This window comes from Ptychodera flava, chromosome 16 (genome assembly GCF_041260155.1).
Source record: "Ptychodera flava strain L36383 chromosome 16, AS_Pfla_20210202, whole genome shotgun sequence".
Lineage (NCBI taxonomy): Eukaryota > Metazoa > Hemichordata > Enteropneusta > Ptychoderidae > Ptychodera > Ptychodera flava.
Window position 1 is genome coordinate 25,872,009 of NC_091943.1, and position 72,089 is coordinate 25,944,097.

Below are 72,089 nucleotides of genomic sequence, written 5' to 3' on the forward strand. Positions count from 1 at the left end.
AAACCCATGTATCCTGACTCCACTCATCGCGGTCACCACACTCACACGTTTCATATGGAAACACAAATCATTTCGTCAGCCCAAATCACACGTCCACAAATCACAGGCACCCTCTACTCTCCATTTTTGAACCAAGACTAGATCACAGACAACTGTCAGAAATATTCGGTAGATATTCTATTTTCTAATAATTCGGCCGTTTGTAAGATCGATATTGAAGAAATGTGTTGTCTGTTGATAAGTATGCGGTAAGGCTGCATTAACAAATACTGGTGAGGGGGCTAGGGGGATTCGAGGAGAGGAATTTGAAAATTCTTGGGGCAGTAGAGGGGGACTCAAAAGTTGTGTTCTGCGTATAAGGTACGGGGACCTGGAAATATTTTGGTTCGAATCCCTATTATTATTGACATTTCCGATTCCCTAGTTTTTCTAGTTTTTGTAGGCAATTGAAGGAAAAATGAATAACATTTTTGTGTCATCCAATGATTCTAACGTTAGTAATGATTAAAAAAAGTATGGCACTATTTTTTCGCATATCATGACTTTTATTTCGGAAAATCCGAAAATGTATGAATGCCATTGAATTTTCACAAGAAAAAAAAACGAATAGGCATCGTAACGAGGCAGAAGCTGCAACTGTTGATATTTTTTTCAATATTTCTTTGCAATGTATCAAATACAGTTTTTTGTTGTCAACCTACAGCATGCAGAAACACAAAATATTCAGTTTGTGAACAAAGCTTGTATATGGAAACACTATTGGTGATAATTGAATTAGAGTCCAGACTGAAAGTCATTTGTCAATTATACAAATCAGACAAATGCATGGTAAACATACACAGGCTGTGTTGGCAAGCTGAATGCTGGTCAGTTCAACATGCTGTAGAGAGTAGAACAAGAATTCAGTTGTAAAACTGAAAAAAATATGGTCAAAATTATCAAAGTTAATCCAGTTACTGCCCTGCAACTGTCTTTGGGCAATGTCGCTGTCACTGCATACCAGCAAAGATAGCTCTGACTCGAATGTAGTTAGAGAAGAGTTTGGCTCGGCTCATGACAGTGAAACATATTTGTACACATGTCAGGTCGGAGAGCAGTACATGAAAACCAGGAGACTTGACAGTTATCAATAGAAAATAGCTAAAAAGGACAATGGATGCATCACTATTCATACAAAAATGATGACTCTGGGACAGAAAAAGAGTGCATCTCCTTGAATGTAATGGTACAGTTGACTTATATTTCCATTGCTGCCTGTATTTGTCTTTTTACAATGAATACACAGTCCATAGAGAGCAACAAAGAGATGTGAATGATCAGTATATATTTTGTAAAGTTGATTTGTTCAACATTTTATTGTGTATCATCATCATTTTTGGTAGCTATTTATTTTTAAATCAGGCGCCGTAAAATAAATTCTTTGTTTGCCGTCTGCGTGCGGGTACGTTTTTTGGCGAAATCTGAAAAACAAACATAAATCGTCTGCTCGAAAATATGGCACATTCTTCCCTTCCTTTGTCCGCAATAACACATTCAGAGTGCCATCACGCAGCAGTTTAATTAAATGTCGCAAAAACAGATGTCTTACAAGTTGACAAGCAGAATATTTGGCATTTTAGTATGCAATAGCGCTGATAACTGAACGTCATTTTTCTTTCTTTAATATGCAAAAATAAACATTTGTCCGCATTTTTCGCGAGAAGGATGAAACTAAAACCTGCTAACGTTACAATGCATACTAAAAGTCACACTAATTCATATAAGTTTATGGCTCAGACTACAAGCTGCAACAACAACCGTGCATACAACAACAAAATTTGTCCGAATTTCAGGCAGCGGTCGTGCTCGTTGAGCTATTTATTAACAAATCTGACATCGCGATCAGCGCTATTGGAAGAAGGCTAAAAAACTAGTCGATACACAGAATTCAGTATAAATCGACAAAATTTACAGCTAATGGAGCAGGAACTGTGCTCGGGACTTGTATTATTTGACACTTAGGACACTTCAAAAGGAGGATTTGCACTCAAGGCTTTTATGATTTGTTCAGCTACCCACTCTTCTTACTACAACAATTGTAATTGTATGAAAGAGACAGTAGGTTCAACTTTTACCAAGATGTTTAGTATTTGGTTTCTGAGTGACAACTACATACTTTGTTATACTAAGTAACTTTTGCAGTTTAATATTTGAAACTTTTCAGGTTTTGAAAGAACACCTTCTCGTTCTACCCAACATTTTGATATTCTTCTTGTACAGGTTGTCATAAAAACTATTACTATTCGTTTCTCTCGTGTTGTTTATCTCGCTATATCGTCTTGGTCTGCTTTTAGTGGCCTCGCCTTGGCTTGTTGAGAGGTACATATAGGAATCTTTAAATGACTACACTAGATGTTCAGAGTTCGTTGGTACTACTACAGATACTTTATTTCTTGGTAGACAAGCTTGACAGGTGTCATCGCCCAAGATACGCGTCTCTGTCTATATGCCTTGGACTTCTCTTTGGTCGTTCTGTTCTCCTGTCCTGTCTGTTGATTTTAAACGTGCTCTTTAAGGCTTGGCTTTGATCATACGATAAATATGAATTAAAGATAAAATTATACGTCCAATCGTAAACATTAATACAAGTCTTGATCTTAAAGTTACATGTTACAACTAATATTCAAATGTCGCTGTGACACGTTGCAAACCCATCACGGTAAATTCTCATGTTCCTTCATCAAGTGTTGACTACCTTCATGATTCTAAATATGACTATTTTTTTTTCGTTTAACTTCGTAAACATCCTCGTAATACGTAATTAGCATCTTTTTTACATTGTTGCAAATATGCTTTGTATTCATAATTGAGATCTTGTTATTTTAATCCATAATTTTGCTGTACTTATGACCACCTTTTGCATGAACCTACGCCAGAGAAAAACTATCTTCGTAACACAACCAGTCGATAACTATCACACAGTATGGTGTTTACTGCCATTGTTTATGGGATTTTGTTCAGACTCACTGTCACCTAATTATAAGTATGTTTATTGTACTAGTAAAACAAGTATAACTTGTTTTTCCAAGCATGACTTTCAACGCACTTATTGTAGAGCACAAGGAACACTGCATTGTAAATTCAATAGTTGAGTTTTTATACTTGTGACCAATGGAAAGTCAAAGTTTAAGCGATTGATCTACATTGTGTTTTTTTCCTGTGTTTTTTTTTTGTTTTGTTTTTTTGTTTTGTTTTTTTTGCTGGCTGGCTGGTAGGTTTTTCAAAAATCAAAGGACGGTAAACAAGGAATTTTCTTTACATGGCCTCATGTTGGAATACTATAAACTTATTTACATAGCCTGAGTATTGATATGCAGCAGTCTTATTGCACATTGACATTTCGTTGTATATGTGAACTTCAACTAACAGCAATATGGGCTGAATACTGAATATTTCACATAATAAGATTAAAAACAAGAGTTAGGGTTTAATACCAAAAGCAAACACACCGGAAAGTATCAACATTTTATGTTTGTAAGATTCTTTGCTTATGGGTTTATGATATTATTGTTATACTTTTGCATGAGGGGATTTTTTAGTTCTGGAATATTAGAGTAATCAAATATTAAAGAAAAATGATGCATGGGGTCATCCACCATGCTTGTTTTTCTACAAACGTACGATGAAAAGCCACTGTTTGTCACAAATCACATAAAATCAATATATAAAACCATTCATTTCAAATTCATGCAGTGAATGAAATTCTCACATATTCACAAAACAAAATAGTAAAATTTTGAACAGTAAAGATTCAAATTTAATGAATAAATGTATGAATAAATTGACATTTTTTCAACATATCAAACCACTATCAAACATCTGCGAGTAGAACTGCGCAATACCTGTTTATTTTCTCTGCGCGTGTACCTTATAAATATGTGACTATATAGTTTGAGGGATTTGAAAAATGATCATATTAATGTGGGGGATGTAAGAATTTCTGAGGGTATTGAGGGGGATCTGAAAAAAAAGATTTCAATAGCGGTTCCTCCAGCCCCCCCCCCCTCATTTTTTGTGAACTCAGCCAAAATCCTACAGAAAACCTGTAACGAAACATTTTCACGTGCCTTCAGTAGGTTCTCCGCCAGACGCTCGCTACCTCACATAACGGATAACGAATCCACATATTTATCTGCCGCGGTGAAAATTGAAAAGCTGTTGAAATCAGCAACACTACGGAACTACTTCGAAAACTGTCGCTAGGAATAGGGTTTTATTCCAAAACGTACTCCGAGACTTGGTGTCTTTTGGGGGCGACTTTACGGTTTGACTTAAATGTACCTAAAATGTCCTTGGTCGTTTGTTTGTATATGTCGATGGATTACAGACAGTTCTAGTTGAAATCGAAGCCACTTTGAACGATCGTTCTCTCACTTTTCTTTCGACCGAATTTAACGCGAACTGTCACCCTTGACCCCTTCACACTTGTTACATGGCCGTCTTATTACAACTTTGCCATACTAATCAATCGACGAAGGGGGGGCTAACTGATCCAACATTTGGTGATCCAGAAAGACTATAAAGGAGATCAGAGTATATGCGCTAAATTCACAACCACTTCTGGAAAAGATGGTCTCAAGATGAGCTCGAAACAATGCATGAGAGAGACAGAATTTCTAGGAAGGGGACCATTCAGAATCGGGTATAAGTGTTGGTGATGTGATTCTTGTGGAAGGCAAGTCCGTCCCACGGATAAGGCGGTTTCTTGCCTTGGTTGAAGGACTGAACATGATGATTCAGTGCGTTTCGCTTACATCAGAACACGTACTGGCAAAACTAGCAGACCCATGACAAAGTCTATATCCATTCGAAGTTAATTCTGAATCTGATAACAACGAAACTTGCGCCGATACTGACGCTGAGATATTAGCGCCGAGAGCAACAAGTTCGTAAAGCGGCCATCAAAACACGTCAACGATTAAAAGAAATGTCGTCAATTTTGTATTCATAAACTATGTGTTTCAGACACTCGCTCACTATCAATAGTGAATGATTTGTAGTTTTAGAGTCTAATAATTGTAACTTTGAACATGTGACTACAGTGCTCGCAATGAGACAAAAATGTGAAGTGTTAGATCGTAACTTTTATATTATTTTGTTTGAATCAGACATTAATGTACAGCATTTACTTAAGGATATTCGTCATCCTATTTTCCAGATATATTTTACAGCTTATAATACACTAGTCCTGTGTAATAAGGATTCAATTACCTATAGTTTATACAAGGATTTAAGATTGCATTTTCTTTGTGAAGTTTATATCACACCTAAGACACATCACAAACAAAAAAAATTGTTACACATACACCGTGTGCATTGCCTTGTCAAGCATGATTAGACACCAACCCGCCTCTGATCTTACCGACAAATCCTTCCTAAGTCGTACGCTTATCATTTACACCTTATTCTCATGATTTATTTCATGTTTTTCTTACCATTGTTAATCCAGTCTTTTCTATGTCAACAACTTTTAAGTTCGTCGAAGCACTTTTATGCTGGCGGCCGAAGTTTGGAATAACAAGTATGTCGAAGTCCCGCCTACAAACTCCTCTCCTACGCAAATTAGGGATTGGGCCTGCCGTTAATTGGGCGAATCTTTGTTACATACTCATGATTGTTCGTTTTGCAATGTATATACAGACACGTGACTTGATTTGGTCATTGGTCGATACAATACTCATAGCTGTCTTTGCTATTCTCTGTCTCTCTACCCGAAACTATCCCGAGATTTGTGCAAGGTCAGGATTATAAAATATCGCCGACGATATAATCGACCGATGTCTTCAATCGAGAATATGACGTTATGGCTTTCGAAAGACATTGTACTTGATGAAGGTGATGACGGCAAGGAGCATCTTGGAAACTTATTTTCTCATCGCTAATTGTTCAGAAGAACTTGGATTACCAAGCTACATTGAAGATTGGAAAAAACACCATGGAACAGTAGAGGTAGGAAATTAATATTCCGTGTTCTATCAGATAAATACATTTAATGCCAACTATCATCTTTCAAATTGTTTGACTTTCTAGGTTTCCCTCTTGGTTTACCAATAGGAAGGGGACGATGAACAATATGAAATAGAGTTTTTGTGACAATTTTGCTTTACGTGTAAACATAGAAGTTGTTACCCAAGCTCCATATTATGAAACTAAGGTGTATATGATTGTAGAAAGTAAAGACAGCAAAATCTATATTCCTTTATTACAGTTTCATCACCGTTCTACTAATGCTATCGTTAGTATTCCACTTTAGAAGTCGATATTTATACAGGGTTTGCCGGCCAGGCGTGAACAAAATCATATTCAAAGAATGGCTATGACCTTTGATGGGATTATTTGTTCAGCTTGATGAAATTAGTTCTATTTATTTGTATGGAGATACAAAGTGTGTAAACTTTTTTGCAAAGTTTCCCGATGTCTTTAGAAGTCAACATGGTTGACTAGGTGGACAGCTGCATCTTGGCAGCTGCCATGGCAGGTGTGCCCTCACCGTTTATCAACAGAGGACAAAAACAGAATTAACCTCTTTTCACCCTTTGACCCGGCAAGTCTCCTTTGTCAATGTGTCACGTGTCCTATTGAATTACTCTTAGACACGAGAATCTACGAGGTTATTTAGCTTGCTTTACATCAAGAACGTAAAAACTACTTAAGCTGGCCACTTGTTATTACACCTCACGTATTATTCAGTTACTGTGATACGCTGAGCCTGACTCACTTTGATTCTATCAACGGTCTCCTCTCCCTTTACTGAATACACTACACTAATACCTCTGACCACATCGATCCACAGTTCGTCCAACACTGATGTCAGTCCATAACATTTTCAAATCGCCTACCGCGTCGAACTTATCTTGGGATCAAATCAGTCAATCAGTGTACTAATGGCTTGAAAGTAGTACAGAATACCTGTTATACGCTTCACGGTGACTTGCTGGTGCGCTCGTTGTCGCCATTTTCAAAGTTCATCCGGTGGTAGCATTCACAGATTGATAACTCGCCATTCCTTGTTGGGGCATTAGCAGTATAGTGACAAAACTTAGTTTACAGCACAGCGCCTCCATTTTTCACAGGGCAAATTACATGATTAAATTAAGTAGAAAGAGAAGACTTCTTTACAAAACCCATGCTAAGACTAAGAAACTCATTCTCTTCGAGTCCCCACGTCCTAACTTCGTATCCGATCAACTTTTCTTTGAATCCTAGCCACTCAACTTCAAAAAAGTGAGGACCTAAATTTTTAAAAATCTAGAAATTTCGTTTTTGTGTTGAATACTCGCCATACAGAGTGGTTGGCCTATATGCATCTGAATGTTTATGGGACGACCAGCCATCTTAGTATAGTCATATGTGTTCCGAGTTTTCGTCGTCTCATCGATATAATAGACTATTGACCGTGAGGTGTCGGGTTCCTCGCGGCTTCTTGCGTCACAAAAAGGTGGAAACTAAATATCTAAGTTCGGATTTGTCGTCAACTTCCCAAATATTTAAAGTTCCATAATACACCAATGACAAAACTTTTAGTTCTGCTTTTTGTCACATAATCTTTGTATCATTTGGTGACCTGTATCGTAGGCAGTCAAAGTTCACCTCGTTACGTTACGTACATGTCACCACGATAACGTCCGAGATGTCACCTGAACATGTCACCCTAGTCTGGTTCCCTGGCCCATTTCTACAGCTGACTGGGCTGCCAACGAAAATAGGGTCATGGGCTATTGTAAACATGGCTATATATCATTGGTCAATAGAGTACAGTGATTGCGTTGGATTTATTTCCAACTTGGAGCTACCTTAGGATTGAGATATTGTATGCCAATGGAGTCACTTTACCTCCATAGTTTCCCTTAACCAAGCATCCTATGTCGACATTAAATGAAAAACGAAAACTCATTTATTTTTTAGTCTTTGCCGTACATGCCAAGGTCACCATGGTCACCAGGTCACGTCTGAAAAAAATCATAGACGATAATCGTCATATCACCACTAAATACCATCATAGAAGAACTTTTAACACAGTCGGATACTTAAAAGTGAAGCTGTGCCAACGACTTCAACGTTCGATGTTTCGTCATCTAATTTCCGAGCTTGCCACTGTACAGATCTGCTGATCACATGATCTTGTCAGGTGACTGTTCTCATTAATATACAGTCAAAATTCTGACTGAAACATCAGCCCATACCTGACCCTATTTTCGCTAGCAGCGCAGCCAGCGGTAGAAATGGGTCAGTGAACCAGACTATATGTCACCCGTACTCTGGGGCAAAGATACTCGCCCTCATTTCTGTTACGTGGCCGGCGTCGGGTCACCGAGGCACAGTCTGTCAACTTGCGGCAGGTTATCGGACGCCGCATGCCAACACTGCCTCTGCAACTGAACTGGGTATAAATATAATGATCCTTTAGTAATATAACAAAGATGTATGTCCACTCGTTGTACTCACTGACTGTTTAGGCAGACGTGACGTTCGAGGGGATATACTATGCCCCCCCCCCCCCCCGCCGCCACGGAATATGATCGCGTTCAGCGGAGACTGCGATTTTGATATTGAGACAGAAGGTGAAAGTTGGATGCTCCAGATGTGCAGTGTTTACCCCCTGATAAACCAATGCTTACCAAAATCTCCTGCCCGGTGTATGCAAATTGGCTGCATCAAACCTCATGGTCCTGTTACGTGGGTCTATTTTCTGTGACATGAAAACATCTCATTGTGAAATCAGGTTTAACTGTTCATGTGCCTTAACTTTTTCTTGTTAACATAAAATGCGCTCGCACTAAGCAAAAACGTGAAGAATTAATTACTTCCATTGAATTTTCAAGAGCTGAAGAAAGACATTAATCTATGCGATAATCGTCTCTTCCACAAAGATTCAAAAATGCACAAGAAGTTTTAAAGGAAAATGTCTTTAGCATTGAGAGAATTCTGATATCAAACCGTGAAACATCCTGCTAAAGAGTATGCATTGAACATTTAAGGATACAGCGGGTTATTCGTTTAAAAAGGAGTGTTATCATTGAAGCACATCAAATAATTAAAAGTAATGTTCATCTTCCTAAAAAGCTAGTGTAAAGGAACTAGCCTTACGACGACGGGTAACTATTGCCCCTTTCACAGCACATTGTGATTGTCAGTGATCGATCAAATTGACATGGTTTGATGCAATTTTCATTTCATATAAATCCCTTATTGTTATTGCAGGTTCATGCCAGTGTTAAATCTATACTGAGATCCTTCCTCCAGTTCGCTGGAGGGCGCTGTCTACGCTCCCCCTCTTACGGGGATGGGGATGGGGTTGGAGTGGAGCGTAGAGAGCGCCCTCGAGCGATGGATCTTTCAGTCTCCATCTGTATGTGAATCGTTAGAATTGTCAACAGAATTTGAGGACATTAATTCTCGACCGCGGGTCATCCGGGTACTTGCGGATTTTTACGTCATTTTTGCGTCACAGCGCCGTGAAGGGGCTCGAATTTTTCAACCACCAAAACAATATTCAAAGTTTCAATATACCTAAATGACATAACTTTTAGTTCTGCTTTTTTCCACACAATGTCTGTATCGTTCGCTCTTCTGTATCGTCTGATCTCTCATTCACCGCGCTCGTATGCGTTTCACCTACTGACGTCACTCCGCGGTCGAGAATAGTGTCCCAGCATATCCCATTCAGCTATAAAAGCACTCTTCAATCAATCCAAAACTTATGAAATTTGTTTTTAAAATTGTAGAGCCAAGTCACATGTATTTCAACATCTTTTCTACTGTTTTAGTCAAATAATCTTCTAAATGTTATTGTTTTGTATAAGTCATAAATAACCAACTAATTACTAATTTAGCTTAATTTATTCTACCACGTCATATATGTGAGCAGCATCACGTGGCTATATGGACTGTACGTAATAGCATGATACACCTTTTTTTCAACTGAGCTCTGCGGAACATTTCCTGACTACATTATTTTTAACGAAATGTTGAAACTAATGTATTAGAATTTCACATTTGGAACGAATTGTATTTCTGTGGCTAATGGTACAACGATCGACAAATTTTAGGTAAGAATCGAGCATTTTCTCATGATCGCAGACATGAATTTAATGAAGGTGGATATTTGGGCTCTCAATTTTTTACAATGCTTTGCAAATAGTGCAGACCAATTTTTATTATAAGCTAGTGATGTGAATGAAGTTTTCGTCAGTTTTGTGTTTGTTTGTTTTGCGTATGTATGTGTGTGTCTGAAATCCCAAATTTAACCGTCGCATTGCCACAGAATTTAGGTACGTAAAAGCAGCAGCCATATTGAATTTATGAATCGGCAAAGTTGTAACGTGGCCCTTTATATGAATTATTGATTTTTCGAGAGAATGGTTTCATGAAGTTTGCTTCAGAAATTAGGTCAAAAGTGTCCATCTTCCAGTTTCGATGCTCGCCTATGTTAAACATAAGTAGGTAATAATCTTCACTTATATTATTGAGTATATTGCGTGTCAAATTTAGAACGAAATCATTGAAGTTCGCCAACTGTTTTGATTCATTTCCCGCCTACAATTATCTGCTTTATGACAACGTTTTTTGTTTATTAAAACTAACAGCAATTTTAGAATTATTTACTGTTAAAAATACTCGAGAATATCTCTTAAGATGTTCGAATTGGTAAAAGCATTGCATCGACTTTCAACGAAATACCAAATATTATATGTATAGTACGACTTTTTATTGATTTACAAGAAAATTTGAGATAAAATTTAAAAAGGTTTTTTTATATTAATGTCTATGCCAAGTACATCTTACTTCAAGGTACGACTTAAAAATAAATGTATTGCAACATTGAATACCGCGCATGTGACGTCATGACGTGGTATTGTAATTGATGTATTCTCTATTGTTCTTGCTTTATTTTTGACACGTTGTCAATTGTTCGTCAAAGCTGCTATTCCATAAATTGTTTTTGTCGAGTTCTATGCTAGATTTCGATTTCATGAATGGAAATGAAATGAATATGAACCCTTACGAACAGGATATTCCGGCAGCATCCATATTGTAGCCTATATTTTTACTGGCCTGATATGGCAGGTAGACATCGACATTAATGATTAAGTGTTTGTTTGTGGGGGGGGGGGGGGGCGGCTAACCAAAATTCTGCAGCTTTCCATATTGAAACGTGTCTCATTGCGTCCCAGAAACAACACGGCAAGAAATAAAGCTATAACTTTCAATACTTAAATTTATGAATCAGCGAATTTGTAAGTGACCCTTTATATTAATTCTTGATTTTGCGAGGAAATGGTTTTATGTTTGAATGTAAAAAAATAGCCGAAAAGTGTCAATCTTTCAATGTCGATACTTGCTAGATGTAAGTAGGTCCTCTAATCTGCATATATATTATTGAGTATCATATTGTGTTTCAAAATCATAACGTGTCAAAATTATAACGAAATCTGTTAAGTTGTTCAGCTTTTTTGAATCATTCCTACATTTACTGTTAAAAATACTCGATAATATCTCTAAAATTTTCCAATTGGTAAAAGTATTGCATCGACTTTCAACGAAATACCAAATATTATATGTAAAGTACGACATTTTATTGATTTAAAAGTAAATTTGAGATAATTTTTTTAAAAAGCTTTGTTATTGTACTGTCTGTGCCAAGTATATCTTACTTCAAGGTATGACTTAATAATAAATGTATTGCAACATTGTATACCGCGCTTGTTGACGTCATGGAGATGCCATTCATATAGATGTATTCTCTCTTGTTTTTGCTTTATTGTCAATTGTTCGTCAAAGTTGCTATTTCATAAGTTATGTTTTTGTCGAGTTCTATGCTAGCTTTCGATTAATGAATGGAAATGTAATGCAATGTGTACCGTCAAGAAACAGGATATTCCGTCACCACATCCATATTGTATAATTTTGTTTACTGGTTGATATGGCAAGTAGACATCGCCATGAAGGATAAGGTGCTTGTAGGGGGTGGGGTAGCCAAAAATTTTGCAGCTTTCCATATAGAAACGTATCTCATTACATCCGAGAAACATCATGGCTAGACCACACATAAATGTACATGGGAAATTTAAAGATTTACTGTCCTGTTTTCCGCGCTATCTACTTCGTATTACATGAGAAATAAATATCTGTAAACAGATTAATAAGTATAAAATAAGTATGCAGACAAATATACCTTCTTGACATGATTAACTTAGCAATTCGCCTTGATTCTGGGCATAGCAATACTAGCAACCAAAATGACAGTCAACGCAGCTTAACGTTTCAAACATGAAATATTAGTAGTTCATCAGTTCTGTCATTTAAAGTATTTGAGAGGGACATATCTTATATCGAATATTAACAAAATAAAGCTTCAGTGTGATTAAAATATTAACAAGCGCATATTGTGTAGTACACAGTCTACGTGGTAGTTCTGTCAAGCTAACCTAATATAAAATTATTTCATTTTTAAACGTCTGACGCCGTCAAGAACAGACTTGCTGAACATCAACTTTATACGATCTACCGTAAGTCAAATACAGGTATTACTAAGAAAATCTCTCAGACTTATGTTCCAATATCAATTTTGTTGATCCGCAATCAACATCGAAGTTTCACAGCCAGAATACACGGATTTAACAAAATAGCAAACACCATATCTAAAGTTCGATTTTTATAGATCGAAAAATAAATATTCGCCAATATGTGTGTTATTTGGAAGATTGTGTTTGTTTTTGCAATATTAAGATTCCAAGACAAGAAATTGACCATTTTAAGCTAGCAAATCTTTAGTGGTTAACTCTTTCAGGCCTGACTTTCTGGTAACTTACCAGAGCCACCCCTATATATAGGGGTTTAGGCCTGAAAGGATTAATAAGTTCATAATCCCCGTAAATTATATATTTTCGGAAAGCCTAAATACAGGGGAACATTTTGGTTACCGTAGTATTACCATGGTTTACATAGTTTAACTATCACGTGACAGGTAAATTGCATAACCTTCCAAAAATCGGTTTTCCCTATGTTTTGTCTCATTGCTTCAAGATATAAGGCTGAAATTTGTGGGAGTACAAGCTGTCCCTAGGATCTTCCAAAGAGTGTCTCAGAATTTATTTTGAACCTTCTAAAACAATTTTTATGCCAGAAAAACTCCCAGAACGGTGAATTTAATCCTAGTTGATTTCTTTAAAATTTTGCTCCAAAAAAACTGAGCAAGATATAAAAGAAGAGCGTTATAACAGCTTGCATTCCAGAAAGTTTGAGTCAAATATTTTGAAGAATTGAGACAAAACATAGGGAAAATCGATTTTTGAAAGGTTATGCAAATTACCTGTCACATGATAGTTGTGTACACAATGGTGACACTGTTGTTACCTAAATATTCCCCTATATCTAGGCTTTCAGAAAATGTACAATTTACGGGGGTTCTGAGTTTATCAACCACCAGAGAATTGTCAGATTCAAAGGTCAATTTCTTGTCTTGGAAATTTATGTATGATAACAAGGTTATTGCGAAAACACTACAGTTTACACTCTGATATTATCGGTGCCCACTTTGGTCATTCGCTGATCAAATGTCCTTGTGCATGTGGTTTACTACGATAACTTGATACACAGTCTACCTGTGTAACGATAAACATTTGACCCAACAAGTGATACGCGAAAACACAAGTATTTCTGATTACATGCAATTATTCGTTCTCAGTAACTGATTTTTTTCTTGCCTTGGCTTGTTGTTGTACACAGTAACCGATAGCTGACAGTGATATGAATCATAATTGATGAGTAAAGTCCAGACTGGTGTACTTTCAACAAACTTATTTTCTTTTTTTGCTTTCTTACTCTGTTTTAGTCTGTTTTAGCTAAGTGGTTGTTTTATTATAGATTTGTTTGAATCACCATCTTTGAAGGCTGTCCATCGACTTCTTATTCTTGTGCAATCTGCACAGCAACAATATAATGAACAAGCGGTAACACTGTTAATAAATGCTAAGTGTGAAGGGGTCAAGGAGAGGCTTTTCCTGTATCCGGTGCAGTTAAATAAAGTGTAACTTTATAGACTGGCCAATTTCCCGAAGGGGGTTGTGATTTTGTTTGTATGTTATCAGAAAAGAACTGCCTTTGCTTGGATATCGTCCAGTAAGACACCATTTTTTCTAAAATTGCACAGAGCAACATTTGAAATGTAATTTTAGAAGTGACTGTTTACTTTTCATAGTGGATGGATATTTTATAAATATATATTTTAGAGATACTCACCTTTGTCACGGGTTATAGATGTTCATGGTGTTGTTGGCTTCGCACGTACGCGTAAGGAAGCTGACCTAGCCCAAATACCTAGTGTGAAACTATATAACTTTGTCGGTAGCAAATCTTGATCAAAGTAAACAATATTAAAGCTGGGGACTGACTTGCATATGCAGGATACCATATAGTCTAGTAGCAGCCTTATATGTCAGCAGCGGCTAGTAACACCGGTGTGAGTAAACATCGAACTTCTGTACGGGATCGGCTACAAGTACAGGTTTGTTGAAGCCAAAGGTTGACAAATCAAGGTCCGTATTGATCATAATATTTTTATTCTTATTTATAAAATCTTGTCACTTTCTAAAAATAACAGATTCTGGTGTGTAAAATGTGATGAGTAGCGTATTTCTGCTTGAAAAGGGAAAATAAGCATCGTAAAAATTCCTAGTGTCACTCTTTTAACACATTTGCACACAAAGCATCATGGCTCAGGCGACACTCGGGCGTTAGCCTCCTGCCCGATTGATTCAACCCCCTTGTCCTTTGTGGAACGTAGCTCATTTGTTTTGAAAAACAGAGATTACGGAAAGCGGCAACCACCTACCTCATGAGATGAGGTGAGGTGGGGTATGAGATATACAGCTATGTCATAAGTATGGGCCGGACGTATAGGAGTTGTTCCTTGTAAAAGATGAATTTTAGTAGCTGTCAATATAACATGCTATGGGTAGTCGTCAATCGTGCGAAGCCTTACGCAGAACTGGCTTCGACCATTTTCAGCTCTTGTGCTATAGGTGTTTGCACAAATAATGACACACCAAAGCGTCTTTTCAGTTATGTTGTACCATAGACTCTCGAGTTTTTCTCGAGAGTCTATGGTTGTACCGAAGATGTCGCATCGCAACTGCCAAGTGGTGTGAGACTTTGAAAATGCCCATAACCTTCACGTAACCACATACCCTCGTGGAGGGACTGAGATGAAACTAATATTCAATCAAACTTCATGAGAGGAGATAGTTGCTGTTCCCACTCACTACCTTGCATGCTAATGCTGTTCGAATAGTTTGATTTTGGTATTATCAGTGTCAATTATGATCCACACCTTCCAGCCGGCTTACCACATGGCGAGTTAATATCGGTGAAGTTGTAATGGATCGTCAGGGGATAAAAACGGCACTTCATTGGTTCGCATTTTCGTGGACCCCCTAGAGCAACCAACAGGAATAACTCTTGAAATTCGATGACGTCATGTGACGTACTATGACGCGTTCTGACACAGAATGGCCCAGAAGGAAAAACGTGGCTAACTACAATGAAGCAACTTAGGGATGCTTACACAACTGCTGCAGACCACTAAGAAAACCTTGTTGGTGCTACTTCGAGTCAATAATGAGAATGATAGCTTGTCAAAACTGGGAGTTCGAAAGTTGAAAATGCGACTACGAGTCCAAAATAGGAGCTGGTCAAAAATGAGAGTTAATCAAAACTGAGAGTCATAAGTTTAAAATGCGACTACCCGAGTCCAAGATGGACCACTGTCGTCAATAGAAAAGAAGCCGATTGCGCACTTGTCATTGTAGCTCACTGGTTTCCGTTCTTTTTCAAATGAGATGGTCTTTCAAAACTTCAAAAAGCTGGATTTGAGCAGAAACTCGCTGTCTGTCCACAACTAGAGTCATGTCCCCTTTGTTCAGTATGATCTTGTAATCTTTTTGTCGCAAAAGTTGTGTCAACATCACTAAAAGTATATACTCTAATGAAGAAATGGCCGAAGATAATAAATTTACAATGAAACCCTCTATTAATATGTAGCTTTATTAAATTAGTGAGCAAAACATCGTTTTTGAAACGATATGCAAGAAAACTGAGTTTCGTGGATATTTTTACAGCACAAAAGACGATATACTAACCAAGACAACATTTATTGCGACCCGCATAAACGGATAAGGGTGCGGGTGTAACTGGTCTTTCGCAATTTTGAGGTATGTGAACTAAGAATGTTTTTTTACTGCCAAACGGGGGCACTTTTTTCAGGAAGGTAAGCAAACTTTGTAAGGCGAATACGCTGGACAGAATGCGCTTACTATTTTCGAAACAGACTGACATTACTTCTCGGTTGTCTTTACCGGTCCCTGAGGTCCAACTATTTTTCTTCAACGGATATGTCTTCGTTGTGTGTACTGGTACAAGTTTCTTGTCTACCTGATCTCTCCTGTTTTGCATGTCGAGTTTGTCATTATGGAGTTCTTATGACTATGATGTAGGTTGATGTATGACTAGGTACTATTGTCCTGATAGCTCGCCTTACAAACTTTTAATTGCACATACAAGAGTATTTTACTCGTGATATTCAACAGTTTTCGCTGACCGAAGGTCGTGGTCCATCGGATAATGCCATGGCTTTTAGTTGGCTGTATACTGTTATCTTAATACGAAGATGTTAAAACGGTCCGTGTTTGTCTTTCTTTAAGTTCAGTGGTGTGATAGTGATTTATCTCCAGACTATATTGTGGCCGAAACCCAGATTGGCCCCTATTAGTTTTGCTAGAGTTTTTTTTTTCTTCCTCTACAATTTCTTTACCGGTTTTGACCATGTAAAATTCTGTAAATTGGCACATGGCCTAGGGCTTAAGTGACTTCTCGCACAAAACCTTGACATAGCGGTTGGTCATGTAAACTTGGCCTTATCCAGAATCTTAAAACGAACGGCTTCTTCTTACGGATGGCAGGGCCAATCAGCTCGAAATTCGGCATATACCGTATGCTGGCTCTTTGCCCTTCAAAGTTTACACACAAATTACGAGTAATTTTCTCATGACTTTGCAGCCATATTCAACTGTTAGCTTCGCCGTCAGAGATGTGTGGTGGCGCCCGCCGTCTGTCGTCCGTCGTTTGGCGCCCATCAACTCTTTATATTCAAAGCTTCTTCTTGAAAACGGCCTGTCCGATTATTTTAAAATTTGGAGTACACGTCCCGAGGAATGACGTTCATCAGATTTGTTCAAATTGTGATGAAATTTGCAAATTTGTATTTATGAGATTAATTTTTCTATTTTGGGGCAAAAATCTTCTTCTCCCTAACAGCTGGCCCGACGGCTTAAGTATTTGATATTCATGTCCCTTGGGATGCCCTTATTTAGATTTGTTCAAACTGTGACGAAATATGCAAATGTGTATGTTTAAGTCAACTTTTGTCATTTTTGGTCAAAAATTCTTTAACATCTTTTTCTTCAAAACTGCCGGTCAAACAGCTTTGATATAATTTCGCATATAGGTCCCTTGGGATGACCTATTTCAGATTTGTTCAAATTGTGTGCAGAAATATGCAAATTTGGAATTTTTAAGGCAATTTTTGTCATTTTTTGTCAGAAATGAAATCTACAATTTGTTTTGGGGCAATTTTTACCATTTTTGGTAAAAAAGTTTGTTTGTCAAAAGCTGTTAGTCTGATAGCTTTGCAGGGCCGGATGATCTGAATGTGTATGTGTGTATGTGCGCTGATGTTGCCCTGTAGCGTGTAGTGATATAGCCCGCTACTGCGTTTAGGAATACAGTTTCTGCGCGTACCTCATCATCGAGTACTTTCGTTGGGTATGTCCTGTACCACAATGGCTTCGTAAATGTACACGAAGTTAGCTCGACTGGAATTAGGCGACATTTAGTAGATAATAATAAGAAAAACCCAAACGACAGTGTCTCCGTTGGCAATGGAGTAAGAAATGGGACATTTCACGGTGGCGAGTCTCCACGCTCGATCATATTCTACGAAAAGTTTCGGAGTCGGAAACAAAAGTGTTTGTGTTGTTCGATGTAATAAAATTAATAACATACGGTAGCATGGGCAAGATCACGATTTGTTGCCTGCCCTCGGCCTATATTGTTTATGTCGGTAATAATGATGATACCCAAACCTTCGTCCCGGGCATCATCATTAATGTACATTTATATTAAATTATTGAGTATATTGCATGTAAAAATTATAACGAAACCTTTAAGTTCGTCATCTTTCTGGAATCATTCCAAACTACAATTATGTGTTTCATAACAACGTTTTGTTGATTAAAAGTAACAGCAAATTTCACGATACATTCGATACAGTGACATATTTTAGAAACAAAGCAATGACAAGAATTTTTCGTTCTCATTGATGCAACTATTTTACTCTGTGTCACAGGTTTTCAGTAAAAAGGTGTTCTCAGGAAATAAAATTTGATGACTGCCAAGTCTAAACATCGGTTTAAGTTTTTGATTTACTGTTGTTCTCTTTTTGATATTAATGATTGACACTCATTCATGTACAAAAGTTCTGGACATCTGGCTATGCATAGAATACATTCATAGCCCATTAAAATTACTGTCCTATCCTACAACTGACATGTCAACTGTATAATTTCATTAAGACATAGAATGACTGAATTTTTGAATATACACATACAAACATACATACATACATATTATATATATATATATATATATATATATATATATATATATATATATATATATATATATATATATATATTTAATATATGTGTGTGTGTATTATTTCACCTTTTGTTTTACCTTAGTTGCAGGGGTCATCCTGTTTTCGAAAGTTGGAATAGGGGTCACTTTGGTTTTGAAAATTGGAATAGGGTTGTCAGCCACTTTTTGACATCGGTAAAAAATAATCCACCGCCCCTCCCCCAAGCTGAAGAAACTGATTAGTCCCTAAGTAGTTCTGTCTGATTACATTCAACTATTCGTTCTCGTCGAATTCCATATTGTATTCCAGAGTTTCCTTATCGAAATAAGGGATCCTTGTTGTTACATTTTCACTATTCACAGCGACTTAGGGAGTCTATTTGTAATGTTTTAGTTATATTGGTAAGATTCAGCTACCCAATTGGATAACAGCTTATTCAATGCTGCACATTAGCCCAAAATTCCCTCTGATTGGAGAAATGAAATTATAGTTCCAAGTACGATCCACGGCTTTTCCTAAATTAGGCTAGTTTATGGACTCCTGTCTTATGTTTTAAATTTTCACAATTTACAGAAGTATACTAGTCCCCTTCACATATTGCCTATGCCATTGAGATATTGCAACAGAAATCCTGAAATATGATTTCTTGGGTCAGAAAAGGGAAGGAAAACATTGAATGCACTGAGGTGTAAAGTAGACCTATGCAGTGCATGCTAATATCATAAGTGCTGGAAAAAACATAAGAATAGCTTGTGGTAAAAACATTTGCGCCGCCTATGGCGGCGCGCCGGCAAAGAATATACGAGAATAAGGTTTCCAAGTTTTAATTTGCTCATTTCAGGTGCATTGTGACAATTTTTTCACTTCTGTCTGTTATGACATTTTTCTTTTCTCAGGCCATTACATGTTCAATTTTTTTTCTTTTTCACCTGGTGACAATTTTTTTTTTGAAAATCCATATCACCCCCCAGAAATCAAATGGCTCTCCCCTTGCACACACTGTGCTACTTCCATGATTAGTGACTGGCTCCCCGACCTTGACTTTGTGGGTGGTGTGCACGCCTATGAATAACACTTTAGGTGGAGCATAGAGTTGTTTGACTAGACCATTACTCACCGTAGTATGTGGCAGCTGGATGGTCCAAACTCTAACTGTGGTTTATTTCCTTTGCTACGGTTTATGCTGACCTACCCTAAACCAAAGGAATGGTTGACTAAACATATCTTCAGTAGCAAGATGCTGACCACATGTTCAAATACTATTTCAGCAATTTGACGCCACCCTTTACTTTTCCGACTATCAAGTGGCACACAATAAAATGATACTCCACGGTCACATGTTTTCTAAAATTCCGCTCTGCGTCTACGCGCCCAGTAGACGTGTGTACATAATGCCTTCTCCTCGGGCATATGTACTTACGTCTGTGGGGCCGCGTGTTCACCGGTATAGTACCACATATGCACATGTCTATCAGGAAGTGAACGGGTCGGCGTGTGAGTAATCTTTCGCAATTACTCACATTGTACTTATTCGTTTTTTTTATTATTTTCGACCAAAGAGTAAGGTTACCGCCTTACGTTTGACACTTTTTTCAGGTAAGCAAACTTTGAAAGACGATACTGCCCTGGTTTGATGGCTCTGCTGGTGACAGAACTGTCCCCGAGGCTGTCTTTCGCCCAGTTTAAGCGATGTATTCATCGCTTCGCTTCGATAAAGTTTGACATGTGTGTTATATGTGATAACGAGCGTGAGTGCTTCCGAACTCTACAGCGTGTGGAGGGGTCGCAGTCAGAAAATGTAACAACTTAGTTTGGTTATTGAACCAATCTTTTTGAGATCGGGGACTTGGCCGAGCGGTTTTGTGTGTGGCTTCTCCGCTAGGCGACCAGGTGCCGTACGTCTTGAGTTCGAATCCGACCGAAACCATAGTATGGCTCGCCTTACAAACTTGTGTAATGTATGGTATGTATGTATGGTATGTGCAGATGTATGTCCGTCCACATCAAAAACCTGAAACCGCAGCACCTACCATCTTAGTACTTGGTGTACAGGTGCACCCAGGGGTGGCGATGTGAATTAGGGAGCGTTCAGTTATTATGGCCGAGGGTGGGCCGGTAAATTCTTCCTGCGCATCGGTCAAAATAAGTGAACCCCCTACCCATTGCACCCAAAATTGATGTCCCCCCTTTTAAGATGACAAAAATTTCATGGCCCCCCCCTACACTCACACACACACATTGCTTGACTAAAGCTGCACACACAAACAAATAGAATCCAAAAAAATAAGGATTCTTAGATTTTTTCAAATGACCCTCCTTACAAAGCCACAAGGTGTTAATGTTCAAATTTTCCCTTCTGACTTGTTATAATTTTGAAATTACCCCTCAAAGGGATTGGACAGAAATTACAGGTGGATCGCAATATTTTTGCGCAAGCATGTGTGTACAAAATTTTGATATTTGTATTTAATTGATAATCAGCTATTGACAATGTTAATTCACTATACATGATAGTCTATGAGAAAACTTTTTCAATACAAAACTATATCTATGCATTTATAGATATTTGATAATTGACATAAATGTACTTAATTGGAATAGGGTTATTACAACTGGTATGTGGACAACAAATTTGACTTTAGAATTTCACCAACAATGTTCATCCACTATACATGGGAGTCTATGATAAAATTGTGATTTTTTTCCAAATGAAAAACTTGCTATACTTGTGCACATACAGACGTTGAATAATTAAAATAAGTTTACTTGATTAGAGTATGATGGTTAAAGGTGCATATTATATGTACAAGAAATTTGATTTTGGAATTTCACTGAAAAGTTCATCCACTATACATAGGAGTCTATGAGGAAACTAGGGTATTTGAAAGTTCAGATATGGACAAAAGGTAAGATATTGGAATTTCATCTAAAAGTATAATTTCACTTTTCATGGTACTAGTAGTCTACAGGTAACTGTTAAATAATTTCCCTGACAAAACTTGCTATATCTCTAATATATAAGTAATAGGAATTGTTCATTGCCATCAGCGAGCTCCATTTTCAATAAGACAAGCCTCAGAGTTGCCAAGTCAAGATGTTCATGTGATAGATAATTATACTTTTGTTCAGATTTAGTTAAATGACTTCAGACAATGAAATCATGCTCCGAATCATTTTTATCTCCCAGAATATTTCTGAACACTGACACTGCTCTTTGACGGGACGGATACTTATGAAAATTAAGTGAACCCCCCTTTGAGCTGTTTGAAAAATACATGACCCCCCCTTTGCAGTTTTCAAATTTTAGGTAACCTCCCCTGGATTTCGCCGGCCCACCCCCGGCCGTAATAACTGAACGCTCCCTTAGTATAATGAATATGTCAGTGTCAAAAATATGCAAATAAGGTAAAAAAGGAAAATACAGCAAAGTGCTATAGCTCTGTAACAACAGTCCAGATTCGGTTGAATCTTGGTATGCAGGTTCTCTATGTCGACATTAGTTAGATTTATTCAAATTATGGTGAAATTTGCAAAGTTTTATTTTTTGGGCAATGTTCCACAATTTTGGTCAAAAAATCTTCTCTGAAACTGCTCTTCCCATTGCTTTGAAACTTTGTGTGCATGATCCCAGAATTTGCCTCCCTTTTGATTTGTTCAACGTGTGATGAAATTTTCGTATTTGTATTTTTTAGGCAATTTTCCCATTTTGGTCAAAAAATCAATTTCTCCCTGAGTTCTCGTTGGATTGCTTTGAAAATTATTATTCTATATCATAGGGTTGACTTCTGTCGAATTTGTTAAAATTGTGGTGAAATTTTCACATCTGCATTTTGGGGGCGATTTTTGGCAATTTTGGTCGAAAAATCATTTTCTCTACTCTGATTGCTCTGAAACTTGGTATGCATGTACCTAGAGGCAACCTTAGTCGAGTTCTTTGAATTGTTGAGAAATTTTCATATTTGTATTTTGGGCAATTTTTCCCATTTCAGTTAAAAACATCTTTTCTCTGAAATCGCCTGTCGTATTTTGAAACTTGGTATGTATGTTCCTAGGGGTAAATTTAGTTAAGTATACTCACTACGGCCTGCTACATTAAACCAAATGTGAACCAAGTGTCAATGACGCTATGTTTTCTTCTTCCATCCATTTCTTTTCCAGCTTTGACCACGTAACCTTCTGAACATTGGCACAGGGCTTATGGCTTGTGTGCACTCTTGCACCAAAACTTGACATGGCGACTGAACAAGTGACCGGGCCGCCTTCTTAGATTTTTCGATAATCTTTAAATGGCTGCTTCTAAAGAACGGCATGGCAAAGCAAATATAAATTTGGTATTTGCTATCCAGACCCTTTGCTATTGCAGGAAGTCACGTGACTTTGGTACCATATTTGGTTGTTTTTCCAATTTTCCTTTTACTCTACAAAATCTTCTCCAGAAGTAGCGGCTATTGAAGCTGAACTTTTGCTCATGAAAGTGTGTGGAAGGTATTTTAATTAGTCTCGTGGTTTGGCAGCTTTATTGCCAAAAGCCTACAATACACATGAAAGAACATTAAAAATATCTCCTAATCAAGAACCGATCAAATTTTGCATATCATAGTGAGTACGTTCAAGTTTGCTAAAGGTGTTTCAAGTGGTACCATGTTTTTGCAACCATATTTCCATTTTACGAAAGAACGTGTGATAGTCAGGGAAAAATTTTGAAAGATTTTCTTCACCCGAACAAACAAACCATTCCTGCTTAAATTGACAAGCAAGGCAACAAAGATTTTGGATAATTGTTTTAATGTCCTTGGATGACCTTTAACCCTAGTAACAAAGGCTGGAAGTTTGTTTTTGCTTTGATCTCGTCCATTATGGCAACAAGTTTTTTGATAATACTTGCATAAATTTTAATGGCTTTGACGTACTTTCTTGTATGTCAACAAATACAATGGCTAGAAGTGTAGTTTCTTTAACTCTAATATTTTATCAAATAGTTTGGATGACCTTGAATGACTTTCGACCAATTTTCATGTTCTCAGCAACTGCAAGGGCTAGAGGTTTGCTGTTTGTTTGATATTGACCGCCATGGAACCAAAATTTTGTAACAACTATTTTCGGATGACCTAGGATGACCTCCGATCTTCTTTGAAATATCTCATTTACAATAAGTTTATAGGCTGTAGGTTTGTTTCTTGTTGATATTGATCAGTACTGGATAAAACCTTTTAGCAATAACTTTTTGTTAAAATTGTTACGTTTTTGTCGGAGAACGCATGTGTTTCAAAATGTGTTCCCTGTACGACCATTTTACCCCTCTTTGCATATGTCACGAAAGTGCCCATCATGATTATTCAAATTTATCATACGGTCAAAGCGATGCTATGAGAATTCAAAAACTCCCGCCCAGTGTATGCAAATGGCTGCGTCATCAGTAATCCCCCTCTTGTGCGCCCACGATCCCGTAACTTTCAGTTTAAACGTTACGTGCGTGCATCCTAAGAAGATAATGCGCATGCGCATACTCCGATAAATAAACACTCAGTGCACTGTCATAATATGACGTAAGTGCAGGATTGTACACGGCCTTTACGCTCATTGGCTGATATATGTACCTGGCACAAGGATAATATGGTAAGCACACGTCAATTACGTGTTCCAAACAGAACAAAAGTGACAAAGACGTCTGAGTCGGTGTCGGAAAAGGTGTGATAAGTTTTTATTCAAATATATTCATATGCAGCAGGCGTGGCATGTCGTTCAGTGTGATAATTTTGGCCACCATTTTAACCGATTGCGCAGTTGTTAATTGCTGTAAAAAGGGTGTAAGCCTAAGGTTTGGAAGAACGGGCATGGTAAAAATTCGGATTTTTTTAGTTTTCTGGCAACACCGGCGGCAGTGTTCACGAAAGACTGGTCTGAAAATAGTCTAACTTGACCGCTATCCCGCAGTCGCTTGTTTTCTGAAATTCCGTTGTTCGCCTACGAGCCACATAGACGTGTGTATACGTGCATATACCAGTACACACGTCTATAGGCACGTAGGCCCAAAGCGGAATGGAGACAATAACCAACTGTGCGCTATCCGCAATGTTGATTGGTGATTGTTTCTTACGTCGATCGAATGAAAAGCTACGTCTGGATATACACTATAGGCCATAGAGCAGAAGTCATCTTCTGGAGTTCTAAAACTTGACTTGTTTACAACGAACAATCACAATTTTGAGTTAATCATAACCAAATTGTCGCAGTGAGAGCTTTAAGGAAGGATTATTTGAAATGTATTCGAAAGTCTGAAAAGTAGGGCGATCAGTCACCAATTTGCCACCGTCCATCTTGATGTAGGAGGAAGCCATTAATATTACAAGCTTTTCTTGAACCACCCCTGCGATATGTCTCTGCTGCTTGACGCTTGACCTTTGTCAGAACGACCAAGGATCGGCCATCTTAAGGAAGTGGCGCACAATCTGACTGTGTGACGTCGAGCGCTATTGACAATAGGACTGAAGAAAACGGCAACTACGATCTTGAGCGATGAAAATCGGAAGGGTTTGGGGGCAGAGGAGAGTTTGGCTGGATTGTAATTCCATATGTGACCACAATTAGTTCTTCCCTATACCGTGGTGCTTATTTTGGGTTCTGTTTTCTTTAGTAATGATGTGTCAAATAATAGACGGTAGAGAAACTAAGGTTTGAAGTTATGCTATGACGCAGTTCATTCCGGATCGCCACAGCTTCAGTGTTGGATTTGAATAATGACTATAGATCGCCAAAGTTGCGCTTCAGCGTGGCAAAATTTAAACTTTAATGTTATTTTCATCGTTTATTAATGCCATATAATCCCATTTAGAAGGAATGCAATGTTTCTTTGTCGCATCTAGGAATAAATCAATCTTTAGGATAACGGAATCCGACTTCAATCGGAAAGACAACTTTATGCTGAAAATAAGTTAAATGAAGTTTTTTCACTGCGAACTACCGGATGTCGAGCAGCGGCTATCGCCCAGCTGATAATTATGCAAAAATCGATTCACACGTTCTAATTATTCCAAACTAGATAGCTCGTCGCTTCTTCACAGTTCTTTTGTTCTTTGCAGCAGCTTCCCATCCTCTTTCTTTACTATCTATGGTCCAATGAGCCTTAGGCGGAATGGTTGTGATGTTTACTTCTGCCAATGGGCTCTTACCGTTTACACGATTATATTTATTAAATATTATACACCCAAAATTTACTTTCTTGTAATAAGTAACAAGTTTGTAATGATGTAATATAAATCGGTTTGTATTACTCAATATTTCATGTTCCCTGTGTCGTATCAGCATCCATGCCATTTGTGGTGCTCAGACTTGACTTCTTCGACTCGGCAGTTAAGGACATTCATGCGGATAAGACACCATAACAGCCAGTATTTGATAATACCTAAATTTACCTTACAACATACACTTCTTAATAGAAATTTAGGGACTTCACAAATGGAAATTCAAGTAACTCAAAAAGTAAAGCTTGTATCATTATTTTTATTTCGATATAATTTAGCAGAATTTGATTAAAAACACTTTTCTCTTCAAATGTGTCATTTTGGAATTTATCAGGACAAGTAAGGTAAAACTGGAACACATAGTTGATGGCGGTCAAGTTCTCGTGTGTGATATAAATGATCATTTTCGTCACAGTAAAGGATTACTGTTGTCAAAACATTCACCGTCAATAACTTCACAATCACGCGAGTAGAGACATCTAGGTCTGATTAAGCTTACTTCCAGTCTTTTCCAAAATCCCGGATTTGTGTGCCAAATTCCATTTAATTCCATCGGCCATAAAGAGAGAAAATGCTCACACAAACAGGCGAATGCACGATATGTGCGAACTTGGAAGTTATATATTAGAGTGTTCACCTCAGGTCAAATGAGACTCAAAAATGTTACTTTCCGTACTCGCTTTCGATGTACTCTTACGTTTCCGGAAATTATGGTTGATGCAGATAAAACGCATGACAAAATTAAACAATGCTAAGCTGCAGCTGTTTTTGAAATTGTATACTGAATTCAGTAATAAACCACACCCAGCTATGGTATACCGACAGTATAGATTTTAAGCAGTTCACGACATATATGCAGGAGCGATAGCGAGTGCATATACGCAATGAGCTGGTCAAAACTGAGTGGTATACCGTTTCAGGGTCTGGCTTATTGCTATTAGGGAGCCTTCAGTGATTATAGCGGGCAGGGCCGGGGAAAATAGGGGGTTCACGTTTTAGAAAACTGTCTAAGGGGGAGGGTCACGTAAACGTATCTTTGGGGTGAGTCACTTTTAACACAAGCTGATTTTAGGGCAAACTTTTGATGTCCTTGTGATATTTCTGAATTGGAAATCACTAACGAAATACATGATTCTTTTAATTACATACACTTTATCGATAAGCTTCACAAGCAAAGAAGATGCAATGGTATCCTACATTAAACACCTTGAACAGTTAAACTGATGAAAAAAAAGACGAAAACATATGGGACAGGTGGCAAAGTGTACATCAATTATCAAATGTCTATAAATGCACAGATATTTTAGTTTTATACTTAAATTGGGAAAAAAATGTTCGTAATTCTCTCATAGACTACCATGTATGTGAATCAACATTTCGGTGAAATTCCAAAATCCGATTTCTTGCACACATATCCACTAGTAACCCTAGTCCAATGAAATATATTAATATCAATAATCAATGTTACCTAAATACACAGATTTACCTCGTATTTTATTGGAAAAAATTATTCATAGTTTCCTCATAGACTACCATGTATAGTGAATAAAATTTTCAATAAATTCAAAAATCCAATTTCTTGTACACACATGCACGTTTGCTTCCCACTGCAATCAAATGACAATTCCATATATTATCAAGCATATGTAAATGTACAGATATAGCTTGTTTTGTGATGTAAAATTATCAATATTTTGCCCGATAGACCCCCATGTATTATGATTGGATATTTGGGTGAAGCACTATATCAGCCACATCTTGCCGCATTAGAGTTGCGCAAAATATGGTGACCCTCCCGTAAAATGCACGACCCTTCAATAATGCTTGCGTGATAAATTGCAACCCTCCCTCCCAAAACGGCCAGCCCTACCCCTGTAACTTCTGTCCGTAACTTAAATAACAATAACATTTATTGTTATATAAATTAGCTGATATTCTTGCAGTTATTCCAGGGGAGAATACTGCAGTGATTGGGGGGGGGGTCAAGTTTAGAACAAGGGAGAGATTCAAATTTTAGACACAAGGATAGGGGTTACATTTTACAGTACAGGGGTGCACGGAATTGCCCCGGCCAACCTCTGTAATTACTAAAGGATCCCTTACATCATAACAGTGTATTTAATTTAATGAATATTTCGCTTTCATATGCGTTTGTCTAGTATATCAGTATCTATGAAATATTTCACTTCTGGCTCAAACCTCTTATCTACAGAAATAATACAGAGAATGTTACGAATACTAATTTCAAAATATACTTTCGTTCTCCTGATTCAGTTCCGATTCATATATTGGTTCCACCGTGCGTTATGCCAGGATACAATACAGCAATCTTAGATGAAGCGGATAGAGATGAGAAATTCCTCTGCACGTCTTGTCGACTGATACTGAAAGATCCACTGCAGAGCTTTTGCGGCCATCGATTCTGCCGTAGCTGTGTACATGGACTGTCCAGGTGAGTGTTCTCTTCCCCTTCAGATTATTTCTGATTATCCCGGGAGTTGTTAAGTGATCAACTCATAGACTGAACCATAACTGTCATTGGGGTAGAATGCGCCTCAAAGACGTATATTTGGACCCTACAATATGTACAGCGCCTTTATACCGCTCATTTGGGTTCATTTTAAGCTCAGATTGTTAATTAAGTTTTCATCGGCTTCTTGTTGTGAAAACCTGAAATTTTGTTTTCTCTGTGCGTAAAGAAAAGAAAAGAATGGTGGTCATTTCGAATTGACATGTCGGTAAATATTTGGTAAATGCTTGTTCTGAAATTTAACATTGCATGTCATTCTCTCTCTCTCTCTCTCTCTCTCTCTCTCTCTCTCTCTCTCTCTCTCTCCATCCCCAACACAGGCTACTTGGTCGATATGAATGTCCCACATGCTCTAGGGATGATTCAACTGAAGGCAGCGTGTTTGACATTGATAAGGTATGGAAATACTATACACAATGGGTGCTTTACTGATCATAACTTACGTTACAAGCAGTCCACTCATTATTAGCCATTTCAACAAAACACATGAATACTCACCAAACATTCAAATATCATTGAGAGATAACGGAGATTTGCAATCTATTTTTCCCCTTTACCTTACAAAACTTTACGACAGATACCTCTGTAAAAGTGATCACCTGATGTACATATTTCTAATAAAACACCTTTCTCTGTTCATTTTAGCTGTTCCCTGACAGAGCGATTTATCGAGAGATGAAAGACTTACGAACGAGGTGCACGAACCGTGGATGCGAGTGGCAGGGGATATTTAGGCAGTACGAGGTAACTATGCCATCTGTCCTCGTCGATTGTATAGTTTACCGGGGAACAATAATTTTAAATCCAACTTTACATAAGGGGAGCTCATACTGGACTGCTGTTCGTTCGTCTGTTTTCCCCGTCTGTGGGCGTGGTTTATCAAAACATGCAGATCCGATTAGAATATCAGTTGTCGGGAAGGCTATCCCACTACTCACCTCTAGATCAGGGACTGTCCTGCCTTGGGCGACTAATCTTCCAAGTCTCGTGTACAAGTGGTTACGACTGTCTTAAATTTGAGGAAACTTGGTGTAAATATTCACCACACTGATTAAGCAGACCAAAGTTTCATCGGCTAGTTGACTATGTAAAGATTTGCATTTTGGAACTGTAATCAACAAAATTAATAAAATGATATGATGCAGGTCCGTGTTTACGCGTTCGCATATGATTTAAAACATGTGCATCATTTGATTTTTGTTTCATCTCGTAACTCATATTCTTTAACGACATTGGTTTTGATAGCTCATGCACAGGCGCTTGGCACATTGCTGGGATAATAATCGTATTTAATATGTAGAATGTCTATATACGACTTGATTATTCAATAAAAGAATCACCGTACGTGATAGGCCTACATGTTGACTGGCATTGTACCTATGGCTGCCTGGCTCGGGCCCGGCGAACGCACTGCATAATCATCAATGTGTAGAATGTCTACATGATTTGATTATTTATTAAAGAATAACGGTACGTGATATTACTGTACATGTCGGCTAGATTAACCGAGCGGCTGTAGAGCTCTGCAGGGCTTGGGCCCGGCTTTCCTTTCTGTGCAGCAGTGGACAACGGGCCAAAGCCGGGCCCAAGCCCTGCAGAGCTCTACAGCCGACATGTACAGTAATATCACGTACCGTTATTCTTTAATAAATAATCAAATCATGTAGACATTCTACACATTGATGATTATGCAGTGCGTTCGCCGGGCCCGAGCCAGGCAGCCATAGGTATAATGCCAGTCAACATGTAGGCCTATAGGCCTACACTAATATCACGTACGGTGATTCTTTTATTGAATAATCAAGTCGTATATAGACATTCTACATATTAAATACGATTATTATCCCAGCAATGTGCCAAGCGCCTGTGAGCTCATGTATGCACACTCGTGGGCCAAAAAATGAGCTTTATGTGTTTGTACGATATCTCAAGAATTGACAATTTTACATAGATTCAGTTTTGATATGGTAAGAACTGATCAGATTTTGATGGTAGGGTTTGCATAATTAATACTAATTTGTATAATTATGTTTATAAATCAGATATTCTCAGAAAGACACTGTTATGCGAATCTTGTACAGGTGTTGATCAAGGGGTCGTATGGCAGATGTCAAGGTAATTAAGAAGTTCTTTGACAATGGAACTGCTAATTTGCATATTTAACGAACTTTCATAATGCGATATATATATATATATATATATATATATATATATATATATATAAAGACAGATAGACAGACAGATAGATATAGCTATTAGGACTAGACACAATTTGACCAAATATGCTTGTGGTGTTGATAATAACCATATTAAGGACAATGCAAATTGCAAATTTGTGGCAATACTGCCAGAGGAAAGTCAATTTACAGACATCAAACAGATATGCTGAAAAATAGAAACATTTCCTTTCATATCTGGTTGTAATCGTTTTGCAGAACATCACCTTTTCGGAGATAATTTTCATATAGATTTCAAATATGCAATTTGTGTGTCTATTCTGAGGGCTGAGGGTTAAACCTATTCAGATAGCATGGATACAAGGACGAATATAACATCGTTTTTAGGAATTTTTGCACAGTTTTTGTCAAATCGTCTCTGCAATTTTTCGTTTGTCAAGTAGCTTCCAAATTTGGCTAATGGATTCCTATGCAGGACTTCATTCTTATTTATTTAAAGTATGATGTAGCTCGCACAGTGTAAATTTGAGTCTATTTTCTGTAATCTTGGTCGCGATTCTGTCATTTATAATTTTTAAACATTCTATTTCTGAAACGTGTCAAAAACCATGACAAGAGCTGTTCCAATTGTCTTCGTCCTGCATTTGACATGCACTGATTAAGTAATTTCGACAAGTCATATTCAAGTTGTCGTATAATCACTGATTTCATGTGGTCAGTAATATGCATGTTAAGTATTATATAAAAAATACAAGATATTTCTTCACGGTTTTCTGTGAAAATCATGGTAAAGCTAAAGCAGTAACCAGGCGGCCTTTTACGTAGATTCTCAGCAGCATAAATAGGGACTTTGGATTTTCCATTTTGAAGCACGGGAGCATACTCAGTTCACACCTAGTTGATGTTCTGTGCATTTGTGAAGTTTTCTTAAATTCTTCTAGCATTCTTCTTCATTTCGTTCTACGAGGTCATGTCTTTAATTTTACGTGCCTGAGCGGTTTTCCGCTGAAAACTAGCTTTTCTTTTTTACTATGACAACCTTAAGGTGAATTCGATTTACCATTCGCTGTTCGTTTACATAGAAGTGGCTTTCATATTGTTTGTTCTCTATAATATTTGAAGTATTTTCGATAAACAATCTATGTTGACCAGAGATCTGTCTTTCCAAAAGTCACGTGAGACATATATCTAGTACTCTGTCCACGGGCCAGTCATAGCTTAAAGCTTTGTAGCATGCGGTAACAAAATACTTCTCCAAGTGAGAGGTTACTTGTGAGTTACATGTGCACACGCTAGAAATAATAAGTGTTGACGTCAAGGCCGACAGCCGGTTGCAGTAACCCATGCCTTGTGATTATAGTAAGCCGACATTTTAAGCGTCACGACAGCACAACTCCAGACATTCTACAGCCTGAATAGGTATCATGTACAGTCACAACCAACAGTGCAACGAAAACCCAGGGCTGTGAATGGATAAACCTGTCACATCTAACTTAAATTCCAACCTCTTTACAAATAAAACCCTAGTAGCCTTTAGGCGCATAGGGCACTGAGGGACAGGTCGCAGGTGAATAACTGACACGTTGATAAATAGTTATGTTTTCTTTTCATCGTTTTGTTTTATCAAGGCCCACCTTGAAAGCTGTTGGCAGGTAGAAGTTGACTGCACATACTGTGGAAATAAGGTCATCCGTGAAAAGGTAAGAGGTCATTGAAATTTTAAGTGCAGGCCGCTTGTGGTTCCCTGGTCAGCCTAGATAGGATTTCACACAGATTTTGTAATTGTACAGATTAGTTTTACCTGCTGCTAGCACCAAATTTCTTCTGGATGTCATAGTTTGGCCTCATTTACATTTTCTTCTCGATAATAGTAATAGTCGACATGCTTCGATGTAAATAGTAAACTCTTGGATTTTTGTAAGTTTAAACTTTAGCCATTATCAATTACTGTGCATAGGTTAGTGTTATTTTCACGGAGTATAACCATTGAGTGTATACAACTTAGGTGTCATAAGGATATAACCGTAGTCTTTTTTCTGGAGAGGAACACTGACAACATCCCTAAGGTTTTGAGTAATAATACATTATATACTTCTCTTGGAAGCAATGGATCGTCTTATCTGTTGTCCGTTGTCATTCCTTCTGTAGATGCAAGAACACACTGATTTGCTGAATGGTGACTGCCCGAACAAAATGCAGCCATGTAAATTCTACGACATTGGTTGTAAGACCCCGGTAAGAAATTGCGATTATTGCATAAGGCTGTGATCAAAAAAGGAGGGAGCGGCTGGAGGAATCGCAATTGAAATGTTATTTTTTCGGACCCCGCCCCCCTCAATACCCTCAAAAATTTTCAAGTCCCCCCTCCTCCGTCTATATGATCAAAAATTCTCAAGTCCCCCAAATTACCATATAGCCGTATATTCATTTGGAATAAAAGTAATCATGTATTGCATAGTTCTGCACGCAGATGATCAACGCTACCTCTTATCAGCAGGTTGTTGAGTCATATAGCTGGGGCAAGTTCTTAAATTGATTCATTTTTAAATGCATCAGTGGACTTTTTGGATTTATCAGTCTAAGCTGACTTGAGTTTATCCAACTCTGGCCAGGTCAAAGGCACCAGCTGAAAAGCACACAAAATGACAATCATGAGAGAGAGTATGAAAATTGTGTATTCCTGGCTACAGTGACCGACGAAATTTTTTTTCAAAAGTACAAGACATACAACTTAGATGCTACTTACAAATGTTTTACAAAATTGACAATACTGAAAGGTTAAAATATTCCATAAAATTAATGTTTTAATGTCAGACATTTTGGGTGTAATAATGGCAAATTGGGTAAAAAAAAATAAATTATTCCATTTAGTCACACATTTTTCATTTAAATTAGTCTTTACTGTTCAAAGTTTTACTTTTGTGTTATTGTACGATGAGATGTGAAAATTTCATTCACTGCATGAACTTGAAATGAATGGTTTTATATATTGATTTTAATTGATTTTAGAAAAACCGTGACTTTTCATCTTATATTTGTATAAGATCAAGCATGGTGACCCCATCTTTTTCTCTAATATTTGATTATTCTGACATGCCAGAATTCAAAAATCCATGGTAACTGTTAGTCCCTTAGTCTTCTATGTGTTGCTTTCTGGCCGGATCTTGTGTACATGTATGTTTCACTATCAATTGAGTGTTCTATGACCGAAAACTATTCTTAAACTACATCAGAGTCAGAGTTATCACTGTCACTGCAGGTACGCAGTAGCAGGCCAGTAGCTGTATTAACTTTGTATTTTGACAATAATTTTGTTCAGTTTATACAATTGTGCTCTTGTTCTACTCCCTATGTAGCATGTTAAGCTGTCCAGTATTCAGCTTGCCATTACAGCCTACGTGTTGTTGATTTTACGAAAATTTACTGGCATTTAATTATTAATAACATTAGAACCATTGGAGCCAAAATATTTTCAGGTCCCCCTATAGGCAGAGCAAAACTTTCAATTCCCCCCTCGACTACCCCTAAAATTTTCGAATTCCCCAAGAATTCCTCCAACCCCCCCCCCTTCACCATTTTTTTTGAATGCGGCCTAATGAAATGGCATGGCGAGGCATAGTGGCGCATTTACATGATAGAACTTTGTATCTCTGTCCACCTTTATGACGTATCAAGAAATAGTATTTAAGCAACATTTTATGATGTAAAATTAATAAATTAGATATTTGGATCAAGATTTAATTTCGAGATTATTTGCCTTGTGTTTGGTATTTGGCGGAGGAGTTATCGATGGCGTGTTCGAACTAGTCGTCTTGTCAATGTACTTTTCCAATAAAGTTTTGATATAGAGTAAACTTACCGGTGATGATATGCTCTTCATAGTCGTCTGCTACTTCTAACTCTTAATCCAGATTTTCGTCGTCCTCGATTTTCGTTGAAATCTATTAGTCCAGTTTCTTGATGGTTTCGAGCTTGTCTGCTTGTTCGAAATGTTGTTGATGACTTCGGAAAGCTTTTTTTCCATTTCCTCACCTGTGGGGCTTTCCTTGGAGCATAGTTGTCCGCTTGCTTCAAAAGTAGTGTTATCCGACCGCGTCTTTCTGTTCTTTGGCGTTCTGGTTGTGAAAGTTTCTTGGATCGGGAAGATGCCGAGGGTTTTTCGTTTGCTGACATCATTGAAAATATGCTCCAGGCTGTAGTAGATAGTCCCGCAATCCTGCTCTCGGCACCAGGAATTATGTGAGGAATATGACCAGGTCTGAGAATACTAATGAAATTACTTAAAATACTAGATCACTAATACTAGATCACTATTAGTAAACTAATAACAGACATTGGCTGCATATCGTGAAGCATAACACTTTGGTAAGAGACCGCGCAATATCAGTGTGGAGTCCAGTAATGTAGGGTGTCTCTGTTGAAGGTAGAATGTCTCTGATTCGAAAAGGCCAGGTTTTCCGTTGATAGAACAGTTTTGGCGGGAAAAGTCTGAGTCACGAGAAAGGCACGTGATAGATTAAACATACTGTCTTGGCAGATGAAATGTCTGGCTCAGAATAAACAGTGATAGGAAGCGGTTCCTCGAAGCTGATATCTTAGAAGGAATGTTGTCACAGCATCTATAGTAAGACAAAGTATACTAATAGTGACGTAATACATGATGATATTTCGTAACACGTGGACTGGTTTACTTATGATACAACTCTGCGTTCAACTGTGTGTGTTCTCGCCGTCAATGCAGGGAAAATGTATATGAATACCAGCCTAGACCATATTCGTCGCTCTCGGCCTTCGTCCACCCTCCGTCTAGCCTCGAGGTCTACTTTTAGCGCCGTAGCATAACAACAGCGCAGTTGAAAGTAAATGATCTCGAGGAGAGATGATGTCACTGGCGTCCCTTTGAAAGTCAATCAGTCCAAATGTTCCTCTCATGATTGGCCAATGATTAAATGGGTGTTGCTCATAAACTAGCCCGAGAGCGTTTAGTTTATGTGCTAGTTTATAAGCAACACTTTTATTTCTCATCTTTACAATGACTTGACAGGATGAGATACAGTTTCGTTCGATTGGTCACCTTGAGGAAAATGACAAGAATGGTTACACACGGCAGAATGCAATAATAACACGCAGCTATATATCTTGAAAATGTATCATCATTTTTACACTTTTTCAATAAATGACAAGTTTCTTGACTTTTTTACCCAGATCGAAAAGGGACAGGAGGCCGAGCACAGCGCCCTCGCTGTCCAGGACCACATGCGATTGTTGCTTCAGGGCGTGAATAGACTCAAACAATTCAGAGAAACCCTGGAAGAGAACGGGCAGGAATATCGTCGACTGACTGTTACAATTGAAGACCACTGTGGGATTTTACATAACCTGCAAATTGATATAAACCGCTTGGAGAATGATCTGAAAAATCTTCCCAGTCTTGCAAGGTCAGAGGTTACCGGAGGCATCCAATCACTGACACAGATGATGGAGAAGCTTGGCAAAACGACCAATGAGATGGAAAAGAAGAACGGTGCTCTAGAAACGAAGGTGTCAACCTATGAAGGGATCATTGCTGTCCTCAACGGGGAAGTAGAACGAAATGCAGACATGGTTCAAAAAATGAAAAGAGAAGAGAAGAAACTCCAGGACACACTGAGTGCCGTTGAGAAAAAGACAAAAGCCCAAGATCGCATCATCGCCCTGAAGGATGTCACATTAGCTGAGCAGGATCTGCGTATTCAGTCGCTCGAGATGGCAAGCTATGATGGGATCCTGACTTGGAAGATTTCAGAATTTGGGAGAAAGAGGCGTGACGCAATTTCCGGTCGAACTCTGTCATTATACTCACCATACTTCTTCTCAAGTCAGTTTGGATACAAGATGTGCGCACGCATCTATCTAAATGGCGATGGAATGGGAAAAGGTAATCACGTGTCCCTATTCTTCGTCGTCATGAAAGGAGAAAATGATGCAATTTTAAGATGGCCGTTCCAGCAGAAAGTCACCTTCATGTGGATAGATCAGAGCAACCGTGAACACATGATTGATGCATTCCGACCAGATCCAAACTCCTCATCTTTCAAGCGACCGACAGGGGACATGAACATCGCTAGTGGATGCCCGCTCTTCATGCCACTCACAATGTTAGATGATGGAAAACATGCTTACGTGAAGGACGACACTGCTTTTTTACGCATAACCATAGACACCAGCGACATATGACCTCCTTGCATCTTGGGTCCTCGTCCCGGGGGTCGGACAATGTCTATCGACAGCTGAAAAGATGCGCAAACAGATCACTCCTGATATTTGTCGCGCTTGGGAACTTAAAATTTTTTACGCGAAATATGTTAGTATCATTGTTACTAATGATTATTTTTTCAGGCAGAATTATTTTTCTCGGCATGAAACGCCTTAACCGAATAATCTTTTTTACCGATCGAAATAAAATACAGAAAACACTTCGGCAGATCATCTTGCCACATGATTAAAACAACAGTGGTTGCAGTAAGAGTGGCACAGAACGCGGTCTCATGTTTCATATCACAAAGTATAATCAGTCTTCTGTGATAACTGTTTCAAATCAAATCAAATCAAATCAAATAATTTATTGTCCATTAAATTTGGAAATAAAACGGAAAATTTCGTTTAGTTTTATAGAGTTCCATTATACAATCAAGCCACGGCGCTGACATGATATCAACACATCAAACAATGTACAACACAGTATTAAAAATTGGATAGAATTACAAATTTACGTAAACAAGACTGAATAATAATTGAAAGAATCCAGACTTTAAAATAGACAAAGCTGATAGAATGAAGGTTTTTGTTAGTCTTTTTACTTTAGAAGGGGGACCTTTGGTCGCCCGCTTGACGGCAGGATTTTAAACTCAGAGTGCCGTGGGTGTAATTGATCTATAAAGATTTAAATGGTTTTTCGTTTCCGTCTATAGAGATCAGAGAGTTGAGCTGTTTCTGCTCTGAATCAACAATTCTGCCTGTCAGGCATGTTTCGTTCATGTACCTGTACGATAGAAAATCGTACATTTCCACATACAGCGCACATAACCACATGTTCCCCTGTCACTTTTTAATACTAAAGTCTTAATGCCAACTACATATCAGGAGACTTAACCTCGGGGTGTATACGTGCCCACTGATGCTGAGTTCGTATGTCACTGGTGTCTCCAGCCTTCGGTCCGTTCCTGTGACCAATCTAAGAATGCCTCCCTTGATATGGTCACGCAAGACTGATGTGCTCAGCTAACTCAAATCAGGGACTTCACAGTACAGACTCCTAGACGACATCGAAGATGCCCTTTCTTCACTGAAATGTGTTGTTGTGCGCTTGTGTAAATCCTGCAATGCCTGCTGCTATTGCTGCCGCTGTACAAACATTCTATACTTGACCTAAGGACGCTGACTCTGAATTTTTCCATGAATTGTCTTTTTAGTGAACCAAGCGATTGCATTCTGATTTTTATCCATATTACAAATTTGTGCGCTCTAGTTTGTACAGTTAAATCTATTCAATTTAACTAACGGTTATTGTAATATACATAAGTAAAAGCGGGAAATATACGTTTTAATGGTAGGTTAAATTAGTTGCTGAAAATATGGACTACCGAGCATAGACTGAAGAATAACACTTTTTAAAGAATATGACGTGAAATAGACAAGTCAATTAAAACATAGACAGTGGAGTGGCGATCCACTGTTTTTGGTCAAAGCCATTGAAAACCTAATTAATATGTACGTAGGGAACGTATTCCCCCATTCTTGAATTTGTCAATCAGTGGTGGGTATAACTAAACGTCTTTATACTGTTTAGATGTCTTTGTCTTTTTTCCAGTAAAAGTATTTCCTTTGAAAAGAAAATGAAAGAAACAATTATCTGTATATTTGTGTGAATTATTTTATTGACATCATGCCCGCATCACCATACACTGAACGTCTGGGGCGTAACACATCAAGCATCATGAATCGTGTCAAAACTTCTCTCGAATAACCTTGGTTGACCTGTTACTTTTAAGAAATGAACGCGAGATATATATATATATATATATATATATATATATATATATATATATATATATATATATATATATTATATATATATATATAATTTTACAAGGAAAAAGTCAAAATTAAAGCAGTTTTGGGATGCGATCGCGAGTAGACAGGAAACGCGTTCAGCGCGTCCGCTATAAAGCGCACAGAACGAAATTTCAACCCGCGCTGCGCAGTATATGTGGTAGAAATTGTAGGTCAGCAGAGTAATTTCACTCAAATTCACAGGTTTTGGATTGACCACTATTAATTTCGTTAAATGCTGAATGTCCGGAAGTTTATTTTTTGTTAAACATTTAAGATCGTCCCTCCTTTTTCACCCGCGTTGACGCAAGGTGTTTTGAGTTCGAAGGTCAAATAGCGTCCAATAACACCTGAAGTTATTGTACTCCCGCGTCAAAGTTATTGGACTCCCCGTCCTCTGATACTATAAGGTTATTCACAAAATACTGGCATTTATGTCCGAATACATCTTGCAGCGGTATTGTAACCGGAACTACAGCTAGTAGCCGTATTCGTGACCTTCGTTGGTATGTTCATATGATATGTACTTAAAACAACTGAGCGAACAGGACTCGTCATTTATAATTATGGTCAAAATTTTGTTGATTGCATTCAGTTCTTGGGTTTTGAACTTAAGTACAAGTACAGTTTTACCAAAAACAAATGAACATATTGAAAATCTGTACGTACTGCGACCGACACTTTTTATCGTTCACGGCCAACCGGTCCCATATAGTGTTATCCTGTCGTCTACACTGTTGAAGAGTACGGCCCTGGTCAACAGTGCATTATGACAGAACCGCTATACAACAAGTTTCCTGTTGACGAGTTTAAACATCCAGATAGTGAATTATATGGAGCATCTGTAGCAATAAATGAGCCACAAAAATCCGACTTCGCTGAAAATACTCGCGACAGAGAGATTATGACACTGTACATACGATCTGTACAGTTAGATCCAGAGGTTATGATCGTGTTTAGCGCAGATTTCGGATACAAATTGTTGTATGAAACTTCCAAGAAAGTCAAACTTTCGTTGAGGTTTTTAAGACAAGTATAGTTCTATTTAAGCAAACCAGTATCGAAAATATACTGGCAGACGATGTAAATACCTTTGAAATGTTTTATTCGTTCTGCAACAAAATGTACGTGAACGAGTTACGACGCTGTACTCACTTAAAGTTTTTCCTAATCCGCCCACAATGCCTTTCTCTCAAAGATGGTAAATTCGGCATATTTGACGTCCAAGAACATTTACGACATGTATAATTCTTGGAGATAAAGTGACAGGTACGGCTACTATACCCACCTTGTATTCACACAAGATACCGTCACGGTAGAGCTGCTTGTTGTTCTGTGCGCTGAGCGGTTGCTCGTTCGAGTTTGAAATTGAAAGCTGGCGCGAGTATTTCCACCCGACTTTTGGTGGGCCTCATAACTGTCACGAAGGGATGAGGTTATTTTTCAAAACGTGAAAAGAACCTCATTGTACACATTCCAGCCTAAGTTTTACATCTACTGTCATACTAAACTTTAACATAAACGTTCTTAAAATTGTGAAAACATGTGTCGAAGTCTTAATATATACATGGTTTACTCTAAAAGTGTACCATAAACCCTCCGTTAAAGTGGAATGGCCCAACAGCGGAATAATATCAACAAGAGGTACGGTTGCCATCATTGCGTAGCAACCAACTTTCTATAAGTACAGCGAGGAGCAAGCAAGATCGATTGCAGTCGGTTTTGTCGCTAATTTCGGAACGTCCTTAAGTAAAGTGCCATAACCAAAGTTGCTGCGCAACTCAATACGGACACTCGTATGCAAAGACGTCAAGAAGAGAAAAATTCCATTGGATTATATATTTATCATGTGAACAGTCGTATGATGTAATGGATAAAAATTATTGGTGCAGATAGCAAAACTGTTGTCGCGATCTGTGTTTTATTTCTCGGAATTACTTTAATTTAATGAGCAAAACTGCTCATCACCAGGAACACATGCAAGTGGCTTACAAATATTGACATTCATAAGTGCGATCAAGCTGAAATTCTGATCTATTGAATGCCACCTTACCAATCAGAATGTCGGTCACATGAACTTGTCAATGTGTCACGCTGTCCCGCGACGATATGCGTTAAAATGAAGTCTGCAATCGGCGGGCAGGGAGGTTTCAATACGCTAGCGACGGCCAGCCACAGTAATCAGAGTTGTTTGACATTTTTTCAAATATGAAGGAAATGCAACGGCAAGATCGAAACAGTTATTCTTATTCGAGTTGTCATGGCAATCAAAAAGATCTCAAGCTTACGATTTTGGCGAGCCCTTAAGGTTTCGTTCGGTCGAGTAGACCTCCAGACGACCTCATTGCATGTTTGTGACCACAACGCTGCCGTCACCGGTCTCCGCTAGTGTAAACTCGTCTTATGCGGTCTGTGATATTTGCAGTGACGTATCCCGCACCTAAATACGTGTACTTTCAAACTTTTGTCACTTGACGGAAACTCTGTTTTGTTGTCCACATTGGATAACACATCCGCAGTGTAGCTGCAAAGTTCAGGCTTCAGCTGATTCAGGCTTCAGCTGACAGCTGATATCTTCGCTTACACCCATACCCACGCTGCAGGTTTGATTCCAATAGAGAATTTACGGATTCAAATGTTTTGTGTTGTAGGAAATTTATCGTCATTTGTCGAAGGATAGGGAAGAAGCCATTTTGAGATTTTGAAAATCAAATACGGCCAAAAGGTTACGTGACCAGCCGAAATTTCAATGCTAGATGAGTTCTCCTAGGCCCCTACCAAGTTTCAGAAGTTATTATACAGTGGTTTTCTAGATCCAGACCTACAATGAATCGATGAAAGAAGAAACGGGAGAAGAAGATGCGGAATTGTGTGTGTCATTCAACCGAGAGCATCTGTACTACTCTTTATGGCCGTGGGTTGCAAAGCATTGTACAATTGTCTGAAGTCTTTTTACGCATTTCATTGATGCATTACAGCAACCGAGGTATGGCGGATTTCAGATAGCAGCCTTATGCATACCCCGCATTCTTATCCATGTCAAGTCATTGACATCGGATAGTAAAGGTTGATGGCAAGTACCGACTGCACTGAGAGGGCCTAAAGGTCTAGTTTCTCACTTCAACACTGTGCGTCACTTTACATGAATGATATGAACGGAAACTTCCCCCGTTACTGCCGGACGTGTTTGTATACCCCTAAAGAAATAGATGCAATTACCCTAAGGAAACGCATTTTGATAAGGAAACGAAGGAAATTAAACAGAAGTAAATTAATCTAAAAAATCTGTTAGTTCTGATCAGTGTTTAATGTCTTTTTAGAAAGAGTATGCCTTCCAAAATATATGCAAAGTCTTGTTTACTTCATCTAGGCTGCGGAATACTACCTTAGTCCTCTACTTACGATACTATACACGCAGAAAAATGGACTCCAGTAGTGCATCCAAAAGTATCCATTCTCACTACCTTTTTCTCTTTCAATCGACTGTAAAGATCTAAAATTAGAGTTGGGGGCTGTACAAGTTACTCAATCTAGCCAATGAATGAATCTCCAACTGTAACTGTCTAACACTGGCACAAGCCTCAACAAAACAGGCTCGAAGAGGGTTTGCAAAAGATAAATGAGCATTTCGTTAGAAAGCTCGCCATTACGTCAAAGCAATTTTACACTACACTGAAGTGCAAACAAGCCTAGCGTCTCCAATTTGAATGCGCTGCCGAAAATCATACGTTAATTGACACTGATTTTTTCCCCCGATTTTCACGACCGCTGCCACATGAACTCGCATCGTAAGGGATGTAAAACACTTATAAGAGCGTCTCTCTCATGAAACATCTTGCGTACAGAACAATTTTAACGGCAACCAAATAACATTTTCCATCGTGATCAATTGAAAGCACGGTCACAGTAGACGATACTGTTTTTACGTATAACCGAAGACACATATTTGCGACAAATGTAAAAGATGCAAATTACATATTATGACGATGTTTACGAAGTTTTGAAGAAAACAAAATAAATTTGAATCAACTACACCTAATGAAGGAACATATGAACTTCACCGTTTACGCAATGGCTTCAATTTTGCAACGTGTCTAAGTGACATTTGTATATTAATTATGACATGTACATTTGAGATCGAGATCTGTATTGATGTTTATGTATATTTCCATCTTTAATTCATATCTATCATATGATCCAAACCAAGCCTTAAACATAACGTTTAAAATCCCATTCTAAAATAATACGGGAAAGGGAATACAAAGGACAAGAGAGAAAAATACAACAGACAGGGCAGGAGGACAGACAATTGGAGAAGCGTATCTTGGGCGATGGCAGCTGTCAAGCTTGTCTACCGAGAAATAAAGTCTATGTAGTACCAACGAACTCTGAACATCTCGTGTAGTCAATCGAAGATTACCAGCACCTCTCAGCAAGCTAAGACGAGTCCATGAGTAAAAGCAGGCCAAGATGAGGTAATGAGATAATAGGAGAAAAACGAGTAGTAACAGTTGTTTTGACAACTGTACACTATGTATTTCAACATGTTGGGGTAAGCTTAGAACAAAAAGGTGTTCTTGCAAAACCTGAAAATTCCAAATATAAAACTGCAAAAGTTACTGAGTATAACAAAGTATGTAGTTGTTACTCAGAAAACAAATGCTAAACATCTTGGTAAAAGGTGAAACTACTATCCCTTCCATAAAATTACAATTTTACAGTAAGAAGAGTGGGTAGCTGAACAAATCATCACAGCCTCGAGTACAAATCCTCTTTTTAAGTGTCAAATAAATACTAGTCCTGATCACTGTTTCTGTTGAGTTGAATGCTCCATTAGCTGTAACTTTAAAGGCTATTTATTCTGAATTTTGTGTATCAACGATTTTTTTAGCCGAATTCCAGTAGCGCTGATCGCGATGTCAGGTTTGTTACTAAATATAGCTGCACGCGCGACTTCAGACACCGCTGACTGAAATTCGGACAAATTTTGCATGCGCGGTCGTTGTTGCAGCTCAGTTGTAGTCTGAGCCATAAATTCATAGGAATTAGTGTGAGTTTTTGTATTCATTATAACACTAGCAGGTTTTGATATCATCGTTCTTGCCGACAATGCGGACAAATAGTTATTTTTGCATATTAATGACTGAAAACTGACGCTATATTGCATACTAAAATGCTAAATATTCTGCTTGTCAAGACAACAATGACGAATGGCCATTGCTATTTTTGAAAACTGAATTCTAATCCGGACTTATAAAATGTCCAAATCGTTTTTTAGCAGAAAAAAATGTTCAAAGTAAGGGCAACTTCCATCGCGTACGAACTATTTGGAGCATTCAACAACGAACATTTCAACGGCGGTACCTGCTTGCCACGGTGCAGATCCAACATCGTGATCAATCGCGGATCGTAGAAAAGATGATGGAATTCAGTTCCGTTCCTTATTCGAAGCTAAACCAGTAAGAATTGTTTTCTATCCGTCTTGTATGGAGATCAAAAAGATGTCACGCACTTCCGCCGATTTGAAAACTTTAAGGGAGAAATCAACTTGTGAAACGGTCGATTGATCTTCACTTACGGTACACTGCAGTCCCCTCCAACAGGAGGTGCATATGTACACTTTACGTACAGTGGTTGATGTACCCCTTTACGATAGGTAATCTGATTGTATTGAAACGATCGTACGACATTTGCGTTTTGCGACATTAAAATAAATTACTGCGACATCGCGAACAAAGAAAGGGCACATCCCGCCGTATTTTCGATCATACGATCTGTGTTTGTGTTTCAGATTTCGTCCGAAAACCTACCCGCACGCGGACGGCAAACAAAGAATTTATTTTATGGCGCCTAATTCCGATATAACTTTACCAAATGTGATGAAATCTGCTGCAGATACTGATCCGACTGATATCTAACTGTAGTGTAAAGCATTTAGTTTTGTGAAGTTAATTAAGGGTTCATTTGCATATTTAATGAACTTTGTAATTAGGTATATAACTCTGAAATTACGGCACCCAAGTCAGTGAAATCGGGTACAGATATTGTTTTGATAAATATCTAATTGTACTGAGAAGCATTTGGCAGTGTCAAGTTAACAAATAGGTCATTTGCATATTTTATGAAGTTTTGTAATTAGTGATATAACTCCAAAATAACTGCACCAAATGTGATGAAATCTGCTGCAGATACTGATCCGACAGATATCTAATGGTGGTTAAGAGCATTTAGTTGTGTGAAGTTAATTAAGGGCTCATTTGCATATTTAATGAACTTTGTAATTAGTGATATTACTCTAAAATTACAGCGTTAAATTTGATGACACTTGCTACAGATGTTGATCTGATAAATATCCAATTGTACTGAGAAGCATTTAGCAGTGTCAAGTTAATAATTAGCTCATTTGCATATTTCATGAAGTTTTATAATTAGTCATATAACTTCGAAATAACTGCATAAAATGTGATGAAAGCTGCTGCATATACTGATCGAGACAGATATCTACCTTTGTTGTAAAGCATTTAGTAGTGTAAAGTTAATTAAGGGTTCATTTGCATATTTAATAAACTTTGTAATTAGGTATATAGCTCTGAAATTACGGCACCAAATTTTGTGAAACGTGCTACAGATATTGATTTGATAAATATTTAATTGTGCTATGAATCATTGAACAGTGTCAAGTTAATTTAGGGTTTATTTGCATATTTAATGAATTTTCTAATTAGTGACATTACTCTAAAATTACAGCATTGAATTAAATAAAACGTGCTACAAATGTTGATCTGATGGGTCTGATGGGTCTAATTGTCCCATGAAGCATTGAGCAGTGTCAAGTTAATTAACAGCTCATTTGCATATCAAATAAAGTTTTGTAATTAGTGATTAAACTCTGAGAGTACTGTGCGATGTTTAAAAAAAACCTGCTACATATAGTGATAACATATATCTTATTGTTCTGTGAAGCGTACTACTATTAATGAACCTGTTGTAAAACACGTGAGCATATTCAGTTCATATCTGCTTCTGTATAAGCACAGAGTAACATTGCACAGAGTGGCAACACTTGCATGCCTTATGTTCCATGGTCGTCTCGGTAGACTATTGGCATTTCATATTAAAATGAGCTTCAAAGATGTTAAACTTTTTGGAGGCTTTGTTTGTGGTTGATAATTACACGAGATTATGCGAAACATACGACGAGATGGCATCGTACTGCCAGTCGCGTAGCAACCATAGTTACTTTGTGAGCTCTCAGGCCAGAAACACTGCTTCACGCCAATCAAAACATAACACGCCAGCAGTTTCATAAACATGTCCTTTCTTGACGCACGTGTAAAAGACGGTATGACTGACCGTAAACCATTGAGTAAAACCAGACAGTATCGATAAAAGACTTTCAAATTTGGTCAAACACACTCATTATATATTCATAAAAATATGAGAGGAATTTTTAAAACGGTAAAACCCACTTTCCTGAAGCTCAAAACACTCCGTTTTTGCCAGCACATCAATTCCGATCAGCACCACACGACAACAACAACACAAACTTTGTCGAACATACTTTCGCTTAACAATTGGTGAAAATCCGAAAATTACCGAAGGGTGCATGGTCGGCACTCTTCGAAAAGAGAGCCAAGAGCTTCGTGAGGCGAGGCAAACATGGATTGCTTACGTAACCGCTTCACGCCTTAAACAATAGCTGTTGCCACTCATTATGTTTCTCTGTGGTATAAGTCGTAGGCGTCCCGAGGTGTCTACGCCTACTGTTGGACTGTCTCAATGGATTATGTGCAGTTGTCCCTTGCAGACTGTTGCAAGTAACAAGCAAACTACACGGGGGGGGGGGGGGATTTTTTTTTATTTTTTCCCGATGTTCAATTATCTGCATATTCAAATACATTAAATTTTCCAATGTCCATCTTGCAAATTGAAAGGTTACTGTAAAATTTGTAAATACATATCTCTCATCCTTATTTCTTTTTAATTTGAAAAAAAATTTGCTTCGCCGCCTCTTAAACATACTGAATTTCGAAATTCGAAGTCGCAACATATCGTAAAAGCAGTGCTCAGGACACATTGAAGCAAGGGCTGGGCGATTTGACGCAGGAGCTTGGCTACCGTTCTATTATATGATTTCCTTTACAGCGAAACCATAAGACTTAGTGGAAAAAGAGATAGAAACAATGCAGAAGTTCATGAGAAATCGACAGCACGATTTCATGAATACTCTGGAGAGGTATTCTTAACACAGATGACCAATATTGTGACTTACGTACGATAATGGCATGGTGCGATGTATTTTTTTACAAAACTTTACCAAGCGCTATTATTTTAGTTAAGGTCATACACGTTTTCATAGTCTTCTGGCCTAAAGCTGTACTACCCAAACACAGTCGACATAAGTACAACAAACAAGATCAAACTAAACATTCTTAGGCCAGGAAGAAAAAATTAATTGTTCATCGGAATCGCCGCTTCTACTTTGGCATATTTGGAATTTTTTTTGATCGCGGCAAATTACTTCTGTAATACAAATATTTTTAGTACTGCTGCTGGTGGCGCCCTACATTTTGTCGGGGTTTCGCGGGCACGGGATTTTGAATGAGACTTCCAACGTGTTTGGACTTTAATAGTTGACCGCCAACATGTTGTTTTGACGTCTGAATTTGGCGAATCACAGCGCAAAGTGGGTCGATTTGGCCAGAAATTTCCTCGTTTTGAAAAGGTTTGTACATGCACATCATGAGTATTAATTTGATCGCCAATATTCGACGTGATGGCCAACAGTTAGTTCCAAAGACGCTATTCGGTGTTTGTCCTGATATTACGTTCGGCGATTTGTTCAACAAGATCGTGACAGCAGATAGACAGTGCATCCGATTGAATGAAAATTGCATCGAAAGTATAAAAATTTACGGCGATGACAAAACACATGGTTGCGTCGATGTTAAAAAGTATCATTTGAAGCTTGCTGTTTCTATTGTGGAGTACAAGACAGCCTTCTGAATGATGACTATATAACTTCACTCCAATCACAGTACAGTGTTGTTAGACCATTGTGTAAAATGTGTGGAGACAGTGGTAAAGAGGCTAAAACATTGGGCCAAAGTAAAATGAAAAAACTCAGAAGCTAGGTCCAACCAGGACAATATTAAAGGACAATACTGAATTGTTGGATTTCAGTGATTTGCTGTACATTTCAGTTTTATTCTGAGAGAATGTTGACATACTCAGAATATGTTGTGCAAACACTATGTTATTGTTGGGAAATATAGTTTGAATTCAGTTACCAGTATCAGCGTTTCTTGTCTGAGATATTTCTGGTAAAAAGGGAAACAATTATCTTTCCTTGTCTGCATCTGTGCAAAAATGCCAGAGAACCGCGTTTACCTTCGGCCTAAAAAAATAAAAAAAAATTTCGCTCGCCGCTCCTGGAACTTGGTCCAAAAAATCCGATGAACAAGATTTTTTTTTCTCTGGCCTTAAAGCTCCCTGTAAAGGCCTTGACACTGGCATATTTCACCAGTTTACGGAAATGGAGGGAATTGAATGACCATAAAATGATCCGAACAAAGGTTTGCTGCAATACTTGAATAAAGATGACGTCCCCGATATATGGCCCATCAGAAAATACGAGATAACATACATTAATATAAAATACCACGTGCAATGTGCAGTACAATAAATTAAATATTATCTGAGGACACCACTTATGATTTCCTCGCTTACGTCATTGTTTGTCAGAAATCATTTAATTTGCTAGCTAGTTTCATGTCAGAGAGAAAGAGAGAGCAATGATTCTTATTGGTTAGTTAGAAGAATAATACATTATGGCTGTGTAGTAAGCGTCACGCACATCTAATAAATATTTATTGATATAAATCATAGACTTTCTCGACTGTCCATGTACAAATATGCCCCTTTAAAGTTCTGTGGACCAGCTTTCTACTCCCATGATGCTTTGCGAAACTCGCGGCTTTTCGAGCGACAGATCTGCTACTTCCACATTCATTTTTCGCGTGTTTTCAGACTCCATTCTGGGAAAAATTGTGAACCACGCAGCCATTTTTATAGGTCAATGTATTTATAGCTGTTAGATACAACACTTTGCCGATTGCTCAACAATTTAACGGAAATCTGGAAAATGTTTTTGGGATTCGTAATTGGTTACATTTGCGGTCAGTGCGGATGTAGCAAGGATTCCTAATTTTGCAAAATTAGATTTGTGTAGTTGCAACGAAAACCGTTCACGAGAAACCTTCTCTAGTGGTGTTCTCTTCTCCGTTCCAATGATTGCCACTGTATCGTATTAGGTTTTAAGTATTTGTTTACATGAGCGGATCCGTCCCATTTGTCTCCAAGTAAAATTTTGTTCAATGGATTTCGTCTGTAGATATAAAAATCACCAGTACTTTTTGTACGTAATCTTTACATGTTCAGTGCAGCCTCTACATTCAATTTGACGGGAGTAATATTATTGTATACTTTTGCGTGAAATCTCTTGTCAAAAGCAACAGCCAATTATTGTGATCAACATCCGCATGTGTAAATAAATTAGAACGACACAAATTTCTTCCAGATTTCCATAAAACTGTAAATAATTGGCAAACTGTTATATTCAACAACTTTCAAATAGATTGACATACACAAAATGACTAATTTGATTACCTTTTCCAGAGAATAAGTCGGATAACAAGCGAAAAATGATTCTTGCTATAGCAGACCTATGTTAAGGAATAGGCGATACCGTTACCCTCGAAACCGCCAGTTTCGCAAAGCATCATGGGTATATAAAGCTGCGGGTCCACAGAAAGGGGCTTCAGTACACGTGACACTTTCACGCGTACAAATCGTGCAAAATACATGTGCAGCTTGGAACTCTGATATTTAACACTATTTGAAGATCGAATGACGTTCTTTCAACTTGAAGATAGGTTCTGATATTGTGAAGTATCGATCCTACCATGACAGATATTCATAGGAGACGCTGTGTTAGAGAAAAAATACACTTAAATCGGAGGCGACCGCATTAGCCACTGGTAATTTCTTATCATCATGTCAACCCGAAAGTCAACTGCAATGGAATAACGGAGGAAATGCCGCTAATGTAGGTAAGAAATGGCTGAATGGCTCAGATCTGCTTTCTGTAACAAACATGTAAGTCATCTTTGTTTGTGTAGGTTTCACTGTTCTCATCGCTATATCGAGAGATATTACATTTGTGTCAAAATACTCGTGTCCCGACGTGTAAAAATACCTCGTTTGCTCTTTTATGTCTGGATAACTATTGGTTCATTTTAGACTGATAAATTAATAATATTACTGAATCTCTCACAAGGTAAGGGTTCAGCATGCCTCAGATCTATCACATTTTAAAGTCATTACATTTTAAAATGTTTGAATCTCAAATTTTTCGGATATTACGATACAAAGGCAGAGATGACGCATCCAGTTATTTATTGTCCACTTTTGAGTCAAGAATAAGTATCATACATAAAGTCACAATGTAATGTTCATGCAGGGTATATTCACAGAATTTCATTTTATCTAACGTGACTTTTTTCAAAATTTGCATCTCATTGTTTTGTGATATTTCTAAAGGTTTGTACGTACGTGAACGTGTAAGAAAGTCAGATGAATAAATTAAATTAATCACCATAAATAATCGGGATAAAAGCAATGGTTAATTCGATGCATGTAAAACCTAAGTAATGTTGCATGGTGAAAAAGTTATATTCTAAAAGTTATGTCTGTATTAGAGTGCAATGTTTGTTATTGTTAAATGATTTAAATTTGTTCATTGTTTACGTTTATGTCCTGAATTTCTCGTACGTTTTGCGTTACTGTGTACTCAGCTGATGGTGTTAAGATGTATACAGTATTTCTTTATGACTTCTGTGTTGGTCTGGCGGAGATTGCAGCTCTATTTAGAATCTTTGCCGCATAGGTAATATACAGATTTTATACAGATTTTATGTCGTTCACTGACGAAATCATCATGCAAACTTTTGCCGAGAAAAGAAATCGTCTTGCTTTATCCTTTCTCCAAATTGTGAAAATTAGAAGTCGTTGAGAATTATCCTGTTGGGCCAAAAGAAAATGTACTCCTACTAAAACAGATCTCGACTACGTGTCATAGATGGTAAACATCCGTACATGGGTCAAAACGTTGTCAAGTCGGAAGATCACAAAAAATGAAATCCATCACACTGAGGAGTTGTTTTTATTGATCACTGAGTTTGCAAAGGCCCATATGGAGGAAATGCGTTAAATGGCCACAAATACTGAATATTTGAGGTCTCCCAAGGTTTTAATGAAGCTTTCGACATGGTGGCAGACTTTACAGCAAAGTTTTCAATCACTCTCCCTATTTATTTCAGAATTCAATGCTAGTCAAAATAAGTCTTCGTTATCCCTAACCCTACATTATGTATGGTTGTGTCTTCGGGGACAGCGAAAAAGCTGTTTCACTTTAAAAGGGTACCAAGTGAGGTTGAAATGGCTTAAAGCGGAAGCTCCATTTTCAGATTGATCAGTGAGCTTTTGTGTCGGATTAGTGCCTCGATTTTAGAGCTTTTGAATAGGACCGTGGCTGGCTGACAGTGTTGTGTTACTAAATCGCAATCCTGGTGGGTGGTTAGGGAAATTCACATACTGTGTGGGCCCGGGCCTGAAAGGAAAATCTTACAATGGAACATTAAAGAAATTCTCTTTGCAAAATTGGAGATAAATGGGGTTTGCAGTCTCAAAATCACATTTTGGAGGAGATGTTGAAATGGGGTGGACGCATGAGGAATGATATTATTCAAACCGTACTTTATCATGGTAGTTGTGAAAAATTTAGGTTCAACTGCCTTAAATATATGTTTAGATGTTAATGTCTCTTGTTACAATTCCGGGAAATCAATTGGTTGGCTACTCTAGATTTCCACAATGTGACATCATTCATCAGTCTTCGGATCATAGAGAAAGAATGAAATTATTTCGAAAGGAACCAAGGCTTGTCCTCCCCGACCAACACTGTAGCAGGCTTATTTTAGACGCTACTACCATTCCGACTACGTCATCAATTTCCTTTTTCCGGACCATTTGTGTTCTTAGATCTCCTAAGAATAAAGCGTCTGTCGTCTGTAATAGTACGTATCATATGGCAGATCAAATTCAAACGTATCAGTAACTCAACAAAACGATCACTTTATAAATCTAGAGTAGCCAACCAATTGATTTCCCGGAATTGTAACAAGAGACATTAACATCTAAACATATATTTTAAGGCAGTTGAACCTAAAATTTTTCACAACTACCATGATAAAGTACGGTTTGAATAATATCATTCCTCATGCGTCCACCCCATTTCAACATCTCCTCCAAAAATGTGATTTTGAGACTGCAAACCCCATTTATCTCCAATTTTGCAAAGAGAATTTCTTTAATGTTCCATTGTAAGATTTTCCTTTCAGGCCCGGGCCCACACAGTATGTGAATTTCCCTAACCACCCACCAGGATTGCGATTTAGTAACACAACACTGTCAGCCAGCCACGGTCCTATTCAAAAGCTCTAAAATCGAGGCACTAATCCGACACAAAAGCTCACTGATCAATCTGAAAATGGAGCTTCCGCTTTAAGCCATTTCAACCTCACTTGGTACCCTTTTAAAGTGAAACAGCTTTTTCGCTGTCCCCGGAAGACACAACCATACATAATGTAGGGTTAGGGATAACGAAGACTTATTTTGACTAGCATTGAATTCTGAAATAAATAGGGAGAGTGATTGAAAACTTTGCTGTAAAGTCTGCCACCATGTCGAAAGCTTCATTAAAACCTTGGGAGACCTCAAATATTCAGTATTTGTGGCCATTTAACGCATTTCCTCCATATGGGCCTTTGCAAACTCAGTGATCAATAAAAACAACTCCTCAGTGTGATGGATTTCATTTTTTGTGATCTTCCGACTTGACAACGTTTTGACCCATGTACGGATGTTTACCATCTATGACACGTAGTCGAGATCTGTTTTAGTAGGAGTACATTTTCTTTTGGCCCAACAGGATAATTCTCAACGACTTCTAATTTTCACAATTTTGGAGAAAGGATAAAGCAAGACGATTTCTTTTCTCGGCAAAAGTTTGCATGATGATTTCGTCAGTGAACGACATAAAATCTGTATAAAATCTGTATATTACCTATGCGGCAAAGATTCTAAATAGAGCTGCAATCTCCGCCAGACCAACACAGAAGTCATAAAGAAATACTGTATACATCTTAACACCATCAGCTGAGTACACAGTAAGCAAAACGTACGAGAAATTCAGGACATAAACGTAAACAATGAACAAATTTAAATCATTTAACAATAACAAACATTGCACTCTAATACAGACATAACTTTTTAGAATATAACTTTTTCACCATGCAACATTACTTAGGTTTTACATGCATCGAATTAACCATTGCTTTTATCCCGATTATTTATGGTGATTAATTTAATTTATTCATCTGACTTTCTTACACGTTCACGTACGTACAAACCTTTAGAAATCACAAAACAATGAGATGCAAATTTTGAAAAAGTCACGTTAGATAAAATGAAATTCTGTGAATATACCCTGCATGAACATTACATTGTGACTTTATGTATGATACTTATTCTTGACTCAAAAGTGGACAATAAATAACTGGATGCGTCATCTCTGCCTTGTATCGTAATATCCGAAAAATTTGAGATTCAAACATTTTAAAATGTAATGACTTTAAAATGTGATAGATCTGAGGCATGCTGAACCCTTACCTTGTGAGAGATTCAGTAATATTATTAATTTATCAGTCTAAAATGAACCAATAGTTATCCAGACATAAAAGAGCAAACGAGGTATTTTTACACGTCGGGACACGAGTATTTTGACACAAATGTAATATCTCTCGATATAGCGATGAGAACAGTGAAACCTACACAAACAAAGATGACTTACATGTTTGTTACAGAAAGCAGATCTGAGCCATTCAGCCATTTCTTACCTACATTAGCGGCATTTCCTCCGTTATTCCATTGCAGTTGACTTTCGGGTTGACATGATGATAAGAAATTACCAGTGGCTAATGCGGTCGCCTCCGATTTAAGTGTATTTTTCTCTAACACAGCGTCTCCTATGAATATCTGTCATGGTAGGATCGATACTTCACAATATCAGAACCTATCTTCAAGTTGAAAGAACGTCATTCGATCTTCAAATAGTGTTAAATATCAGAGTTCCAAGCTGCACATGTATTTTGCACGATTTGTACGCGTGAAAGTGTCACGTGTACTGAAGCCCCTTTCTGTGGACCCGCAGCTTTATATACCCATGATGCTTTGCGAAACTGGCGGTTTCGAGGGTAACGGTATCGCCTATTCCTTAACATAGGTCTGCTATAGCAAGAATCATTTTTCGCTTGTTATCCGACTTATTCTCTGGAAAAGGTAATCAAATTAGTCATTTTGTGTATGTCAATCTATTTGAAAGCTGTTGAATATAACAGTTCGCCAATTATTTACTATTTTATGGAAATCTTGAAGAAATTTGTGTCGTTCTAATTTATTTACACATGAGGATGTTGATCACAATAATCGGCTGCCGCTTTTAACAAGGCATTTCACGCAAAAGTATACAAGAATATTTCTGCCATCAAATTGAATGTAGAGGCTGCACTGAAAATGTAAAGATTATGTACAAAAAGTGCTGGTGATTTTGATATCTACAGGCGAAATCCATTGAACAAAATTTTACTTGGAGACAAATGGGACGGATCCGCTCATGTAAACAAATACTTAAAACCTAATACGATACAGTGGCAATCATTGGAACGGAGAAGAGAACACCACTAGAGAAGGTTTCTCGTGAACGGTTTTCGTTGCAACTACACAAATCTAATTTTGCAAAATTAGGAATCCTTGCTACATCCGCACTGACCGCAAATGTAACCAATTACGAATCCCAAAAACATTTTCCAGATTTCCGTTAAATTGTTGAGCAATCGGCAAAGTGTTGTATCTAACAGCTATAAATACATTGACCTATAAAAATGGCTGCGTGGTTCACAATTTTTCCCAGAATGGAGTCTGAAAAACACGCGAAAAATGAATGTGGAAGTAGCAGATCTGTCGCTCGAAAAGCCGCGAGTTTCGCAAAGCATCATGGGAGTAGAAAGCTGGTCCACAGAACTTTAAAGGGGCATATTTGTACATGGACAGTCGAGAAAGTCTATGATTTATATCAATAAATATTTATTAGATGTGCGTGACGCTTACTACACAGCCATAATGTATTATTCTTCTAACTAACCAATAAGAATCATTGCTCTCTCTTTCTCTCTGACATGAAACTAGCTAGCAAATTAAATGATTTCTGACAAACAATGACGTAAGCGAGGAAATCATAAGTGGTGTCCTCAGATAATATTTAATTTATTGTACTGCACATTGCACGTGGTATTTTATATTAATGTATGTTATCTCGTATTTTCTGATGGGCCATATATCGGGGACGTCATCTTTATTCAAGTATTGCAGCAAACTTTGTTCGGATCATTTTATGGTCATTCAATTCCCTCCATTTCGTAAACTGGTGAAATATGCCAGTGTCAAGGCCTTTACAGGGAGCTTTAAGGCCAGAGAAAAAAAAATCTTGTTCATCGGATTTTTTGGACCAAGTTCCAGGAGCGGCGAGCGAAATTTTTTTATTTTTTTTAGGCCGAAGGTAAACGCGGTTCTCTGGCATTTTTGCACAGATGCAGACAAGGAAAGATAATTGTTTCCCTTTTTACCAGAAATATCTCAGACAAGAAACGCTGATACTGGTATCTGAATTCAACACTATATTTCCCAACAATAACATAGTGTTTGCACAACATATTTTGAGTATGTCAACATTCTCTCAGAATAAAACTGAAATGTACAGCAGATCACTGAAATCCAACAATTCAGTATTGTCCTTTAATATTATCCTGGTGGGACTTAGCATCTGAGTTTTTTCATTTTACTTTAGCACCATGTTTTTGCCTCTTTACCACTGTCTCTACACATTTTACACAATGGTCTAACAACACTGTACTGTGATGGGAGTGAAGTTATATAGTCATCATTCAGAAGGCTGTCTTGTACTCCACAATAGAAAAAGCAAGCTTCAAATGATACTTTAACATCGACGCAACCATATGTTTTGTCATCGCCGTAAATTTTTATACGTTCGATGCAATTTTCATTCAATCGGATGCCCGTCTATCTGCTGTCACGATCTTGTTGAACAAATCGCCGAACGTAATATCAGGACAAACACCGAATAGCGTCTTTGGAACTAACTGTTGGCCATCACGTCGAATATTGGCGATCAAATTAATACTCATGATGTGCATGTACAAACCTTTTCAAAACGAGGAAATTTCTGGCCAAATCGACCCACTTTGCGCTGTGATTCGCCAAATTCAGACGTCAAAACAACATGTTGGCGGTCAACTATTAAAGTCCAAACACGTTGGTAGTCTCATTCAAAATCCCGTGACCGCGAAACCCCGACAAAGTGTAGGGCGCCACCAGCAGCAGTACTAAAAATATTTGTAATGCAGAAGTAAGAGTTTGCTGCGATCCAAAAAAAAAATAAATCCAAATATGCCAAAGTAGAAGCGGCGATTCCGATGAACACTTAATTTTTTCTTCCTGGCCTAAGAATGTTTAGTTTGATCTTGTTTGTTGTACTTATGTCGACTGTGTTTGGGTAGTACAGCTTTAGGCCAGAAGACTATGAAAACGTGTATGACCTTAACTAAAATAATAGCGCTTGGTAAAGTTTTGTAAAAAAAATACATCGCACCATGCCATTATCGTACGTAAGTCACAATATTGGTCATCTGTGTTAAGAATACCTCTCCAGAGTATTCATGAAATCGTGCTGTCGATTTCTCATGAACTTCTGCATTGTTTCTATCTCTTTTTCCACTAAGTCTTATGGTTTCGCTGTAAAGGAAATCATATAATAGAACGGTAGCCAAGCTCCTGCGTCAAATCGCCCAGCCCTTGCTTCAATGTGTCCTGAGCACTGCTTTTACGATATGTTGCGACTTCGAATTTCGAAATTCAGTATGTTTAAGAGGCGGCGAAGCAAATTTTTTTTCAAATTAAAAAGAAATAAGGATGAGAGATATGTATTTACAAATTTTACAGTAACCTTTCAATTTGCAAGATGGACATTGGAAAATTTAATGTATTTGAATATGCAGATAATTGAACATCGGGAAAAAATAAAAAAAAATCCCCCCCCCCCGTGTAGTTTGCTTGTTACTTGCAACAGTCTGCAAGGGACAACTGCACATAATCCATTGAGACAGTCCAACAGTAGGCGTAGACACCTCGGGACGCCTACGACTTATACCACAGAGAAACATAATGAGTGGCAACAGCTATTGTTTAAGGCGTGAAGCGGTTACGTAAGCAATCCATGTTTGCCTCGCCTCACGAAGCTCTTGGCTCTCTTTTCCGAAGAGTGCCGACCATGCACCCTTCGGTAATTTTCGGATTTTCACCAATTGTTAAGCGAAAGTATGTTCGACAAAGTTTGTGTTGTTGTTGTCGTGTGGTGCTGATCGGAATTGATGTGCTGGCAAAAACGGGAGTGTTTTGAGCTTCAGGAAAGTGGGTTTTACCGTTTTAAAAATTCCTCTCATATTTTTATGAATATATAATGAGTGTGTTTGAACCAAATTTGAAAGTCTTTTATCGATACTGTCTGGTTTTACTCAATGGTTTACGGTCAGTCATACCGTCTTTTACACGTGCGTCAAGAAAGGACATGTTTATGAAACTGCTGGCGTGTTATGTTTTGATTGGCGTGAAGCAGTGTTTCTGGCCTGAGAGCTCACAAAGTAACTATGGTTGCTACGCGACTGGCAGTACGATGCCATCTCGTCGTATGTTTCGCATAATCTCGTGTAATTATCAACCACAAACAAAGCCTCCAAAAGTTTAACATCTTTGAAGCTCATTTTAATATGAAATGCCAATAGTCTACCGAGACGACCATGGAACATAAGGCATGCAAGTGTTGCCACTCTGTGCAATGTTACTCTGTGCTTATACAGAACCAGATATGAACTGAATATGCTCACGTGTTTTACAACAGGTTCATAAATAGTAGTACGCTTCACAGAACAATAAGATATATGTTATCACTATATGTAGCAGGTTTTTTTTTAACATCGCACAGTACTCTCAGAGTTTAATCACTAATTACAAAACTTTATTTGATATGCAAATGAGCTGATAATTAACTTGACACTGCTCAATGCTTCATGGGACAATTAGACCCATCAGACCCATCAGATCAACATTTGTAGAACGTTTTATTTAATTCAATGCTGTGATTTTAGAGTAATGTCACTAATTAGAAAATTCATTAAATATGCAAATAAACCCTAAATTAACTTGACACTGTTCAATGATTCATAGCACAATTAAATATTTATCAAATCAATATATGTAGCACGTTTCACAAAATTTGGTGCCGTAATTTCAGAGCTATATACCTAATCACAAAGTTTATTAAATATGCAAATGAACCCTTAATTAACTTTACACCACTGAATGCTTTACAACACAGTTAGATATCTGTCTCGATCAGTATATGCAGCAGCTTTCATCACATTTGATGCAGTTATTTCGGAGTTATATGACTAATTATAAACTTCATGAAATATGCAAATGAGCTAATTATTAACTTGACACTGCTCAATGCTTCTCAGTACAATTGGATATTTATCAGATCAACATCTGTAGCAAGTTTCATCAAATTTAACGCTGTAATTTTAGAGTAATATCACTAATTACAAAATTCATATGCAAATGAGCCCTTAATTAACTTCACACAACTAAATGCTCTAAACCACCATTAGATATCTGTCGGATCAGTATCTGCAGCAGATTTCATCACATTTGGTGCAGTTATTTTGGAGTTATATCACTAATTACAAAACTTCATAAAATATGCAAATGACCTATTTGTTAACTTGACACTGCCAAATGCTTCTCAGTACAATTAGATATTTATCAAAACAATATCTGTACCCGATTTCACTGACTTGGGTGCCGTAATTTCAGAGTTATATACCTAATTACAAAGTTCATTAAATATGCAAATGAACCCTTAATTAACTTCACAAAACTAAATGCTTTACACTACAGTTAGATATCAGTCGGATCAGTATCTGCAGCAGATTTCATCACATTTGGTAAAGTTATATCGGAATAGGCGCCATAAAATAAATTCTTTGTTTGCCGTCCGCGTGCGGGTAGGTTTTGGATGAAATCTGAAAAACAAACACAGATCGTATGATCGAAAATACGGCGCGATGTGCCCTTCCTTTGTTCGCGATGTCGCAGTAATTTATTTCGATGTCGCAAAACGCAAATGTCGTACGATCGTTTCAATACAAATCAGATTACCTATCGTAAAGGGGTATATCAACCACTGTACGTAAAGTGTACATATGCACCTCCTGTTGTAGGGGACTGCAGTGTACCGTAAGTGAAGATCAATCGAGCGTTTCACAAGTTGATTTCTCCCTTAAAGTTTTCAAATCGGCGGAAGTGCGTGAAATCTTTTTGGTCTCCATACAAGACGGATAGAAAATAATTCTTGACTGGTTTAGCTTCGAATAAGGAACGGAACTGAATTCCATCATCTTTTCTACGATCCGCGATTGATCACGATGTTGGATCTGCACCGTAGCAAGCAGGTACCGCCGGTGAAATGTTCGTTGTTGAATTCTCCAAATAGTTCGTCAGCGATGGAAGTTGCCCTTACTTTGAACATTTTTTTCTGCTAAAAAACGATTTGGACATTTTATAAGTCCGGATTAGAATTCAGTTTTCAAAAATAGCAATGGCCATTCGGCATTGCTGTCTTGACAAGCAGAATATTTAGCATTTTAGTATGCAATATAGCGTCAGTTTTCTGTCATTAATATGCACAAATAACTATTTGTCCGCATTGTCGGCAAGAACGATGATATCAAAACCTGCTAGTGTTATAATGAATACAAAAACTCACACTAATTCCTATGAATTTATGGCTCAGACTACAACTGAGCTGCAACAACGACCGCGCATGCAAAAATTTGTCCGAATTTCAGGCAGCGGTGTCTGAAGTCGCGCGTGCAGCTATATTTAGTAACAAACCTGACATCGCGATCAGCGCTACTGGAATTCGGCTAAAAAAATAGTTGATACACAAAATTCAGAATAAATAGCCTTTAAAGTTACAGCTAATGGAGCATTCAACTCAACAGAAACAGTGATCAGGACTAGTATTTATTTGACACTTAAAAAGGAGGATTTGTACTCGAGGCTGTGATGATTTGTTCAGCTACCCACTCTTCTTACTGTAAAAATTGTAATTTTATGGAAGGGATAGTAGTTTCACCTTTTACCAAGATGTTTAGCATTTGTTTTCTGAGTGACAACTACATACTTTGTTATACTCAGTAACTTTTGCAGTTTTATATTTGGAATTTTCAGGTTTTGCAAGAACACCTTTTTGTTCTAAGCTTACCCCAACATGTTGAAATACATAGTGTACAGTTGTCAAAACAACTGTTACTACTCGTTTTTCTCCTATTATCTCATTACCTCATCTTGGCCTGCTTTTACTCATGGACTCGTCTTAGCTTGCTGAGAGGTGCTGGTAATCTTCGATTGACTACACGAGATGTTCAGAGTTCGTTGGTACTACATAGACTTTATTTCTCGGTAGACAAGCTTGACAGCTGCCATCGCCCAAGATACGCTTCTCCAATTGTCTGTCCTCCTGCCCTGTCTGTTGTATTTTTCTCTCTTGTCCTTTGTATTCCCTTTCCCGTATTATTTTAGAATGGGATTTTAAACGTTATGTTTAAGGCTTGGTTTGGATCATATGATAGATATGAATTAAAGATGGAAATAAACATCAATACAGATCTCGATCTTAAATGTACATGTCATAATTAATATACAAATGTCACTTAGACACGTTGCAAAATTGAAGCCATTGCGTAAACGGTGAAGTTCTTATGTTCCTTCATTAGGTGTAGTTGATTCAAATTTATTTTGTTTTCTTCAAAACTTCGTAAACATCGTCATAATATGTAATTTGCATCTTTTACATTTGTCGCAAATATGTGTCTTCGGTTATACGTAAAAACAGTATCGTCTACTGTGACCGTGCTTTCAATTGATCACGATGGAAAATGTTATTTGGTTGCCGTTAAAATTGTTCTGTACGCAAGATGTTTCATGAGAGAGACGCTCTTATAAGTGTTTTACATCCCTTACGATGCGAGTTCATGTGGCAGCGGTCGTGAAAATCGGGGGAAAAATCAGTGTCAATTAACGTATGATTTTCGGCAGCGCATTCAAATTGGAGAAGCTAGGCTTGTTTGCACTTCAGTGTAGTGTAAAATTGCTTTGACGTAATGGCGAGCTTTCTAACGAAATGCTCATTTGTCTTTTGCAAACCCTCTTCGAGCCTGTTTTGTTGAGGCTTGTGCCAGTGTCAGACAGTTACAGTTGGAGATTCATTCATTGGCTAGGATGAGTAACTTGTACAGCCCCCAACTCTAATTTTAGATCTTTACAGTCGATTGAAAGAGAAAAAGGTAGTGAGAATGGATACTTTTGGATGCACTACTGGAGTCCATTTTTCTGCGTGTATAGTATCGTAAGTAGAGGACTAAGGTAGTATTCCGCAGCCAAGATGAAGTAAACAAGACTTTGTATATTTTTTTGAAGGCATACTCTTTCTAAAAAGACATTAAACACTGATCAAAACTAACATATTTTTTAAATTAATTTATTTCTGTTTTATTTCTTTCGTTTCCTTATCAAAATGCGTTTCCTTAGGGTAATTGCATCTATTTCTTTAGGGGTATACAAACACGTCCGGCAGTAACGGGGGAAGTTTCCGTTCATATCATTCATGTAAAGTGACGCACAGTGTTGAAGTGAGAAACTAGACCTTTAGGCCCTCTCAGTGCAGTCGGTACTTGCCATCAACCTTTACTATCCGATGTCAATGACTTGACATGGATAAGAATGCGGGGTATGAATAAGGCTGCTATCTGATATCCGCCATACCTCGGTTGCTGTAATGCATCAATGAAATGCGTAAAAAGACTTCAGACAATTGTACAATGCTTTGCAACCCACGGCCATAAAGAGTAGTACAGATGCTCTCGGTTGAATGACACACACTAGCAACAGAGGCAGTGCGTCCTGCTGGTTTTACTCGATTCCTCTTCTTCTTTTCCTCTGTTTCTTCTTTCATCGATTCATTGTAGGCCTGGATCTAGAAAACCACTGTATAATAACTTCTGAAACTTGGTAGGGGCCTAGGAGAACTCATCTAGCATTGAAATTTCGGCTGGTCACGTAACCTTTTGGCCGTATTTGATTTTCAAAATCTCAAAATGGCTTCTTCCCTATTCAAGGGCCAATTAAAGCAAGTCCTTCGACAAATGACGATAAATTTCCTTCAACACAAATAATTCGAATCCGTATATTCTCTATTGGAATCAAACCTGCAGCGTGGGTATGGGTGTAAGCGAAGATATCAGCTGTCAGCTGAAGCCTGAACTTTGCAGCTACACTGCGGATGTGTTATCCAATGTGGACAACAAAACAGAGTTTCCGTCAAGTGACAAAAGTTTGAAAGTACACGTATTTAGGTGCGGGATACGTCACTGCAAATATCACAGACCGCATAAGACGAGTTTACACTAGCGGAGACCGGTGACGGCAGCGTTGTGGTCACAAACATGCAATGAGGTCGTCTGGAGGTCTACTCGACCGAACGAAACCTTAAGGGCTCGCCAAAATCGTAAGCTTGAGATCTTTTTGATTGCCATGACAACTCGAATAAGAATAACTGTTTCGATCTTGCCGTTGCATTTCCTTCATATTTGAAAAAATGTCAAACAACTCTGATTACTGTGGCTGGCCGTCGCTAGCGTATTGAAACCTCCCTGCCCGCCGATTGCAGACTTCATTTTAACGCATATCGTCGCGGGACAGCGTGACACATTGACAAGTTCATGTGACCGACATTCTGATTGGTAAGGTGGCATTCAATAGATCAGAATTTCAGCTTGATCGCACTTATGAATGTCAATATTTGTAAGCCACTTGCATGTGTTCCTGGTGATGAGCAGTTTTGCTCATTAAATTAAAGTAATTCCGAGAAATAAAACACAGATCGCGACAACAGTTTTGCTATCTGCACCAATAATTTTTATCCATTTACATCATACGACTGTTCACATGATAAATATATAATCCAATGGAATTTTTCTCTTCTTGACGTCTTTGCATACGAGTGTCCGTATTGAGTTGCGCAGCAACTTTGGTTATGGCACTTTACTTAAGGACGTTCCGAAATTAGCGACAAAACCGACTGCAATCGATCTTGCTTGCTCCTCGCTGTACTTATAGAAAGTTGGTTGCTACGCAATGATGGCAACCGTACCTCTTGTTGATATTATTCCGCTGTTGGGCCATTCCACTTTAACGGAGGGTTTATGGTACACTTTTAGAGTAAACCATGTATATATTAAGACTTCGACACATGTTTTCACAATTTAAGAACGTTTATGTTAATTATGACAGTAGATGTAAAACTTAGGCTGGAATGTGTACAATGAGGTTCTTTTCACGTTTTGAAAAATAACCTCATCCCTTCGTGACAGTTATGAGGCCCACCAAAAGTCGGGTGGAAATACTCGCGCCAGCTTTCAATTTCAAACTCGAACGAGCAACCGCTCAGCGCACAGAACAACAAGCAGCTCTACCGTGACGGTATCTAGTGTGAATTCAAGGTGGGTATAGAAGCCGTACCAGTCACTTTATCTCCAAGAATTATACATGTCCTAAATGTCCTTGGACGTCAAATATGCCGAATTTACCATCCTTGAGAGAAAGGCATTGTGGGCAGATTAGGAAAAAAATGAAGTCAGTACAGCGTCGTAACTCGTTCACGTTCATTATGTTGCAGAACGAATAAAACATTTCAAAGGTATTTACATCGTCTGCCAGCATATTTTCGTTACTGGCTTGCATTAATAGAACTAAACTTGTTTTAAAAGCTTCAACGAAAGTTTGACTATATTTGAATTTCTTACAACAATTTGTATCCGAAATCTGCGCTAAACACGATCATAACCTCTGGATCTAACTGTACAGATCGTATGTACAGTGTCATAATCTCTCTGTCGCGAGTATTTTCAGCGAAGTCGGATTTTTGTGGCTCATTTATTGCTACAGACGCTCCATATAATTCACTATCTGGATGTTTAAACTCGTCAACAGGAAACTTGTTGTATAGCGGTTCTGTCATAATGCACTGTTGACCAGGGCCGTACTCTTCAACAGTGTAGACGACAGGATAACACTATATGGGACCGGTTGGCCGTGAAACGATAAAAAGTGTCGGTCGCAGTACGTACAGATTTTCAATATGTTCATTTGTTTTTGGTAAAACTGTACTTGTACTTAAGTTCAAAACCCAAGAACTGAATGCAATCAACAAAATTTTGACCATAATTATAAATGACGAGTCCTGTAATAAGTCGCTCAGTTGTTTTAAGTACATATCATATGAACATACCAACGAAGGTCACGAATACGGCTACTAGCTGTAGTTCCGGTTACAATACCGCTGCAAGATGTATTCGGACATAAATGCCAGTATTTTGTGAATAACCTTATAGTATCAGAGGACGGGAGTCCAATAACTTTGACGCGGGAGTACAATAACTTCAGGTGTTATTGGACGCTATTTGACCTTCGAACTCAAAAACACCTTGCGTCAACGCGGGTGAAAAAGGAGGGACGATCTTAAATGTTTAACAAAAAATAAACTTCCGGACATTCAGCATTTAACGAAATTTATAGTGGTCAATCAAATGATAATATCGCTAGCTAAGAGTTTTCCCATCAAAAGTAACCACACCATGAACCCCTCAGACGGCTGCAATTTTAAATATTCAAATTTTAACGCAAAAGCTGAACGCGTAACTGCATCAGCTGATGTGCAGCGTGCTCGGAAGGTTATCTGATTGGTCGATTGTCACTATTCACAGCAACTTACGGAGTCTTTTTTGGTATTATTTAATTATAACGGTAAGATTCAGCCTGACGATCGTCTTTGAAGTGAGTTCAGAGGTCTGCTCACAGGATATGGCAAGCAATATTAGTCTAGAAGTTATGAATATGATCAATAAATGTCATGTATTAAACTTTTTTCATTATGCAAGCCTTACCTGTGTCTAGTGTGTGCCTATTACTTTACCCTAGCTATCTCTGTATAGTATTTCAAAGAAAACAGTCCATATCTGTTAGTTGCCCTCCCTAATCCCCTTCATGTTAATTTTGTTCAGCCGATCACCAACATGGGGGCTTAACGTCCTGACCAAAGAGCTCATTAGCAGCTCACAAGGTAGTAGACGTCCACTACCTTACGAGCTGCTAACGAGTTATTGTACTTGGGCCTCAGCCCAAGTACATTTGTTTTCATTCCGTGGGAAAAAAACTGTAAGGTATAACCATTTCTGGCTGAGACCAGGGAGGGCAAAACGTATTGGCTTCATCTTTCTTGGCATAATAAATGGCGTAATGATGTTAACTGAATGGAAGTGCTGCTCTCAGCCAGTCTTGAATAAGTGAGATGTGAATATAAATGCTTCTCTATCTGAGTTTTTGCACAAAATCTTCTGAATATAATCAAAATGTGCATCGAAATGCAACAATTAATGCACCCTCCGTTTACTAGGCGATGGCACGACCCTTGCTACACCCACTGGACGAGCCAAAGTGGGAGGGGTAATTTCGGTTTGGTCGAACAGGAGGGCTCGAGACCAGAATTTAACATTTAAACTTGAAACATGTTTAATCACTGACAAGATGTGGATTAGTGTTAATCAAAGAGAAAGTTTGAAAAGGAAAGGTTTTATATCCCGGACACAATGAAAACATTACGACTGGAAACTGTACCCCGGTTGAGAATAGTAATGCCCACAGCGATGGAGAACACTTATCCTTGAGCTGAGAAAACCAGACCATCATTTCGAAATAGAGCTGCAGATTCGAGAAGCTCGTTAAAAATAGCTAGGTACACCCCATAAGGGGTGGTTTCGAGTCTTGAGGGCAAATTTCGCCTCCTTCATTTAGAAATCGTACGTTTGTTTTTCCAGGGGAACACATCATTCGACACAAAATTTGCATGAAAAGGGGTCGCCAGTAAGCACGTGGTCAAATCTGGCATAAGAAACAATATGAAATGTTGGGTAAAGCCAGTCCAAAATAAACTGATTTGAACTTTTGTGTTTTACCACTGCAGTAACATGACTTTTTTTGACAACATCACACAATGTAATACGTTTTGAAACTGAATACTCCGACGTATTCTGTGTCCCCTTTGCTAAAAAATACGGTATGCCGATTACCATGTAAGGAGATGATGACGTCAAGACAGATTTGTAGTGCGTTTGGTCTTGGATGGTGCACGAAGTTTTGTCGAGGTAGCTTGTGTATTTATTTCCTAAATGGGAGATATTAGGGTCGATCTAAAAGAAGGCCGAAAAATGTTATGATACTCTAAGCGAGCTGAACTCCTATGCGAATGGTTGGATAATTTGGAGGATGTCTAGACTGATCTCGTCTCATTAAGATTATTTGGCGGTCAGTATTGAATTTCAACTGCGTCACAAGTTTGCGTCGAACGGTCAACGAACGATATTTTAGAAATCTGGAGACATGGCACATCGCAGTTTTATTTTAGTATTTTATATTTTACAAAAGATGTAAGAAGCAATGATTTTGTTGAAAATTCTGAAAAAAATATAGGAAGATTTGATCGCGAACACATTTTCACTTGGGGGTCAACTAGCCCTGCGTACGATGCTGTGTGTTCCGCTACAGCACCGTCCCTCCGTGGGTGGAGGGACGGTGGCTACAGCTACCGCCCGCTCACCACAGCCCTGCAAAGACCCGTACGTTGGGTCGGTGACTTCAAATCCATTTTGGGACTTGACGTAAAAAGCCAAATTACTGCCGAAATTCAGCGTTCTTGGGCCCAAGTCGTATCCCAGCCTACCTCAGCTACTCGATCGCTTCCAAAAATGACAGTCTTTTATTCACTTCTCGTAAATAACCGTCGATGTCGGCAACTCTCTCGCTGGCCCTGCGTACGATGCTGTGTGTTAGCTGTAGCACATAGCATCGTACGCAGGGCTAGGGGTCAACATGGGGTCGCAGCCATGTTGCCTCAAAACTTATTTCTGTCTGCACTCAAAACTCAAAAAATGTCGCATATGAACCTGAAAAATCGATGTATTTTGTCAAACTTCGGCGAAATTTCAGCCTATAGACAAAATTTCATCTAGGTAAGGTAAATTTACTGAAATTTGATCGACAAATAATCCTGAGCTTGAACGTGACAGCTCGACCTTCTCCGGGAAGTCATGCATCCGGCCAGCTGCCCATATGGCCGGGTGCATGAGATTGTTTTCAAGCGACGTTGGCAGACCGTACGGGGCTCTGGATATGAACCTACCGCCGGTGTAGCTGTAATAACTGTTGCGTTGTTTTTAATCACCACGGACGAAGTCCGGGGGGGACTTATAGGTTTGGTCATGTCCGTGCGTCCGTTCGTCCGTTCACGCCTAGTACCCAACCCCATACAGATGCACGTCGATTTGTTTCACAATGCTATCAAATTTGGCCGTGTTAGAGGACTTTTTAGTTTACACCTCCATAGACTCCCATGTATAAGGCAGTTCTCCATAGACTCGCATGTATGATGCCAAGAAAAATAAAAATTTAGTTTCTCATCGTATTCATATTGCCTAAAGGATGCAGTGACAGTTTTTTTGTCCCCACGGATAAAGTCCAGGGGGCTTATAGATTGGCTCATATCCGTCCGTGAGTCCATCAGTGAGTCCATCGGTTCACGCAGATATCTCAGACATTTTGACAAAATATCATGTGACGTTGGTGACCTTTGACCTCAAATATACATTATTGTCCATAACCAGTAACCACAATGCTAAACCTTTCATATTTGGTATGATGGGACACCTTATGATGCCACATATTGTACCCCATTAATTATGTGCATATCTAATTATGAGCGAGCCAATAGAGCAAGAGGTCTGATTTCTGGTATATAGGGATAAGTTAACAATATAATTTGTTTGACAAAACTTCACGTGACCTCAATGACCTTTGACCGAGCTAGAGGTCTGATTTTTGGTATATAGGAATAACTTAGCAATACAATTATTATGACAAAATGTGACGTGACCTCAATGACCTTTGACCTCAAATATATATATTTGTCCACAACTCAGTAACCACAAGTGCTACATCCTTCATATTTGGTATGATAAGACACCTTATGACACCACATATTGTACCTCATTAATTATGCGCATATATAATTTTGAGCGCGCCAATAGAGCTAGAGGTCTGATTTTGGTATATAGGAATAACTTAGCAATACAATTATTTTGACAAAATGTCATGTGACCTCGATGACCTTTGACCTCAAATATATATATTTGTCCACAACTCAGTAACCACAAGTGCTACACCCTTCATAAATGGTATGATGGGACACCTTATGACACACATATTGTACCTCATTAATTATGCGCATATCTAATTCTGAGCAAGCCAATAGAGCTGGATGTCCGATTTTTGGTATATAGGGATAACTATAGGGTAGAAATCTAAATATGCCCATCTAAATATTAGACATCTACCATCGAGAACAAAAGAAATTTGCTGTAATTTGAATATTTAAGGAGTTTAAGCAATTCCCGCTATAATAAAGAACCCCTGCCTCAAACTCCACAAAAGTTGCAAGACATATTTTGCCGTTGTCATGCCATTGCTTCGTTTAATAACCAGTTAATCAAATGCCTCATTGACAGGAGGAAATTCAAGACCATATTTGAATAGTAGTATATATTGTCCTCAAAATTACCCTATCACGGCCCAAGTACTCATTGCCTTCAGCAATACTGCCTTATTTTTATTGAATTTAACTTCTTACTTCACTTACAGACTCTGTTGCCAAGCCAATTTTGTAGCGCTCATTTGAACCATGGGTACCGTAATTAGTACTGTCTCATGATAATGAACGTTAACTTGACCATTTATAGCACAAACGGCCGATTGTTAATGAGGTTATCAAAATTTACGGTAGCGACGGTACATGGCGAGGGTAGTTATTTTGTTAGAGGTCTAAGAAAAATTTAAATGCCAAACTCTGGCCGTAATGAGTGAACGCTATATTTATCACTTGGTGCCGTCAACATGTAAGTGCATACTTATAAGCGTTCACAGATAACAGCATGGACCCTTGTTTGTTGCTAACTGGTGCTTGAAAAGGTGTCAGAAGGTTGAAATTAGAGCCAAAATTAAGCCATGCTGACAGCTGTTCTTGTATCCGTGAAGGGGACGGGGTTTTATTCAAACCCCTCAATAGCCACGTGTTGACACATATGTGAAGTAATTGCTCATTCAGTTTTACGTTTATGTGTGTAGATCTTGTGTGCCTATAGGTCAGCAACCACCTGCCAAGGTGATGTTGGTATTGGTGCAGCTGCTTACTTTCACTTTTTGTTGTCGTCACTGTAAGAAGAAGACACGTGTTGAACCAGCGACCAAGGAGGTTTCATAGTATTGCCACTGTTGTATATACAGAACGGTCCAATCCCTTTGAATCACCAGTCCACCCTCGGGGCGGCACGGTCACCGTAACAATAACAACAACAACATGTCTGAAAATTGTGATGTGATAGTATATATCAAGTACAACAAACTATACTTTTCATGACATTTGTATCTGCGATCGTGAAGTTTTTTTTATTGCCAGACAAATTACAAAGGTCAAGGTTGAAAACAAATAAATGTAGAATGAAGTCTTCGAGAAAATCGGTATACCAAATCTATGTCAACAATTAGGTTTGTTTGATACTTGGTGTCATAAGGTGTCCCATCATACCATTTATGAAGGGTGTAGCACTTGTGGTTACTGAGTTGTGGACAAAATATATATTTGAGGTCAAAGGTCATCGAGGTCACATGACATTTTGTCAAAATAATTGTATTGCTAAGTTATTCCTATATACCAAAAATCAGACCTCTAGCTCTATTGGCGCGCTCAAAATTATATATGCGCATAATTAATGAGGTACAATATGTGGTGTCATAAGGTGTCTTATCATACCAAATATGAAGGATGTAGCACTTGTGGTTACTGAGTTGTGGACAAATATATATATTTGAGGTCAAAGGTCATTGAGGTCACGTCACATTTGTCATAATAATTGTATTGCTAAGTTATTCCTATATACCAAAAATCAGACCTCTAGCTCGGTCAAAGGTCATTGAGGTCACGTGAAGTTTTGTCAAACAAATTATATTGTTAACTTATCCCTATATACCAGAAATCAGACCTCTTGCTCTATTGGCTCGCTCATAATTAGATATGCACATAATTAATGGGGTACAATATGTGGCATCATAAGGTGTCCCATCATACCAAATATGAAAGGTTTAGCACTTGTGGTTACTGAGTTATGGACAATAATGTATATTTGAGGTCAAAGGTCACCAAGGTCACATGATATTTTGTCAAAATGTCTGAGATATCTGCGTGAACCGATGGACTCACTGATGGACTCACGGACGGATATGAGCCAATCTATAAGCCCCCTGGACTTTATCCGTGGGGACAAAAAAACTGTCACTGCATCCTTTAGGCAATATGAATACGATGAGAAACTAAATTTTTATTTTTCTTGGCATCATACATGCGAGTCTATGGAGAACTGCCTTATACATGGGAGTCTATGGAGGTGTAAACTAAAAAGTCCTCTAACACGGCCAAATTTGATAGCATTGTGAAACAAATCGACGTGCATCTGTATGGGGTTGGGTACTAGGCGTGAACGGACGGACGGACGCACGGACATGACCAAACCTATAAGTCCCCCGCGGACTTCGTCCGTGGTGATTAAAAACAACGCAACAGTTATTACAGCTACACCGGCGGTAGGTTCATATCCAGAGCCCCGTACGGTCTGCCAACGTCGCTTGAAAACAATCTCATGCACCCGGCCATATGGGCAGCTGGCCGGATGCATGACTTCCCGGAGAAGGCGAGCTGTCACGTTCAAGCTCAGGATTATTTGTCGATCAAATTTCAATAAATTTACCTTACCTAGATGAAATTTTGTCTATAGGCTGAAATTTCGCCGAAGTTTGACAAAATTACATCGATTTTTCAGGTTCATATGCGACATTTTTGAGTTTTGAGTGCAGACAGAAAAAGTTTTGAGGCAACATGGCTGCGACCCCATGTTGACCCCTAGCCCTGCGTACGATGCTATGTGCTACAGCTAACACACAGCATCGTACGCAGGGCCAGCGAGGAGAGTTGCCGACATCGACGGTTATTTACGAGAAGTGAATAAAAGACTGTCATTTTTGGAAGCGATCGAGTAGCTGAGGTAGGCTGGGATACGACTTGGGCCCAAGAACGCTGAATTTCGGCAGTAATTTGGCTTTTTACGTCAAGTCCCAAAATGGATTTGAAGTCACCGACCCAACGTACGGGTCTTTGCAGGGCTGTGGTGAGCGGGCGGTAGCTGTAGCCACCGTCCCTCCACCCACGGAGGGACGGTGCTGTAGCGGAACACACAGCATCGTACGCAGGGCTAGTTGACCCCCAAGTGAAAATGTGTTCGCGATCAAATCTTCCTATATTTTTTTCAGAATTTTCAACAAAATCATTGCTTCTTACATCTTTTGTAAAATATAAAATACTAAAATAAAACTGCGATGTGCCATGTCTCCAGATTTCTAAAATATCGTTCGTTGACCGTTCGACGCAAACTTGTGACGCAGTTGAAATTCAATACTGACCGCCAAATAATCTTAATGAGACGAGATCAGTCTAGACATCCTCCAAATTATCCAACCATTCGCATAGGAGTTCAGCTCGCTTAGAGTATCATAACATTTTTCGGCCTTCTTTTAGATCGACCCTAATATCTCCCATTTAGGAAATAAATACACAAGCTACCTCGACAAAACTTCGTGCACCATCCAAGACCAAACGCACTACAAATCTGTCTTGACGTCATCATCTCCTTACATGGTAATCGGCATACCGTATTTTTTAGCAAAGGGGACACAGAATACGTCGGAGTATTCAGTTTCAAAACGTATTACATTGTGTGATGTTGTCAAAA

General features: G+C 38.3%; 1 protein-coding gene across 1 annotated transcript; it reads left to right on the forward strand.

Moving 5' to 3' along the window:
* Nucleotides 1-24,246: 24,246 nt before the first annotated feature.
* LOC139114418 (TNF receptor-associated factor 2-like) lies at nucleotides 24,247-37,622 on the forward strand. The gene is made up of 7 exons (XM_070676140.1): nucleotides 24,247-24,349; nucleotides 28,249-28,426; nucleotides 28,825-28,900; nucleotides 29,150-29,248; nucleotides 32,310-32,381; nucleotides 32,830-32,916; nucleotides 35,887-37,622. The coding sequence occupies exons 2-7, from the start codon at nucleotides 28,281-28,283 to the stop codon at nucleotides 36,895-36,897; spliced, it is 1,491 nt and encodes a 496-aa protein (XP_070532241.1). The 5' UTR covers nucleotides 24,247-24,349; nucleotides 28,249-28,280; the 3' UTR covers nucleotides 36,898-37,622.
* Nucleotides 37,623-72,089: the final 34,467 nt, after the last annotated feature.

Excerpts from the sequence above, each read along its gene's own strand:
- LOC139114418 (XM_070676140.1), top strand. The coding sequence starts at position 28,281 with ATGCCAGGATACAATACAGCAATCTTAGATGAAGCGGATAGAGATGAG. Across the intron at positions 29,249-32,309 it reads GGATATTTAGGCAGTACGAG|GCCCACCTTGAAAGCTGTTG; the intron begins GTAACTATGCCA and ends TGTTTTATCAAG. Across the intron at positions 32,382-32,829 it reads ATAAGGTCATCCGTGAAAAG|ATGCAAGAACACACTGATTT; the intron begins GTAAGAGGTCAT and ends TTCCTTCTGTAG.